Source organism: Monodelphis domestica, chromosome 1, assembly GCF_027887165.1.
Source record: "Monodelphis domestica isolate mMonDom1 chromosome 1, mMonDom1.pri, whole genome shotgun sequence".
Lineage (NCBI taxonomy): Eukaryota > Metazoa > Chordata > Mammalia > Didelphimorphia > Didelphidae > Monodelphis > Monodelphis domestica.
In genome coordinates this window covers 256,989,257-257,056,645 of record NC_077227.1, presented here as the reverse complement: position 1 = coordinate 257,056,645, position 67,389 = coordinate 256,989,257, and the positions used below count along the sequence as shown (strand labels likewise).

General features: G+C 39.6%; 1 protein-coding gene across 2 annotated transcripts; it reads right to left on the bottom strand.

The window, feature by feature from the left end:
* Positions 1–9,321: 9,321 nt before the first annotated feature.
* Positions 9,322–44,082, bottom strand: ABCD4 (ATP binding cassette subfamily D member 4). Of its 2 annotated transcripts, XM_007472827.2 has the most exons (19): positions 43,943–44,082; positions 35,678–35,796; positions 33,792–33,919; positions 31,091–31,230; positions 30,243–30,359; positions 28,810–28,935; positions 27,238–27,288; positions 24,096–24,190; positions 23,559–23,680; positions 22,994–23,085; positions 20,010–20,099; positions 19,350–19,549; positions 18,998–19,089; positions 17,877–17,913; positions 16,541–16,590; positions 15,655–15,707; positions 14,849–14,925; positions 11,259–11,374; positions 9,322–11,148 (listed from the first exon to the last, which is right to left on the bottom strand). In XM_007472827.2, exons 1-19 carry the CDS (start codon positions 43,987–43,989, stop codon positions 11,014–11,016), a joined length of 1,887 nt encoding a protein of 628 aa, XP_007472889.2. In that variant the 5' UTR covers positions 43,990–44,082; the 3' UTR covers positions 9,322–11,013. The 2 variants fall into 2 exon arrangements, with proteins under 2 accessions (XP_007472889.2, XP_007472891.2); XM_007472829.2 differs by lacking the exons at positions 9,322–11,148; positions 11,259–11,374 and adding an exon at positions 14,067–14,739.
* Positions 44,083–67,389: the final 23,307 nt, after the last annotated feature.

The window sequence follows — 67,389 nt, the reverse complement described above, 5'->3', positions numbered from 1 at the left end:
AGAAGAAGAAGAAGAAGAAGGAGGAGGAGGAGGAGGAGGAGGAGGAGGAGGAGGAGGAGGAGGAGGAGGAGGAGGAGGAGGAGGAGGAGAAGAAAGAAGAAAATGCTAAGAGTATCTGACCCATCAAACCTCTCTGGGGTTTTCTAGATAGCTCTTCTGAGATTGGGGCTTCATGCACACTCTCATGGATTCAGGAAGGTCCTTCCGGTTGAGTCCAATCTTCTCACTTACAGAGAAACCCAGAGAGTTTAGTGACTTGTCTGGGATTTACAAAGGTTCAAAAATGAAAGATAGAATGTCAAGCAAGAAGGAGAGTAAATTGTTCTTTTTGTGGTGGCAAAGAATCAGAAATTGAGGGGATGCCCGTCAACTGGGGAATGACTGAACAAACTGTGGTCCATGTTGGTGTGGAATACTATTGTGCTATAAGAAATGATAAGCAAGATGATCTCAGAAAAAAACTGGAAATATCTGTGAGAACTAATGCAGAGCAAAATAAGCAGAATCAGGAGAACATTGTACACAGTAACAACAATATTGCATGATGATCATTGGTGAAAACTTGGCTCCTCTCAGAAATGCACTGCTCTGGGACAATCCTGAAATTATGATGAGGAATGCTGTCCACCTCCAGAGAAACAACTTTTGGAGTCGTTTTTCACCTCAGTGTATTTATGGTTTTATTTGGGGGTTTGGGTTATATATAAGTTTGCTCTTACAACAATGACCAATATGGAAGTGTGTTTTGCAGGACAATAAAAAATTTTTTGAAAAAAGTTATGCTTTGCTCCCCCACCCCCCAAAAAAGGATAGCAAATAAGTCAGTTTGTCTGGACCATAAAGTGAGGGAAGAAGAGTGATGTAAAATAAACCTGGAAAGATAGGATGAAGCTGTGTTGTGAAGGGCTTTAAATGACAGAGAAGATTGTATTTGATCATAGTGGCAATAGGCAACCAACAGAGGTTCTTGAGCAGAATGGCATGATCAAATCTGTTCTTTACCTATATCCCTTTGGCAACCCTGTGGAAAGGGGAGATACTGGACTGATTAAGATTATGTCTAAAAATGGGCCCATTCCCAGAATGTCTGAAAATTCTGGACATAAGAAAGCTTATAGCACAGAAATGATGATCTTATCATGTAGCACTCAGGGATGTCAACAAAGCTGGCATTTGAATATAGCCCAAAAGAAGAATCATTTTAGTCCTCTGCCTGTACTTTCCAAAGTTTTAGTTTTGAAGCTATATATCTGTATCTACATACGTATACCTCACAGCCACACACACACACACACACACACACACACACACACATATATATAGTACACGTGTAATATATATATTCAAAAAGTTAAAGCTGTTTGGAGAAATATTCAATTAAAAACTAAAATTATTTGGGAAAGAGAGGAATGAGGGAGAGAGAGGGGGGAATTTGGCTTAAACTTAAAAAAAAAAACCAAAGGTTAAAAAAATTTTTTTCACGTAATTGAGGGAAAAAATGTTAAAAGAAAAAACTTTGAAGTTGAGTGGAGAGGGGAAATGAGCATTTATTATGTGATAGTCTAATATAGTGTGTATATATAATATATACTGTATACATATATATATATATATAATATATAGAATACTACTATGACATGACTTTATCTAACTTCACAATGACCCTTTGAGGTAGATACTATTATTATCTTCATTAAAAAAACAAACAAACAACCTTACCTTCCATCTTAGAGTCAATACTGTGTATTGGTTCCAAGGCAGAAGAGCAGTAAGGGCTAGGCAATGGGGGTCAAGTGACTTGCCCAGGGTCACATAGCTGGGAAGTGTCTGAGGCCAGATTTGAACTGGGGACCTCTCTTCTGGCTCCCAATCCTGCTGCCCTCTATCATCTCCATTTTAAAATTTAAGGAACTGAGACAAATAGAAGTTGAGATTTGTCAAAATTATTAAGTGTCTGAGAATATATTTGCATTCTGGAATGTTTTCCTGACTCCAGGTCCAGCACTGTATCCAATGTATCACCTTGTTGACTACATAGAAAAATTGGCTAAAAAGTTTATGCGATTCTATGGTAAAAAATGAATAATGTGGGGGCAGTTGGATGGCTCAGTGCATTGAAAGCCAAGCCTAGGGACAGGAAGTTCTGGGTTCAAATGTGGCCTCAGACACTTCCTGACTGTGTGATCCTGGGCAAGTCATTTAACCCCACTTACCTTGCTTACTGCTCTTCTGCCTTGGCTACAAACTACAAACACAGGCTTCTTTCCACAGGCCCCAGATACCATCGCCTGTGTAGGGAGTCAGCAGATTACAGTCAGCACTAGAACAAACCCACATGGAAGGGCTAGCCAGGATGTGTTTATAAAGCAACCCAATAATCAGCATTTATTTGTCTGGTGGGGAGAGTGGGGTGGATTTAGTTGAACAACAATAAGGAAGGAGAGCAATGCCCAAAAGATATGGCAGTTAACTATTTTAGAGACTTAGCTCAGTAAGAAAGCAAGCACTGTCATCACTTTTTTTCTTTTTTAAACCCTTACCTTAGAATCTTAAATCTTAATTTAAGATTTAATTAAATTAAGATAAAATAAATTAAATTAAATTAATTAAATTTCATTAAAAAAAACTTAAATATTAAACCCTTAGTCTTAGAATCAATACTATGTATTGCAGAACAATGGTAAGGGCTAGGCAATAGGAGGGGAGGATGTTAAGTGACTTGTGTGGAGTCACACAGCTAGGAAATGTCTGAGGCCACATTTGAACCTAGGACCTCCCGGTCTCTAGGTCTGGCTCTCCCTCCACTGTGCCACCCATATGCCCCGTCATCACTTTTAAAATCAACTAGGGCTGATGTGGAAAGTAAGAGGTGAGATAAGGCTCATGACTGGTATTTATTATACAAATAAACAAAGCTTTTGTGATGAAATCAAAGTAGGGAACTTCTTCTAACACTTAAATCCTAATTCATCTACAGCTTAGTATAGACATAGGCAATATATATTGTATGTAGTTTATATATAGTATAGTAAAGCATATATAGTATAGACATGCTGCCTCTGACCTAGTAACTGATTTAAAATTTTTTTCTTTAAATTTCTTTCTTTACACTGTAAAAAATGAGTTCCCACGCATCTCCCCCATTTCCTCCTTTCCTCACACCCCAGCAGGCATCCACTGGGGAAAAAAAGAAGCCTACAAATGATGTCGTTCATGTTTCTCTTTATTACTTCTTTCTCTGGAGGTAGACATTCACAAATTCTTCTTCTAATATTAATTCTGGAGCTGCATCGAATGTTCTCTTGGTTCTCCTCTTTTTGTTCTTCCTTATTTCAGGTAGGTCTTTTCAAGTTTTTCTAAAATTAACCTCCTCATCAGTTTCTTGCGTATTCCCCTGCTATCTGCTTTTGTATGACCAGTGAGCAAAGAACGGTGTTGATGTTGTCAAATCAAATTGGCGAGCCAGATCTGCTCTTTGAGACATAATCTGCTGACTCCCTCCCTTAGCAGGTAAATCCTTGGAAAGGGGATGGGTAGCCATGGCTAAAGGCTCAAGGAGGACAGGAGAGCTGTCTCCAAGTACCTGAAAGCTTGTTCTGTTTAGTCCCAGGAGACAGAACTAGGAACAACAGATGAAAATTATAGAGGTAATAAAAGTGGCCCCTGGCAGAGTGGGTAGAATGCCAGGCCTGAAGTCAGGAAAACTCATCTCCCTGGGTTTAAATCTGGCCTCAACCCACTTCCTCACTGGGAGACCCTGAGCAGGTCATTGAACCCCCATTGCCTAGCCTTTGGCACTCTTCTGTCTTAGAAGTGATACAAAGACTGAAGAGAAGGGTTTTAAAAAAGAGAGAGAGATAATAAAAGTAGGAGCAGCTAGTGGCACAGTGGATAGAAGGCCAGGCCTGGAGTTAGGAAATACCTTCCTGAGTTCGAATCTACCCTCAGCCATTTCCTAGCTGTGTGCCTCTGGGCAAGTCCCTTAACCCAATTGGTCTCAGTTTCCCCATCTGTCAAATGAATTGGAGAAGGAAAAAGCAAATCACTCCAGGATCTTTGCCAGGAAAACCACAAGAAGAGTTGGATTGGACTGAAACGACTGAACAACAAAACAGTTAGGCTTAGCATCAGGGGAGAAACTTCATCAGTGATTCATAAGCTGCCTTGGGAGGTGGTGGAGTTGCTCCTCATTGTTGGTCTTCAAGTGGAAGCTGGGGGTGTTCTAAAAAGAAATTCCTTTTCCAATGTGGCTTGGAGTAAATCACCACTGAGGTCTCTTTCAAACTGAAATTTTGTGATTCTGAGTTGTCCAGTACTAAGAGATGAAAGGACTTGATCGGGGCCACAGAGATAGTAAATGTCAGTGAAATTTGAATCTGGGTCCATCTACTTTGCCATGACATTAAATTTTTTAAAAATACTTACTTTCTGACTTAGAATCAATATTAAGTATTGGTTCCAAGGTAGAAAAGCAAGTAAGGGCTAGGCAATGGGGGTTAATTTTTTATTTTTATTTTTAATCTTTATTTTCATAACAAATCTCCACATAAGTTTTCCAGTTATCTGATTCATATTATCTCCCTGCCTTCTTCTCTCCCCCTTCTAAGAGTTGACAAGGAATCCAAACTGGGATATATAGGTATTATCACACAAACCAGATTTCCATATTCTGCATTTTTGTAAGTGAATAATCTTATAAGACCCAAACCCCCAAACATATACCCAAATAAACTTTCTTCTGCATTTATACTCCAGCAGTTCTTTCTGCAGAGGTGGAGAGCATTCTTTTCATAAGTCCCTCAGAATTGTCCTGGGTCAATGCATTGCTGAGAGTAGCCAAGTCTATCCCATCTGATCATCAGTGGGGATTGGCTTGCCCAGAGTCACAGCTAGGAAATATCTGAGGCCAGATTTGGACCCTTCTCTAGGTCTGTTTGCCAAGGCTTATTAAGGAGCAGGAGAACTGAGAGTTTCTGGTCTGCATTCTGGGGAGGAAGGCTAGTCCCATGGAAGTTTGTGCTTTTTCCCAGTTTCATTGCAGAACTTAAAAGATGGGTTAAATCATTATCTTCCTAGATGGGACACAAAGAAAGATGAAAGGGGAGAAAGGTCAGCCTCCAGAAACACACCGTTGTTCTGAGAAGCTTTGCTTGTTCTCTGATCTCTCTGGTCAAGAGATCAGCCAGCAGGTGTGGGTTCCAAAGGGGAGGAGACAGTTACACCAATTGGGACACAGAGTCGTCCCTGGTTTTGGATTCTCTCTAGATGGTACATCTGATTTGACATACAATGGCAGGAAGACAGACAAACGCAAACCCAGGGATCCCTTCGAGGAAACTGCTGGAGGACAAAAGGTTTCTTTTATTCCTGCTCATTGGGAGAGCGGCAAAGAACAGATGTTTTTCTAGCGGTGGTTTCTCTGTTTGGTGAAATAATATGGAAGGATTGAGAAGCCTTTTAAGAGAAGCCTTGTCCTTAGGTCAGAGCTAATTCTTTTGTTTAACTGATTGTAACTAGTGCAGATTAGAACATTCCTGACTTAATTACACACATCATGGGACTGGATGAACGTCAGTATTTCCATGAAAAATTGGCACAAAATTAGAAACTTCTAGTCAATTCAATTCCGTTCAGCAACTAAGCACCTACTATGTGCAAGGAATATAGCTGGACATGCAAAGACAAAACCCAAACAGTCCTTCTCTGTGAGGGGCGGTTTCAACACATTCAGAGATAAGGGGATACAGAGTATATCTAAAGTAATAATGGTGGGGGCAGCTGGGTAGCTCAGTGGATTGAGAACCATACCTAGAGACAGGAGGTCTTAGGTTCAAATCTGGCCTCAGACACTTCCTAGCTGTGTGACCCTGGGCAAATCACTTGACCCCCATTGCCTAGCCCTTACCACTCTTCTGCCTTGGAGCCAATACACAGTATTGACTCCAAGACGGAAGGGAAGGGTTTTTAATTTAATTAAAAAAATAATAAAGTAATAATGGAATTTTAAGAGGAAAAGAGCACTGATAACTGGGGATATCAGGAAAGTTTTGGGGGAGGAAGACAGCACCTGGCCTGGGCTTTGCAGCTAAGGATTTAGAGAGGAAAAGATAGAGAAGAATTACATTCCAGACACGGAACACGACAGGAGGCAGAATACAGAATGTTGTGTACAGGGAATAAATGTGAAGGATTGTGGAGTAATAGGAAATGAGATTGGACAGGTAGGAAGACTTTAATCCTCAGGTTGAGAATTTTCCCTTTTCTTCCAAAGGCAACCAGATGCCAATGAAGATTTTGAGTACAGGAATAAGCTGCCCAGCACATTAGAAGTGATATTATGGATTTAGAATGTGTATGGCAGATTTGTATAACAATAATCTGGGGCAGGTAGGCGGCATGGGGGATAGAGGGCTGGGTCTGGAGTCAGGAGGACTCATCTTCCTGGGTTCTAATCTGGCCTCCTATACTTCCTAGCTGTGTGACCCTGGGCAAGTCACTTAATTCCAATTGCCTAGCCCATACTGCTCTCCTGTCTTGGAACCAGTATTAAGTATTGATTCCAAGACAGAAAGTAAAAAAAAAAAGCTATTGAATATAAAAGCAATTCTAACAGAAAAGGGAAATGTTAAAGCCTTAAATCTTTTGGTATATTATGAAATATATATTGGGCATCCAGGTGGCAAAGTAGATAGAACACTGGGCTTCGAATCAGAAAGACTCAATCTTCATGAGTTCAAATCTGACCTCAGACACCAGCAGTGTGACCCTGAACCAGTCACTTAATCCTAATTTGCCTCAGTTTCTTCATTCATCTATAGAATGAGCTAGAAAAGGACATGGCGAACCACTCCAATATCTTTGCCAAAACCCCAAATGGAGTCACAAATATGGACACAAATCCGAGGACTCAACAACATATGAAAAATCAGTGTTTTCTTTGGCTAGGTGAGTGATTGCCTACAACAGTAAGTGCTGAGTGGGACAGAAATCCAGATAAAGGTGGAAAAAAGATAATAGATCCTTAGGGTGTGTTAAACTGCTTCCAAAAGCAGATTAAACTATTGGAAGGAAAGAATACATTTAACTGAGGTCTACTAGTGACTACTGTGGAAAACTATAACCTAATGTCTTGTTTTAACAAAAGGCTCTTATTTGGGCAGGGGGAAATTAAATGATGAATGATCTCTTTTATAATAAATGTCTGGCTAGCATATATCAATCTATATAATTATATTTGCATATATAATTCTATATTAATATGTATTGTTATTGTTCTTTCTTCCTGTTTGAAAAGGATCAATGATATCATGAAGATGATTTTTTTTTAAACTCTTACTTTCTGTCTTAGAATCATTGGTTCCAAGGCAGAAGAGCAGTAAGGGCCAGGCAATGAGGGTTCAGTGACTTGCCCAGGGTCACACGGCTAGGAACAGTCTGAGGCCAGATTTGAACCCAGGATTTCTCATTTCCAGACCTGACTCAATCCACTGAGCCACCTAGCTGTCCTGTAGGAAGATGATTTCTTCATTTGCACTTAAATTGGATTTAAGTGAGGCGGAGCTGCACACGTTTGTCTCACTCATTTCTCTTTCAGTCATTGGAAGTCCAGTGACAAGACAAAAGTCAGGATGACTGGCAATGGCTCAGGATGCCATGGAAGACCTTGGTGGCTTCCACGTCTGCCCAAGCTCTCAGCACTCCCTAACCTGTTTCAGCCACCTTCGAGGCCATGGAACAAGCTGTTCTCACGAGTCTACTCTGTCAGGGGAAGTCGTCATGCATTTGGGGTAGACATCCCATTTACTCATGGACCAGTCTGAGGTCTCCCGGTTACCTTCAGCCTGGCTTAGTCCATTGGCTGAGACGGTTTTACTGGGGTATCGCCGCTACGCGCCCTATAGCTCCTCGGAGTCTTAGGTAAAAGGTAGACATCAAAGCAGGACGAGCAGCCCTGAAAGAGCTTAGCGAACCCTCACAGAGATGCTAGTCCTCTCTAAACACCCCATATTAATATGTAATTCTATAGTCTAGAGAAAGAATATTCTGTCATTTTCCGTCAGGTCTGATTTTGTGACCTCATTTGGGGTTGTCTTGGCAAAGATCCTAGAGTGGTTTGCCACTTCCTTTTCCAGCTCATTTGACAGATGAGGAAACTGAGGCAAACAGGGTGGTCACACAGCTAATGAGTGTTTGAGGCCACATTCAAACTCAGGAAGAAGAAGAGTCTTCTTGACTCCAAGGCTAGTACTCTGTCCACTGAGCCACTTAGCCACCACCTACTATATATTACAAAGAAAAATATTGTATAGATCTTATCATTCTCTATATATTCTATAGTACTATTCTGTGTAGAAATATATACGCACCCACACACATATGCATGAACACACATGCAGATATATGTGTTTTTAAATTCATTAATAATGTGTCTTATACATATACATGTAGAATATACTTTGTTACCAGGGCCACTGGTCACACTCTTTGTTTGCACCTTTTTGGGCACCTCCTCGAATTCTGAATTTGATCGGGGGAATCGCTAAACATGTCTGAGCAGAAAAGTGACATTTTATTGGCCTGGTAGGATGACAGAACGGTTTGGAAATTGGCATCGTGGTTTACTGAAATGAAGACTGGACAGAGGGTCGGAAAGCCATGAGAAACTGTGGCCGGTGCAGTGAATACTCAGAAGCCTGGGACTGAAGAGTAATGGCTTCCCTCAGAAGACAGGTGATAAGTTATAGGTGTTGGGCGAAGCATTCTGTTGATCTGTCGGGCTTCACGCCACCATTTTATTATAAGGGAGGATTCTGGTGGGGACACACATTGGGAAGTGGCAATGATGTAAAAATATCGGGGAAAATCTATGTTTTAAAAAGAAGCTAGGTACAACAAGGTGGCTCAGTGGATGGAGAGAAGAGAATGTCAATGAAAGATTTAAAAATATACAGAAGAGGAGGCAGCTGGGTGGCTCAGTGGATGGAGAGTCTGGCCTAGAGATGGGAGGTTCTAGGTTCAAATTTGACCTCAGATACTTCCCAGCCTTGTGACCTTGGGCAAGTCACTTGACCCCCATTGCCTAGCTCTTACCACTCTTCTGCCTTAGAATCAATACACAGTATTGATTCTAAGGCAGAAGGTAAGAGTTTTAAAATATATATTAAGTATATAATAAAAATAAAATAACTATTATTATAATAAATTTAAATATATAATAAAATATATAGTAATAAATATATATTAAAATATACACACACACACACATATATATAGAAGAAATCAGAAGGAAATTCAGAGAGAGGGACATAGACAAGCAGAGTATTGTTGGTACAACTATTTAATTTTAATAATATTTTTAAAAGAAATACTCTATGCAATGATTCACAGCTTCATACATATAACCTCTTTGCATTATTTGTTCATGTTTGTCAGGTCTGTAATAAAAAGTTATCCCAGCAAAAGATGTTTAAAATCTAAATGAAGTTAAGAGTCTGGGTGAGCAAAGAGAAGGGGAAATTTCCAAACCTTTAAGTCACATACAAAATTCATTGTGTAAATTCAAATGGGAAATTACCTGGTGTGACCAATTATTGTAGTGTTCCTCAATTTCTTTCTTTTGGTCTGAGCTGACCACTAAAGAAAATGGTGCACAGAAGGCAGGGGTCTTCCTCAGATCACTACCACTCACAGCCACCATCAGAATGAGGATGATTGGGGGCAACTGGATTGAAAGCCAGATCTAGAGACGGGAGGTCCTAGGTTCAGATCTGACCTCAGACACTTCCTAGCTGCGTGACCCTGGACAAGTCACTTAACCCTCATTGCCTAGCCCTAACCCAAGTACTGCTCTTCTGCTTTAGAACCAATACACAGTACTGATTCTAAGGTGGAAGGTAAGAATTTAAAAAAAAAAGGATAATTTCTAAGGCAGGAGAGGAGAGAAAAGACTTCAGGACTTGTAATTCCCAAGAGACAATGTCTCACAGAATGGAACACTATTCTCTCCAAAAAAAAAAAAAAAAAAGGGCCTGCAGTTATTTGTTCAATAAAAGCAAAAATCTGGGAGAAGCAGCAGTTTTTCGGCTTGCAATTTTACACTTTAAAATAATTTGAGTAACATTAAAAAACCAAGTTGAAATTTGAAGTGGTTATAAAATTAAAGTGAAGAATGAAAGATTTAAAATCTAAACTTTTTTGTCATGCAGTTCACTACCATTTCTGGAGCCTAGAGCGCTCTAGGAAGGCCAGTGCTGAGAGCTCTGGGCCGGAAGTCAAGAAGACCTGAGTCCATAATCAGACTCAAACTCTTACTAGCTAGATGGCCCTGGGCAAGGCCCTGAAACCTCTGTTTTCCAGTTTCCTCCACTGTACAGTGGAGATAATAATAGCACCTACCCCACAAGCTAGTTGTGAGATTCAAATGAGACAATATGGGTAAAAAAAGCCCTTTGCACAGCTATAGAAAGGCTATAGAAGGGCTATAGAAATACTTCTTCTCTCCCGTCTAATCCAGCCCTTTCACTTTACAGAGGAGAAAACGGAGGCCCTTGTACAAAGTCAGACGGGGCCTAGCTGGTGGCAGAGCCGGGAGCAGAAGAAAAGGCCCGGATCAGGGCTCTTTGAGAAGCCCTATGTCTGAGGGCCTGAAAGTGGTTCTTTGGAGAATACGATTACACAGGGGCAGTGAGGTGGCTCAGTGGAGGAACAGCCAGGCCTAGAGACTAGCTGGGAGGTCCTGGGCAAGTCACTTAACCCCCAAGGCCTAGGCCTTGCCACAATTCTGCCTTAGGACCAATACACAGTATTGGTTCTAATATGGAAGGTAAGGGGTTTAAAAAAAGAAAGAAAGAAAATACTTGTATAATGAACCATTTAAAGAGTTCAGGGTTCTGGCTGAGATGGGATATTTCCCAAAAAAGGCACTGGGGAGAGAGGCTGTGCCCAGGGAAATGAAGCCCGTGGCAGAGGCCTTCAGGCCACAGGAGTCTCCTCTCCTCAGAGGCCTAGGCCCTCTCACTCAACCCGTCCTCCTGGAGGCCCGGCCCCCTCCTGCAGGGGAGGCCCAGCTCTCCGGCCGCTTCGTTCTTCCTGGGGGACGCTCAATTCCCATTTACCTCCTCCGCAAAGTTTCAGAACTGAGGAGTGGAACTAGAAGAAAAGAGACCCACCGGAGAGAGAGGGACCAGATTTCAGGAAGCCTGTGGGCCCACCAGAGGGTGGCCCCCAGCCCCTGGCCCCGGTTCAGCCCGACCCCTCACCTTTTCCAGACTTTTTCGATGGCCCACGCTGATGAGTGTCATGCCCAGTTGTTGGCAGATTCGGTAGAGCTCGCTCTCTGCCTCTTCTGTCAAAGCACTGGTTGCCTCATCCAGCACTGGGGAGGAAATAGGGAGAAATCAAGAATTCGAGCCCGTAACCCTTCTATATCAAAGACGACGTAGAGGAGTGGACAGTCTGGAGTCAGGAGGCCCCAAGTTCAAATCTAGATTCAGTCCCTTAGTAGCTACGTGGCCCTCTCCTTGCCTCAGTTTCCTCTATTGCAAAATGGGGATAATAACGGTATTGACCTCAGAGAGTCTTTGTGAATATTAAATGAATTAGCATTTTAAATGAACAATAAATGAATTAGCAGAAGCACAGAATAGACACTTAATAAGTATTTTTTCCCTACACTATCCATGTCATAGGCAAGAATAGCTAGCATTTATTATAATAATTATACATTATTATTACCAATGATTATGTAATTATTATTTATAATAATATAATTATATATAAATATAATTGTGTATATAAAATATAATAATATAAATAATAACAAATAATATAAATAATATAATGGGGCAACTGAGTGGCAGAGTGGATAGAATACCAAGTCTGGAGTCAGAAAAAACCCAAGTTCAAATCCAGACGCAGTCCCTTAGTAGCTATGTGACCCTCTCCTTGCCTCAGTTTCCTTTACTGCAAAATGAGGATAATAACGGCATCAACCTCAAAGAGTTGTTGTGAGTATTAAATGAATTAACATTTAAAATGAACAAGTTAATTAACAATAAATGAATTAACAGAAACACAGAATAGACACTTAATAAGTGTGTGTTTCCTTTCTACTCTATCCATGTCATAGGTGAGAATAGCTAGCATTTATGATAATTATTCATTATTATTATTATTACCAATGATTATATTATTATTACTTATAATTAGTGGGGCAGCTAGGCGGAAGAGTAGATAAAGTACCAGGCCTGGAGTCAGGAAAACCCAAGTTCAAATCCAGACTTGGGCACTTAGTAGCTGTGTCACTATGGGCAAATCACTTAACCCTGGTTGCCTCAGTTTACTCATCTGTAAAATGAGCTGGAGAAGGAAATGATAAACCACTCCAGAATCTCTGCCAAGAAAATCCCAAAAAGTGGTCATAAAGAGTAAGACACAACTGAAAAAACTATACAATAAAAATATAATTAATAACAGCACTTTAAGGCTTACAAACCTCTTTACAAATATTTTTATTTGAGCCTCACAATAACCCTAGGAGGTAAGTACTATTATTATCCTCATCTTGCAGATGACAAAACTGAGGCAGGTGGGGGTGAGTGACTTCCCCAGGATTATACAGCTAATACATGTCTGAGGCAAAACTTGAACTTGAATCTTCCTAACTCCAGGTCCAGTGCTTTATCCACTAATGATAATAGCTATCACTTATAGATCTGCAAAATAATTCACAAATATTATCCCATTTTATTCCCACAATAACCTTCAGGGATAGGGGATATTATTATCCTCATTTTACAGTGGAGGAAACTGAGGCAGGCAATAGTTGAGTGACTTGCCCAGGGTCACATAGCTAGTAAACCTCTGAGGCTGGATTTAAACTTGTATCTTCTTGATTCCATGGCCAGTGCTCTAACCTACCTTAGCAGCCAGCTGCCTCTGAGACATTCCTGAGAGAAGCCACAAACTGCTTTACATTACAGGGAAATCTCCTCCCTTAATCAGTGGCAGCTTGATTTTCTAATGGTCACAGAAACTCATCCCTTCCTGGACTGCAGAGACTTACATGATGTAACAAAGCTAATACAGAAATATTCACATTATAATCGATATCATATTGCCTGCCTTTTCAAGCATTGGGGAAAGAGGAAGAGAATTTGGAAATCAAAAAAAATTTTAAATGAATGTTTTGAATTTTTAAAAATGCAATTAGGAGGGGCAGCTAGGTGGCTCAGTAGATAGAGAGCCAGACCAAGAGGCAGGAGGTCCTGGTAAGTCACTTGACCCCCACTACCTGGCCCTTACCCCTCTTCTGCCTTGGAACCAATACTTAGTATTGATTCTAAGACAAATGTAAAGTTTTTTTAAGTAAAATAATTTTTAAATGTTACTGAGAAATATTTCATGAACCAAGGAAAAATTAGTAGTCAGGAAATTAATTTTAGGTTTATAATACATTTATATTAAATATTAATAAATCTATTATAGTAAACATCTGATACATATGGAAGAGACTATGGAATATAAATGTTTTTTAATTTTTAATTTCATGATCATGCAAACCACACTTCCATATTGGTCACTGCTGTAAGAACACACTCAAGCAAAACCAAAACTCCAAAATAAAACTGCAAATATACTGATGTGAAAGAGAATATGCATTGATTTTAGAATATATATCTACATATAAATATATTTATAGAAAACAAATAAATATATTTATGTGGACTATAAGCATATTCCAGACATTTAATGGGATATAAAATATCTATATAACATTTAGATAATACCTATCTATGGATGATTATAACATGTAGATAATAAATATCTATAGATGATAACATATAGATAACAAGTACCTATCTATATACAACATAGATAAATTATAATTATAAATAACTATATGTAATCAAAGTCTATCAATATCTATGTATGATAAATATTTATATATAAATATGTAAACTATTTTAAAATATACTATATTAAAATAGTTCTATGAAATACACATATTCTATGTGTTTAATATATGATATAAAAAAAGCAAGACAACAATACATTTTTTAAAACCCACTTTCATTAAAACAACCCTCTGAGGTAAATAATATAAGAATGACCCCTGTATGAAAAGATGGTAGCATTACCTGCACCATGGTTTTTTTTCTTAAATGCTTATCTTCCATCTTGGAACCAATACATATATATTGGTTTTAAAGCAGAAGAGAGGTAAGAGCAAGGCAAGGGGGCTTTGACTTTCTCAGGGTCACCCAGCTAGGAAGTATCTCAGGCTATATTTGAACCCAGGACCTCCTGTCTCTAGGCCTGGCTCTCAACCCACTGAGCCACCTGGCTGCATCCCCATGCCACTCACCCTGGATAATCTTTTTGTCTCTCTCTTTTGACAGTTTCCTTATCCATAAAATGCGAGGGTTTGACCAGATGATTTTTCTAAGGTTGCTCTTGTAGTTTTAAAATTCTAAAGTTTTCCATTTGTTGTACGTTTTGTATGGTTCCACTGGGAATGCCCAGCTGCTCTCCTTGGATGTAGCAGCCTGGAAAGGAAATCTTTCCCCACTTTGCGGGCTTGACCTCCCTGGCTCCAGCTGTCACCAACAGTACAAAGATTACAAGACTGAATTTGTAAACTATTCTGAGCTCCTCTAAGAAAACCCAGTGTGGGCTGAAGCCTGTGAAAAGGCCTTGTTCTTCCTTCTCATCTTCTGCAGGTGAGAGAAATTCCGTTTCCTACAATAGGATGGGCATCATAGTTACACACACACACACACACACACACACACACACACACACACACACACACAATCTGACACTGCTTCTGCTCCAGGTCATTTCTCACCTGCATATTTAGGTTGCAAATAGAAGAGCCGGGCAAAAGAGAGTCTTTGCATCTCTCCTGGGGACAAAACATCATACCTGGGAAGCAGAAAAATGGCAGATGAGGTTAAAGGAGAAAAACAAATACTTTTCTCCTCTTCTGTCCAGGCAAACACCTGCAGAGACTGCCCTAGTGGTCTTGCTTTTCCCCACCTTGAATGAAACCTGGGCATTAAGTGGACCTGCCATTTGCAGGCCCATCGGTCCTAGATTAAAAACAAGTTCCACAAAAACTTGCAGTTCAATGAGACGGAGACACATGAGAGTACTTATTCTCCCAGAAATAATGTTGTAAATGGTCAATCGGGCAAATCATGAAAGAGACGTTTCATGATATGAAGGTGATGTCTATAGCTTTAACGTATAAACAATTTTATTATAAAACTACACTGTTAGGGGAAATTTCATGCTGTGTGTGCCTACTAAATAACCTGGAGGTATTTTCTCATCCTAATTTGGCAGAGAGTCCAAGAACATTTTACCAGCTTTTAGATTCTGGACTTTTAATGGCCCATGATTAGGAAACTTCTCAGAATTGGAGTGGTTTGCCATTTCCTTTTCCAGCTCATTGGACAGGTGAGGAAACTGAGGCAAACAGGGTGAAGTGACTTGCCCCAGGGTCACACAGTTAGTAAGCGTCTGAAGCTGGATTTGAACCCAAGTCTTCCTGACTCCTGGCCCAGCTTCCCTTCCTCACCTGTGGAATGGAGAGAACGATAATGGCTCATATTTGCAAAGGAAATGGGTTTTATTTGAATCAGTCCTTACCAGTTCCAGTCTACCTGTTGGTCCAGTCCGCCTGTCCTTGTCACCAGACTCGACTGAAACACACAGAGAAATGAGAAGATGTGGGTAAACGCTGCTTAGTGTGGCCAATACTTAACAAATCTTTGATGACTGACTAAATGAGTCCTCCACTGACTCCATCACTTACTCTACTGGCATTCTCATCTCTAATTTTCCCTCCAGAAATAGGCACACACCTAGAAATCTCAGCCGCCCAGACCCCCGCTTTGCATAGCCATCATACAGAACAGCACCAGTCGTGTTACGAAGGCAGCAGGATTAGGCTAGAGTGATGCTGCTCCCCAGAAGCAATAATCTGTAAAGCAGACACCACTCACTGGGATATAGCGGTGGCCAGAGCTGAACTCGGTCTCAGGTAAGTCTGAGTTGAAATCTGGCCTCAAGGGGCAGCTGGATAGTTCAGGGGATGGAGAGTCACAGGATTGGAGCCGAGAGGACCTAGATTCAAATCTGACCTAGACACTTCCTCGCTGTGTGACCCTGGGCAAGTCACTTAACTCCCATTACCTAGCCCTTGCCCTTTTGTTTCAGAGTCATTACTAAGACAGAAAGTAATGATTTAAAAATAAACAAAGCTGGCCTCAAACATTTGATAGCTGGATGACCTTAGGGCAAGTCACTTAATTTTCCTCAGCCTCAGTTTTCTCTGTAAAATGGGGATAATAAAAATACCTATTTCACACAGTTGTGAGAATCAAATAAATAATATATATAAAGCACTTTGCAAACTTTTTTTAAAAACCTATATGAATGCTAACCGTTATCACTACTACTATTTTTCTGGGCTTTCTAAGAAGGACAACATGACGTGGAGCTGACTCTCAAAGGAATTCCTAGAGTGACTTACCAGGCCAGCTAATTCCAAGAACCTCATGATCCTCTCATCATCAGCAGAACCTAGAAAACAGATTTGCCCCCCAGTTATATGCAGGGAGGTGCCAGAATAGACAGAGGCCCAAGTCTGAATCCAGCCTCAGAGGCTTACTAGCTGTGTAACCCTGGGCAAGACATTTAACCTCACGTTTGTTGTAATTGTTGCTCAATCTTTTCTCGGTCGTGGCAGGAAGATATTGAGGGAAAGATAATGAGTTCAAATTCTGAACATGCTGTGAGCATGCTGAATTTAAGATGTCTGTGAAACACCCAGTTTGAAATGTTTGATTGTCAGTTGGAAATAGAAGTTTAGGTGGTGGTTGTTCGGGTTTAATTCTCTGTGTCCCCATTTGGGGTTTTCTGGGATGAGATATTGGAGTGGTTTGCCATTTCTTTCTCCAGCTCATTTGACAGATGAGGAAACGGAGGCAAACAGGGTGAAATGACTTGCCCAGAGTTACACAGCTAGTAAGTGTCTAAAGCTGGATTTGAACCCAGGTCTTCCTAACTCCAGGCCTAGGGTCACCTAGCTGTCCTTCCTCACCTGTAAAATAGATAATAATAGCACCTACCTCACAAGGATGTTGTGAAGGTCAAATGATATTAATCATCTTTGCAAACTTTAAAATATTCTAAAAATGCTAGCTATGATTATTAGCTATTATCTAAGCTTGTCCTGGGCCAAGCTAGAAAGCAGGACTTGGAGGAGGAAAGTCTACTTAGAACTCAAATTAAATTGGGACTCTCACTAAGGCAGAAATCCTGCAATGAACTAAATATGGCAACAATGCAAAAAGCACTTTGCAAATCTTATCGCACTATATAAATTCAAGCTATTATTATTAATTATCTTTAGACTAAATGATTATCAGCCAAAGAAGGTCCCAAAATAACAACAAGGAAGTAATGATTTAAAAAAAAAATGCTATCTGTAGCCAAAGAAGGAAGTGTTGGAGTCTGATCACAGACCAAAATATACCATCTTCCATTTTGTTTTCTTTGTGAATCTTTTATTGTCTGTCCTATGTGTCTTCTGTCACAGCATGGAGAATATGGAAATATGTAAAGCCTGAAAGCACTGGCATAACCGATATCAGACTATTTGCTGCCTTGGGGAGAGAGGAAAGAAGGAGGGAATCTGAATGGCAAAATGCCAGAAAACAATTGCCGAAAATTGTTCCTATGTGTAATTGGGAGAAAAAAACACATGTTTGATCAGGAGAAAATAGGATGGAAATGATAGAGAACAGAAGAATAGAGAGATAAGCAAGATGGAGAAGACTCCATATGGTGTATCACCTTCAGCTTACCTGATACTGGGTAGATCTCTTTCAAAGGATAAATTACCTGAAAAAAAACAAAATAATGTTTTCCATACATAAGAGGAGAGTCCTGGTTCCCACAGGAAGTAAACAGAATCTTAGGCATGGAAGAGACTTTGAGTCTAACCTACCCTCTATAGGGATCTCTACCACAACTGTGAAGGTTAGTAGGAAAAACCACTGGATTTCAAGTTAGAACCCTTCTGTCATAGTGAGTAAGTCATTTAACACTTCTAGGCCTCAGTTTCTTCATTTGTAAAATGAGTGGGTTGGACTTAGTAACTTCTGAGGTTCCTTCTACCTCTAAATTGCAGACAGGGGTACAACTAGCCTTTGATTAAAGGTGTCCAAGTGAAAAGGAACCAAGGCAGTCCATTCTACTTTGGGGTAGCATCAAGAGTTTGCAAATCTTTCATTACAGCAAGCCTTACCAGTCCATCTTATGAACAAGCCAAAAAGTGGCATGGGTCAGGGGTGAATCTACACTGGGGAAAGGTCATGGTAGTACTGTGTGTGCATTATGGATGGAAGTTAGAAAGACCCAGTACTCCCTGACTATGGAGTCATAGCACTTAACTTTTCTGAATCTATTCTCAATTGTAAAAATCAGAGATAATAATAAACAGAGATAATATCTATAGCACATATCACACAGGGCTATTATGAAGCATCACAGAGATAACACAGGTAAGGCATTTTTCAATCTTTAAAACATTGTGTCAACAATTCATTATTTTACTCATTTTAATTACTTTATAGATACTAATTTATTATGTAATTATTTTCCTTAGTTAATGCAGAGAAGGGACATACTGAAAACCCTTTGAGGACAGGGACCATGAATCACACCTCATATTCCATTCAGCACCCAGGACAATGATGCATACTGAGCAGAGATTTAATAAATGTGTGTCAAATGAAAACTGAATAGAATTTCCTAAGAAGAAAGGACTCCTAAGCCCATAGGTCCTGAAAGGTAGAGTCATGGGAGCACTCCTCCAGCCAATTTCCTGCTGTCTGAATCCCACCATTGATACAGCCACTAATTTCCCCAACCAATGGCGGTATGAGAAGGGAGAGGGGATAGGAGAGGGCTGAGCTACACAGACCTGCTCACGCAAGGTCCCATCTGTGAAAAAGGGTCTCTGAGGCAGAAACAGCACTCCATGAGGACCGAAAAACGTCAGCATCTCTACAGTACCTGCAAGGGTCCAAAAGAGACACCCCTTTCAACACTTTCAGACCCATAGGAAAGACTGCCTCAATCTGGGCACTGCTTTGGAAATAGATGAGTCACACAGTTTCTGGGATCCTTGCTCTAAGTGGGACAAAAATCACCTGCTATTTTGCCTTGTCCCCATCTCTTTTGTCCACCCTCCCCACCAGCCTCTTTAATTTGAAGGGCCTTGGGACCCTCGATAGGATTACCTGATGGGTTACACAAAAAGACTCAGTCCTCACCACGCATGCTCTCCCACAAGCCAGCCAGGACTCTGAGCAGGGAGGTCTTTCCTGTGCCTGTGTTTCCCATGATCAGCAGACTCTGCCCCTGGGAAATTCTCAGACTCAGATCCTTGATCACTGGCTTGTCAGAGAAGGGGACTGAAATGGAGACCCGGTCCAGGAGAAAGGCTGTGTCTGCTACCTTTGAGCCCGGGGCCCTGAAGTCAAGCACAGGCAGAAAGGAGAAAAGGACAAGTGACACTACCCTCCTGCAAGGCAGGCACAGATTTGTAGTTGATGCCCCTTGTTTACTGATACTTAATCCACATTGTTTTGAAGACAGTCATTCTTTTTGGGGCTTCCCAATCTCATTATTGGAACAACTGGAAGGGGATTGTTGGGCTCATTAAGAAACCAAGGAGGTACAGTATGTTAGTTGAGAGTTTTAGGGGCACCATGAGTAGTGATGGGATCTTGGCTGCTAACAGTGAACCTTCAATTTCAGGAAGAAAATTTTCTCAGAATTAGAATCTCGGTAAGGACGTACCTGAGACGAAGCTGAAACTGTGACCTGGATATCACTCAATATGACACGCTACAGTGTTATATAAGCTATTTGTAAATGCTTGTGAGTAAATCCCCATGAATGTAAAAAGAGCACTCATGGCCATTACTTACTCATCAAATTCCCATTTATCCAGATCTTCTGACTCAGAGTCTTGAGAACTTAGAGACATAGCTAGCAGGGCCTCTTGCAATTCCCCAATTCTAGAAAAGAGAGAGGAAACCCTGGAATTCTGCCTGATGGGGCCATGTGTGCCAACCATGACTCCTCTACTCTCTCACTCCCATGTCTAATCTGGGGCCAAGGCCTCTTGATTCTATTTCTTGTCTATGTCTGCTTCTCTCCTCTGATACTGCCACCACCCTGATTCTCTCATCACCTCATACCTAGACTATTGCAATAGCCTGCTATTGGGTCTTCTTGCCTCAGATCTGTCCCCACTAGAGTCCTATACACAGCTGTCAAATTCATCCTTTAAAGTGTACCATGTCACCCCCACCCTCATCCCCTTCAAGAAATTCTAGTGACTCCCTATCACATCCAGGATCAAATACAAAACTCTGTTTTGTTCTTTTAAAGCTCCTAATAACCTGGCCACTTCCTGCCTTTCCCATCTCCTTATACCTTACTCCTCTGGGCATTCTCTGTTCATTGGCCTCCTTACACTAGACACTCATCTACCAGCTCAAGGCATTTTCGATATCTGTCCCCCGTGCCTGGAATTCTTTCCCACCTTATCTCCACCTCCTGGCTGCCCTTAAGTCTCAGCTAAAACCCCACCTTTTTTGTAAGAAGCCTTTCCCAATCCTTAATCCTAGTACCTTTTCTCTATTGATCATTTTTTAAACCCTTATCTTCTGTCTTAGAATTGTTACTAAGTATCAGTTCCAAGGCAGAAGAATGGAAAGGGTTAAGTGATTGGGGTTAAGTGACTTGCCCAGGATCATATAGCCAGGAAATGTGAGACCACATTTGAACCCAGGTCCTCCCATTTCCAGGCCCGGCTCTCTATCCACTGAGCCACCTACCTCTCTCCCCACCCAATGACTGATCCTGTGCACAGCTTGTTTGTTTATAATAGTTAGTATGGTGCTCCCCCTCATTACACTGAGCTTCTTGAGAGCAGGGTCTGTTTTTTGCCTTTTTCTAATACTTATACAGAGCCTAGCAAATCATTTGTTGTTGTTCTGTTGTTTGAATCATATCTGTCTCTTTGTGACCCCATTTGGGGTTTTCTTGGCAAAGATACTGGAGGTGTTTGCCTTTTCCTTCTCCAATTCATTTTACAGATGAGGAAACTGAGGCCAACAGTCAAGTAACTTGCCCAAGGTCACGAAGCTAATAAATATGTGATGCTAGATTCAAACTCTAGAAGATGAGTCTTCCTAACGCTAGGCTTGGCACTCTAACCACTGTGCCACCGAGCTGCCCCTAGCATGTAGTAAGTGCTTAATAAAGGTCCTGTCTATCTATTATGTGCTAGGAACAAGGCATTCAAAAACAATGCTTTCAACTGCCCTGAAGGAGCTTATATTCTATCAGAGAAGGCACATACACGTACTCAAACACATATACATAAAATATATATGTATAATAAATGCACACACTTCTACACACATATATAGACATAGATACGGATAATTTGGAGAGGGAGGTTGGTGAGGCACTAGCTGTCTAGGATACCAAGAAAGACTCCATGCAGAAGGTGGTCCTTGAGCTGAGCCTTGAAATAAACTAGGGATTCTAAGAGACAGAAGTGAAGAGGAATGGTCAAAGGATACGAACAGGCAGTTCTCAAAGGAAATAATTAAAGCTCTCTACAGTTGGGCAAAAATGCTCTAAATCACTATTAATTAGAGAGATGCAAATTAAAACACTCTGAGGTATTACTCTATACCTATCAGATTGGCTATTATAACAGAAAAGGAAAATGACAAAACTTGGAGGGGATGTGGGAAAACTAGGACACGAAAGCATTGTTGAAGAGTTGTGAACTGATTCAGTCATTCTGGAGAGCAATTTGGACCTATGCCCAAAGAGTTATAAAATAGTACATGGGGGCAGATGGGTAGCTCAGTGGATTGAGAGCCAGGCCTAGAGACAGGAGGTCCTGGGTTCAAATCTGGCCTCGGACACTTCCCAGCTGTGTGACCCTGGACAAGTCACTTGACCCCCATTGCCTAGCCCTTACCACTCTTCTGCCTTGGAGCCAATACATAGTATTGACTCCAAGATGGAAGGTAAGGGTTTAAAAAACAACAACAACAACAAAAAACTACATAATCTTTGACCCAACAATATCATTTAGGTTTGTATCCCAAAGAGACTTTTAAAAAAAGAAAGGGTCTATATGTCATTCCCCTTCACCCCCCAAAAAATGAGGAAGGGCATTCTAGGCAAAGGAAATAACCCAAACAAAGACATGGAGATAAGCGATTGAGAGTCAGAGAGAAGGTAGTCTGGGCTAAATGCTAGTATGCTGGAGGGGATTAATGTGTAATAAGATTGGAAAAGCAGGTTGGCCAGATTGCAAAAAGCTTGAAATGTCAAATGAACATGGATATTAAGTCAGAAAGGTAATAGGGAGGTACTAGAGTTTAATGAGTAGAGAAGCGTCATGGTCAGGTCATTTTCTTTGGGAAAGCCATTCTGGTTTCCATGTGGAATGGATTGGAGAGAGGAGAGACTCGAATCCTGAAGATCAATGAGGAAGGCCTCAACTAGAACAGTGGCTGTGTAAATGGAGAAAAGATGGATGTGAGAATTGTTGTGGAGGTATCAGAAGAGGACAATACAGAATGGAAATGTGGGCTAAGTGAGAGTAAAAAGAAGGCTGTGTAAAGATAACAAGTTATAAGCCAAGGTGCCTGGAAAGTCAGTGTGTAGCAACAGAAATAGAGGTAGGTTTGGGGGCAAAGGTGAAGGGTTGAGTTTGAGATGCCTATAAAACACTCCATAGAGCTACACGACTCTGAGAGTCATCTCCATCATGGAATAACAAGCTGTTTGGCTCCCTTCTAAACACCTGTTTCCCTGGCATGTGGATCTCCAGGTTCTTTCTGGACCCCAGGAAGAAGGAAGCTGGTCTGAGCCTCACCTGTGTGTATAACCAGCCACATCGGAGACAGTTGTCGAGAGGTCAATGAGTTGACTGAAGCAACCAATGAGGTAAATGGACACAAAGGCATTCTGGAGGAGGATCCGGAGAAAAATCTGGTCAGTTCTGGGACAGAAAACTTAACACAATACCTGGAAAACAGTAGGTAGTTTAATGACCACTTATTAGCTGACTGAGTGCTGAATCAGCGGAGTGATGCTGTAACTAGGGAGCTTATCCCGTGAAGATCATGCTGAGATGCCAGGCAGTTTTGGTGGCACAGGCAGTGCTTGAGATGACAAAAAGCCCTCTCATCCTTCCTCTTCCACTGTCTGCTTCCCTTTATATAGGGTTCTTTACCCTCACTTTAGTTCCCTTCCACCCAAACATTCCCTTGGCTTGGGGCCCTCTTTTTTCTTTCTGAGCACCAGATAGAATTCCCTCAACAGTTCTCTTGATAACCCAAAGCCAAACCAGAAAAAAGGAAAGAGAGGTGCCATGCTCTCTGAGTCCCTCTCGTGCCCTCCAATGGTGGGGGCCCACAAGGGGGTGTTTGGTAGCTCACCTTGCTAACCAGAGTGCTTAGCTCTGCTGGGGTCAGGTCTCCATAGACGCCACTGAAGATGGGGATTGCAATAACCACATAACTCAGGATGCTGCCCAAGTAGTCGAATGTGTTGATGCCAACTGCATATTACAGGCTGAGTTAAAAAGACTCCAACCAATCTCTGGACTTAGTGAGAGCAACTCCATCGCTCCCAGGACAGAGAGCCAGAAGCTGGTTCCTAATTCTCCTGGAGCCCAAGCAAGAAGCCAGCAATGTTCCCTGGGAAATGCCCACCTCCTCTCATCATTTCCAGAAAGTTGTAAAACAGATAGAATACTATATAGCATAGGACAGAATAACATATCTTCCATAATGTGTATCCCAAAAGAATAATGTATACTAGATAGTATAGAACAACACATCTTCCATAATATATATCCCAATAAAATAATGTATACTATATAGTATAGAATAGAAGAATGGATCTTCCACCACTGAGTCTGATTGTACCCTGGAGCCCATGGTATCCCTGAAAGCAGGGCTCCTTTTACTTACTATAGAGCCAAAGTTCCTTGGACATGAGCTCCTTCTGAATCCGTAGGAGTTTCTGCAGCCTATAATTCGTTCTTACATGTTCCACATGCCCAGCTCTGAAAAGGCAAAGGTAGGATGTACTATGGGCCCCTGTTGGGTCTTATCTAGGCAATCCAAAACTCCAGGAATCTAACTGGGTGCGTTCTCCCTCCTTTAACCTATCCCACCCCATCATTCGGGGTCCAAGCTTACCAGAGAGCATTTGGGCTTTTGCTGCATAGTGCAGTGCCTGGCACACTGTAGGTGCTTAATGTTTAATGATTTATTGATTGACCTTCCCCTACAGAAGTTTCTTGTTAGACAGTGGCAATGAAAGGCAACAACAGAGGTGAACAGAGGAAAATAACTGGAGCTTAGAAACTTCATTTCTCCATCAACCACCAGCAGAGGGCATGCAGGACTGAACTAAAGCCAAATGAATTCCTCTCTACCATAGAGGGCTGGGGATGGTTCCAACAAATTTCTAAAGTTCTTGGTACTGCAAGGATGTCAAAGAAATTGGTAGAGGAGAGTTTAAGAATAAGAGCCCTAGGCATTTGGCCCAAACAAGGCAAAGAATAAGGAAGAATAGCTCCCTTTGGAATTTATATAACTCTGTGCAAAGACCAAACCCCGAGTCTCATGTGGAGCTTAAGCAGGTCATGAAAGCAAGATATCAAGGCTGGGAGCAACTAGGCAGCAGAGGATAGGGAGCCAGGGTTGGACTTGGGAGGACCTAAGTTCAAATCTGATTTCAGATATTTCTTTTCTTTGTGCAAGATATTTAACTCAAACTGCTGAGGCCTTATTGTTCTTCTGCCTTATAATCAATACTTGCTATCAATTCTAAAACAGAAGGTAAGTGTTTTAAAAAAAGATATCAAAACTGGCTCTTTAAGGAAAGGATGTGATTTCCTAATAATAAAGGGAAGCAGCATTCATGTAGCATTTATGATTTGTAAAGAACTATCTACATTAAGTTATTGATCTTCTCAACAGCCCTGAGGACAAAGAGATTTAGTGTTCAAGTCTTTCCGGACACTCAATCCATCATACCATATTGCCTTTGGATACTGCATCCAGAAAATATAGGCTCTGTATACACTCACATTCTCCTTGTTGCTTAACTTATTTTTTTTTTCAAACCCTTACCTTCCATCTTGGAATCAATAGTGTGTATTGGTTCCAAGGCAGAAGAGTGGTAAGGGCTAGGCAGTGGGGGTCAAGTGACTTGCCCAGGGTCACACAACTAGGAAGCGTTTGAGGCTATACTTGAACACAGGACATCCTCTCTCTGGGTCTGGCTCTCAATTCACTGAGCTACCCAGCTGTCCTTGTTGCTCAACTTATGAAACATCCAAGAGGAAGAAGTTTTGTTTTGTTTGGAGCCAGGTCTCTGATAAACTGAGCTCCCATCCCACACTTTTAGAAAGCAGCAAAAGTAAGTAACTGACTCCAGAGGTCAACTGTTTGGCTACTATATCACCAATATTATTCTCTATTTTACAGATGGAAAAACAGAAGCAATAGGGTAAGGCTTTGAGGCCAATAATAAAATGCTGGAGCTAGCGTCAGACCCTCAGAAATGCCTAATCTAATTCCTAAATGGTATTGAACACCTCTAAGTTCTTTTTTTTTAAAACCTTTACATTTTTTTCTGATTTGGAATCAATACTGAGCTTTGGTTCCAAGGCAAAAGAGCAGTAAGGACTAAGCAGTGGGGGTTAAGCAACTTGCCCGGAATCACAGAGCTAGGGCATGTCTGTGGCCAGTTTTAGTGCTGCTGAAGCAAGCACTTAAGGCAAGTTTTGAACCCAGGGCCTCCCATCTCTAGGACTGGCTCTCAATCTACTGAGCTACTTAGCTTCCCCCAGCTCTAAATTCTTCATCAAATATACTTCTACCAGGACAGAGAACTCCCCATCTGCAGAAAGGGTTAAGTATCTGTGAGCCATAATAGCTCAATCCTGGGTACAAATCTGTTTAGCCCAAGAGGAATTGGGAGGAAGTTTCAAACAGTAGAAAGACCTCTGGATTTGGAATTGGTGAACCTGGTTCAAATCTGACTCATCCTTCTTTCCTTCCTTTTTCTTTCTTTCTTGGCAAACAGAATTAAGCAACTTGCCCAGAGACACACAAGTAAGTATCTGAGGCCAGTTTTGAACTCAGTTCTGGTGCTCTTTCAATTGTACCACCTAGCTGCCCTATTCTGCTACTTTCTTTACTTACTCTTTGGGCTCTTATGTCCCTTTCTATAACATGAGAAAGTTGGACCAGATGGTCTCTAGAGGTTACTTCTGGTTCTAATCTATAATCCTCTAAAAAAATTATATGAAATAATTTTTAAGGAATAGGAACTTTTATGGAAAGCAAAATGAAGAGTCGTTACTTAATAGTGGTTTCTATACTTATTTCCTCAGTTATTAATTACTACAACAGTGGCTCAGGCATGTGAGCTCCCTGCTCCCAATACAGGCCACCAGGTAGCTTATTAATTTTATTAAGGATGCCTCTCTCGGAGCTGCTCTTCCAAATGGACAAAAGCCACATTAGATATTTGGCACTGAAGCTAAACCCAGAAAGAGATTCCTATTTTACCCCATGGCTTTCTATTGCAACCACAGAAACAAATAATTAAGCAATGTCTCAAAAGTAGGTCAGGGGTGAGATGGAGGAGCTGGGTTGCTCAGTGGATAGAGAACCAGACCTAGAGACAGGAGGTCTTGGGTTCAAATCTGGCCTCAGACACTTGCTCGCTTGTGACCCTGAACAAGTCACTTAACCCCCATTGCCTAGCCCTTACCGCTCTTCTGCCTTAGAACTAGCTTAGTATTGATTCTAAGACAGAGGGTAAAGGTTTAACAACAACAACAACAAAAGTAAGTGGGAGTATTCAATATGAAATGGCAGCCCCAAATGGCACAAGTCTTTACTGGTTAACAGACAATTGCAGAATAGAATGAAGGCAGCTCATGAGGCTGTTAAAGTTCCCTAAAGAAGGAGACTTTAGCAAGATGGAATCAGCCAGGAAACTTACCTGGATCAGCTCCCAAATCTTGCACCCCTGAGAGCATCTAAAGAATGTGAGCATGGGGCAAACACAAGTCTATCTCTACTGTCTTACCTATAGAAAGCTGCTGGCTCAGCATTCACCCGAAGCTGCACGTGCTTAAACCTGGATGAGCCAAAGGAAACAAAGGTCAATGGATGACACTCATGATAAAGTATGAGTCAGAATTCTCAAGTCTTCCATTCCCTCCTCCTTCTGAGCCCAGATGAGAGCCCTAAGTGACCTCCCCTTCAAAACACAATTCCATATGGAATTGTAATATTTTATTCTTATAATCCTGGGAAAGAAGTTATAGGGCATTGTTAGATATGTCTCACTTTAAAATATATATATATATGAAGGAAGCCTTTTATAATGTGAAGCAAAGGGAAATAAGAAGCAGGAAAATAACCTATAGAATGGCAATATGTAATTGGAAAGAAGGGAGAGAGGAAGAGGAAGAGGAGGAGAAAGGAAAGAAGAAAAGAAATAAGGGGAAAAAAAGGAAAAGAAAAGTGAGGATTAGGAGAAGGAAGAGGAGGAAGAGAATGGGGAGAAGAAGGAGAAATAAAAAGAGGCAGAAGAGACAAAAAGAAGGAAGAGGATGATGAGAAAGAAGAGGAGAGAGAAGAGAAAGAAAATGAGAAGGAAGAGAATGGGAGGAAAAGAAGGAAGAAAAGGAAGAGGAGGAGGAAGAAAAGGAGAAGAAAAAGGAAGAGAAGAAAAGGAGGAGGAAGAGGAGAAAGAAGGGAAAAGAAGAAGAGGAGAAAGAAAAGGAAAAGGAAACAAAAAATGAGAAGGAGGGGGAGGAAAAGAGGAGGAAGGATAGAAGGAAAAGGAGAAGAGGAGGACAAGAAGGAAGAAAAGGAAAGGAGGAAGAGGGAAAGAAAAAGGAGGAGGAAAAGAAAGATGAGGAGATGAAGAAAGAGGAGGAAGAGGAGAAGAAAGGGGAGGAGGAAGGAAAAAGAAAGATGAGGAAGAGGAGAAGAAAGGAGAGGAGGAACGGTAGAAGGAAAAAGAAAAGAAGAAGAGAAGAGGAGAATAACAATTAAAGCTGAACAAGGCATAATTACAATAGCCACCTCTCCCCCCCCCCCCCATACCTATGAGAAGGAGCTACCTTTTCTTCTTTGTAAGAGTTTGAATATGGGTAAGGAATAACATCTGGTATTTATGTAGTGCTTTAACATTTACAAAGCACTTTATAAATATTATCTCCTTCTATCCTCAAAACAACCCTGAAAGGTAGATATTATTATTATCCTTATTTTATAGAGCAGGAAACATGGCAGACAGAGATTAAGTGACTTAACCAGCGTCAAACCACTACTAAAAGTCTGGAGCTGGATCAGAACTCAAGTCTTCCTGTTTCCCAGTCCAGTGGATTATTCACTGTGCCATCCTATTTGCTATTGAAAATGTCAGACTTCTAAAATTTGTTGGTTAGTCTTTATGAACTGTTTCTCCACCAGTGATGAGCTCCCCCAGGGTACATTGGAAAGGAGAAAGAGGGGGCAGAGCCTGTAAGACTGGCCTTAGAAGGCAAATAGGAATAGGTGGGTAAAAAGATGTCACTGACCCGAATTGGGTGAGTTGTGGGGCCTTTTCTGATGGCAAAAGAGAGGAAAGATAGCAAAGAGCATCCACCTGAAATCTCCTTCCAGTTTCTCCTGCTGCACCAGCTTTGAAACAATAGGGCCCATCAGGACTTTGTTCACCACGGTCCCCAGGACAAAATAGCCAAAGATGCTCACTGGCCCAAGCCAGCCTGTGCTGAAAGAGCAAAAAGTTTAAAATGTCAAAAGTGTTGTTGGCCTGAGGGAGAGAGGGTAGAAAGGAGAAAGAGGATTTGGAATTCAATAATTTTTGTAAATGAATGTTTCAATTTTTTTAAGAAAAATAAAAAAATGTCTTTACATGTAATTGGGGAAAAATAATTTTTTAAAAGTTGAGTTGGTCAAGAAACTTGCCCTGGAGAAAACTTAAGAAAACCTTCCTCTTCCTTCTTTGCAGAGGTGAATGACTATGGATAGGAATATTGCATTACAAACTAAAGGCAGCTAGGTAGTTAATGGGATTGAGAGCTAGGTCCAGAGACAGGAGTTCTTGGTTTCAAATCTGAGCTCACTGCCTAGCCCTTACCATAATTCTATCTAAGACAGAAAGTAAGGGTTTAAAAAAAAAAATAAATAAACTATCAGTAAACTATTGTTGACATGTAGGTAGGTTGGTTTTGCTGAACTGTTCTGATTTTTAATCTATTAAAATTTTTTCTTAATATAAAATAGCTTGCTAGTGTTTAAAAAAGGAGGAATATATTTGAAAAGAAAGGTGATATAAAAACCAAAAGATAGCAATAACAACTTTTCTCAAGTAGAATATTTCTTATTCAAAGGAAAAATAAAAGACATGGGCTATCCCTTCCCTCCCAGGCTTGTCAGTTCCCTGTTTATGTAACCCAGACCCACAGGCAAATCAGAGTTGTACCACCATATTGCTGCCCTGATTCAGGTTTGCCAGGTTCCAAATAAGGAGAATTCCTCCCTTTTCCCAGAACCAGAAAGAGAATCAAAGTTAGTTTTCAAGAGCTATGAGAATTCTTGGGTTATGGAATCTGGAACCTTCAAATGAACATATTTAAATTTTCTGGCAAAAAGGGGACCTGGAATCCTAAAAAAGGAAAGTCAGGAAATACTTTAGAATGGGTGGTTTTTAAAATACACAAAAAGGAAGCATTCTGTAACTTGGCACAGAAAAACAATGAAAGTTGGAATCCTGGAGCAGCTAGGTGGTTCAGTGGATTATGAATCAGTCCAAGAGATGGGAGCTCTTAGGTTCAAATCTGACCTCAGATACTTCTTAGATGTGTGACCCTGGGTGAGTCACTTAACACCCCTCCCCCCATTGCCTAGCCTTAGAATTCTCCCTAGCTTAGAATCAATACGGAAAGGCAAGGGTTTGAAAAGAAAAGAAAGTTGGAACCATCTGGACATCTTGGAACTTTTCCAAGACTGGCTGGAGAATAGGGAGTATATGGGAAAGACAAGTTAGGGCCAACTTTCCCCAACCAGAGCCCGTACCTTTGAAAGCACTGATATGTGTAGTAAGTGATGGTGAAGGGGGAGATGATCAGCTTGCTGGCCATGGTGCTGAGTTGCCGACAGAATCTCTCTACATCTTGACTGATGCGCTGGTCCCTGCATCCAATGAGAGAAGAGAGAGCAGTGTGAAACAGGAACTTTGTGAGGGGAGATCATAGGAAATGAAGGACAGAAAAACCAGTTGCTCATGCCTCTTCCTGATGTCTTCATCCTGAACCTTTGGTGCCAATGAGCCAAAAATCAGGGGTAAGCCAAGTGCAACATAGACAGGTTTCTGAGAGTGGCACATTACCAACACCCCAGAATTCTCAGAAAAATTCTCATTTCGTTTAAAACCTACCTTTGGACAACTGCTCTTTTGGGGCTTCTGTTTATCCCTGACAAAGTTTGAGGAGAAAGATATGACAGCAGCAATAACTACTACCCAAGAGGCTGTTATGCTATCTGAACCAAGAAAGAAGTATCCCATATTTCTCAATCCCCCATGAGTTTACATACAGCTATGTGATATAATTTGGGTTGTCCCACAGAGCAGGCAAGAAAAGGTAAGAACACTAAGAAGGGGAAGTAAAGAGACTAGAAATCTGCCCACTAAGCCTTTGTCTTCGAGTTCCATCTGGCATCAGGTGGTAATTCCTACCTGAACCTGAAAGTACCTGATCAGAAAGTAGCAAGCAAGGAGACCCCAAAAGAAAATTCCTTCCATGGAATTGGACTCTCATAGACACATGGCTTTCTCCCAATCTCAGTAAGAAAAACCAAACACCCAGAAAGACAGAGTATAAATGGGAGCGCAGCCCAAGTAAGAGGCAATAGGAGAAGCCTACGGATTATCGATGTCGTCTCGAATCACGTTGAGGGTATAGTAAATTCGGCCCCGGAAGTAAAGGCAATGAAGGTACTCAGTAAGGTCCTTCCTCCAGTTCACATACAACAAGTTACAGATAAACTGGTCAAAGCTCTTCAGCTGTGGAGAGAGGAGGGGAAGAAAAGAAGGGAAGGGAATAAGCATTTATTAAGCACCTACTAGTTATTGGGTACTGTACTAAACCAAACTATTTTATTTTCTCAATTACATGTAATAACAATTCTTAACATATGTTTTCCAAAACTATAAGATCTAAACTGTCTCCCTCTCCCTTTCCCTGCTCCTCCCTGACATGGTTAGCAATTTTACCTGGGTTGTACATGTATGATCATGCAAAACATATTTCCATATTGGTCATTGTTGTAAGAGAATATTCATATAAAACCAAAACACAAAACTAAAAACACAAATAGTAAAAAATAGTATGCTTTGATCTACATTCAGACTTTAATAGTTCTTTCTTTGGAGGTGGATAGCATTCTTTGTCATGAATCCTTCAGAATTGTTCTGAATCACCATATTGCTGAGAATGGCTAGGTCATTCACACTTGTTCATCATCAGTATTGTTGTTACTGTGTACAATGTTTTTCTGGTTCTGTTCACTTCATTTTGCATCAGTTCATGTCAGTCTTTCTAGCTTTTTCTGAAATCATCCCACTTGTCATTTCTTATAGCACAACAGTATTCCACACCAACATGGACCATAGTTTTTCAGCCATTCCCCAGTTGATGGGCATCCCTTCAATTTCCAATTCTTTGCTGCTACAAAAAGAGCAGCTATAGATATTTTTGTACTAGTAGGTCCTTTTCCCTTTTTTTATGATCTCTTTGGGATACAGACCTAGTAGCAGTGGTACTGAATCAAAGAGCATGCAGTTTTACAGCCCTTTGGGCACTGTGCTAAGCACTTTTACAAATACAACTTCTTCTGAGTTAATATTATGAAAAAGATCACTTCCTTTGAGATGCAGCTCGATCTTCACCTCCAGTCAGAAGCCTCCCTTGTTTTAGCCTCAGCCTAGTTGGATCACTCCTTTTTCCATACCCACTTGGAACTTTCTCCCTATATCATATCAAATGGCTTATTAAGCACTATGCTATGGGCTGGGACTATGAAGATAAAAAAAGAAAACAAACCCTTTTTTAAAGGCACTGTAAAATTCAAGTACATGCAAATAAGCGAATAGAAAATATAAGCCTGGAGAGTCAGCCTCACAAGTCTTGCCTCTGACATACTGGCTGTCTGACTCCAGAGAAAGCACTTAACCACTCAGTATCCCCAAGCAATGATCTCTAAGACCATAAATTGAACAACTGGGGTTGATATGTTGGGAGAGGGACTTTTTTTTAATACTATTATCTTCTATCTTACTATCAGTTCTAAGAGAGAAGAGTGGCAAGGTATAGGCAATCAGGATTTAGTGGCTTAACTCAGGTTACATGGCTAGGAAGTGTCTAAGGCCAGATTTGAACCCACGTTCTCTCAACTTCAGGCCTAAAGGTCTATTCACTGTTACCTCAATGCCCTGAGAGGAAATTTTCTTAACAGGAGTCCCTCTAAATCAATGGAATCTCAAATAGATTTTTTAATAATGTGATATTAATTATTGGGAGAGGAGGAAAAGTTGCTTTAGAAGTGTTCAAAAGCAAATTTAATATATGTGTGTCCACAAATTTATTGAGGACAAGGATCATAATTCAGTTAATTTCTTTTTTATTTCTTCTTTCTTCTCACTCTCAGCCTCCTCCTTCTTCATCTAAAGAGAGGCCTCAGTACAATAGAAGTATCCATGATAAAATTTTTATTGTCCAGAATGTCCATAATGACCAAAGGAGTCCCAGGGAAATGGGCTGATTTGCTGTGGGATATGGGATACATCACAGCCTTAGTTTTTACAGCTGGGGGGGAAGCAACTCTGATCTTCCCTGTACCCCAGGGATATAATGAGGGGGAAGGAAAGGAGACTGTTACTTTAAAGTGTCCTGAGCAGCCCAAAATGAAAGAAAAATGATACTTAATGATTTACTCTTAACTGACATTGAAGTAAGTCATTTCTATTATTATCATCATCAGCATTAACATTTATATAGTGCTTACTGTATTCCAGGCACATAGTGCTAAGTGATTTGCAATTATCATTTCATATGAGTCTCACAACAACTCTGGGAGGTAGTTGCTATTCTGATCTCCATTTTATAGATGAGGAAACTGAGACAGACTGAAGTGACCAGCCCAGAGATATATAGGTAGGAAGTGTCTGAGGCCGAATTTGAATTCAAGACTCCCTTTTTTTAGACCTGGAGCTCTATTCCCTGTACCACCTAGATGTCCTTAGCTACAATCGAGGTCATAAGCACATCAGTGGTCATTTAGTGGCCATTTAGTGTTCTGGTTAAGAGGATTAAATAAGGAATGAATTATAAGAAAGCCCAATTCTTTAAGCAGAAGCAGGCCCAAGACACAAGTTTTCAACTTTTCAGAGAACAGCACCCTACATTCCCCAAAAAGAGAGGGAGCCCAAGCACACCCTATGTTCTTGCCCCTATCTTAGTCAGTGTAGTCCCCTGAGGGCACCCAGCTCTAAACACAAGAGCAGAAATGGGGAAAGAGGGGAAGAGATGAAGGGAATAAGAGCAGGACCAAGGGTCCTTTTCTTACTGTGGAATTGAGCACGATGAGAAAAAGGGCTAAAGATGTCAAGGACTTGAATCCGTCCAGATCCTTGTTTCCTAGGACACCATAGTATTGACTGGGTATTAGTCCCACCTGGTAGATGACCAGTTGCTCTGTAGGAGAAAACACATGGGAAATACAAATAACAGAACTGGTGAGTAAAGATCCCTCAAGAATCTTTGGTTTCTTCAACTCCCCATCAACCAAACCAATCAATCAAAAAGTATTTATTAGGCACTAACTGTACACCCACCACTGGGCTAAGTGCTAGGAACAGAAAGAAAGAGCAAACACAAACTCTGCCCTCAAGGAGCATACATTTTGGAGAAGAGTCAACATATATAAATCAATGCACACAAGACAAATAGAGTAGAAGAAAAATATTCTTCGAGCAGAGATTCTTAAGATTTTTGTGTGTTGTGGACCCTTGGGCAGTCTGCTGAAGAAGCTTACGAAGCTCCATCTCAGAATAATTTTTCAAAAATTCATAATGGAAAGAAATGCTAAATTTCAGTGAGAGGTGAGTGAAAATCAAAGATGTACATTTTTCCCCCATCCAAATTCATTGAATGCATAGATTCCTCATGGGTCCATGAACTCCAGTTTAAAAACTCTTGCTTAGGGGCAGCTGGGTAGCTCAGTGGATTGAGAGCCAGGTCTAGAGATAGGAGGTCCTAGGTTCAAATCTGGCCTCAGACACTTCCTAGCTGTGAGACTCTGGGCAAGTCACTTGACCCCCATTGCTTATCCCTTACCACTCTTCTGCCTTGGAGCCAATACACAGTATTGACTCTAAGATGGAAGGTAAGGGTTTAAAAACAACAACAACAACAAAAACTCTTGCTTAGAGGAGAGGCATATTTCAGGGACCAAGAAAGACCTTCTGAAAGCGATACTCCTTTAATAGAATCTTTTTCAAAAATACTTTTTTTACCTTCTGTCTTAGAATCAATACTGAATTCCAAGGCACAAGAGTGGTAAGGGCTATGCAATTGGGTTTAAGTGACTTGCCTACGATCACACAGCTAGGAAGTATCTGAGGCCAGATTTGAATCCAAGTCCTCCTGATTCTAGGTCTGATTGTCTTCTCCTTATCTGAGTCTTAATTTAGGAAGCCAGGAATTCTAAGAGTTCAATATGAAGAAGGAAAACATTCCAGATATGGTGTTGGGGATGGGGGTAAGAACAGAGGAGATGAGAGGGAATTTTGTGTGAAGAACAAAAGAAAGGAGCCAGGTTGTAAAGCACTTTAAATGCCAATGTGTGTCCCAAAAGTCTTAGTCCCAAAAGATTTTTTTGTATATCCTATATGGAGGCAGCTAGATGATGTAATGGAGAGAGTGCTGGACCTGAAGTCAGAAAGACCTGAGTTCAAATCTGATCTCAGGCATTTCCTAGTTGTATGACTCTGGGCAAATCCCTTAACTTCTATTTGCCCTAGTTTTTTCATCTGTAAAATGAGAGTATAATAGCACTAATCTTTCAGGGTTTTTATAAGGATCAGGTGAGATAAAGTTTATAAAATGTTTTATAAACCTTAAAGCATTATAAATACTATACTTAATATGTATATTAATATATAATAAATATATAACAAAATATATATCTGTATTATATAATTATATATTATATAACAATGTTATATTATATAATCATAACTTACATACTATGACTATATATTAAAGTTCCATGTTATATATAACTATACAATAAATAGTGATATATCATATAATATATAAGCATATATTATGTTTATATATTATATGTAATGAGTTCCTATAGCTATTCTTAGAACAAGAGAAGAAAGAAGGAAGTTTGTGGGGACAGAAGGGCCCAGGGAAGTGCTCTGTCCTCTATATACACTCACTCACCCAGCAGGGTGACACAAAGAAGGGTCAGGAACATCAACACATTCTGTGATGAACAATAGGGAAACAAGATGGACTGTATCTTTAGGAAGCGTCGGAGAAACTGCAGGTCCAGTCGGGGCCTGAAGAGAAGGAAGACACAGAACAAAGGTTAACAAGCTAGACTGTCCCCTCAAAGGAAATTGTCTTACAATTTTAGATTGGGAAAATCCCCAAGTGAGAAATCAGACAAGGTCTGTCTAAATTGTGGTGTTCAGGACCCCATGCTGGTGATTACTGATGTTGATCAGGCTGGACTGCAAGAGGGAGGGAGGGGAAGGAATAACTATTTATATAGCTCCTAATATGTGCTAGGCATTGTGCTAAGTACTTTACAATTATTCTATAATTTGATTGTTACAGCAACCCTTTGAGGTAGGTGCTGTTATTATCTCCATTTTGCAGATGAGCAAACTGAAGCAGGCAAGATGCCTGGATATATACAGTTAGTAAGTGTCTGAGGCTGGATTTGAGCTTCAGTCTATCCTGACTTCAGACCCTGAGCTCTGTCCACTGGATCACCTAGCTATCTTTTTTCCTGTGAACACTCAGACCAGCAGCATCTGCAAGGGTTCTCCCAAAGCCCTTCACAAAATTCTGCAGCTACAGATTCTCCTCTACCAATTTTCAAGTTCAAAAAAGTTCTTTTTGGACAAGAGCTGTGCTCTCTACCAAGACAGACTGGCACCTGCTCCACCCTTGATGGGACTTCAAGATGACTGGATTACTGAGAGATTAAGTGATTCCCCCAGGGTCACCCAACCAGTATGGGTCTGAGGCAGGACCTAAACTCAGGTTTTCCTGAGTGTGGAACTGATTCTTCACCCACTATACAGAGATTCTCATAGCTGCCTTTAAAGGCAATAAAAAACTATATTTTTCTGTTTAGTTTCTCTCCATTTTTTCTTAAATAATTCTATTTATTTATTATTTTAACCTCTGTCTGCCCCACTTTCCTCATATTTAAATGGGAATAATAGTATCTATCTTTCAGGGTTTTTGTGAGAATCAAATGAGACCAAGTCTATAAGGTATCTTATAAACCTTAAAGCATTATAAATACTATACTTAACATATACATATATATTATATGCATTATATATTATTAATATATTATATGTAACACATATAAATATATATTACATATTTTATATAATAGTCAAATATGTATTATATAGTATATGCATATATTGTATATCATCAGTTTCCTACATCATCATAATTCTCCTAAGTATCCCTCTCTCTCCTCCTCCTCTTTCCCTCAGAGAGCCATCCCTAGGTGGTATAATAGTCAGAGTGCTGGGTCTAGAGTCAGGAAGCCTCATCTTCCTGAGTTCAAGTCTGACCTCAGACACTTACTTGCTGTTGACCCTGAAAAGTCACTTGACCCTATTTGTCTGTTTCCTCATGTGTGAATTGAGCTGGAGAAGAAAATGGCAAACCACTCCAGTATCTTTGACAAGAAGACTCCAAATGGGGACACAAAGAGTTGGACACAGTTGAACAACAAATTTTTTAGGGGAAAAACCAACCCCACCATAACTGATCAAAATATATAAAAAGTCAAAAAATATGTGTAAAGTATAACACTGGTGGGCCTTTCATTTCAGTAAAGAGTGCCCTCTCCTATCTCTGTTAGAATCTGGATTGATTTTTAAAATAATTTTTTAAACCCTTACTATTTGTCTTAGAATTGATCAGTATATATATAGAAAGGAGGGTCAATTCCAAAGCAGAAGAGGCTAGCCAATTGATGTTAAGTGACTTGCCCAGGGTTACACAGCTAAAAAAAAAAAAGCATCTGAGGGCAGATTTGAACCTAGGTCCTCCTGACTCCCGGCCTGCCCTGATCTTTTTTTTTTCCCTTTCTAAACCCTTACTCGCTGTCTTAGAATACAGTATTTGTTCCAAGGTAGAAGAGCAGTAAGGGCTAGGCAATGAGGGTTAAGTGATTTGCAATTACTGAGGTTCACATTTGAAGCCAGGACCTCCTGACTCCAGACCTGGCTGTCTATTCACTGAGCCACCTAGCTGCCCTCTTCCCTCTGAGTCTTATAATTTTATTATATTCACCTTTGGTTTTGTGGTGAATAGTTAATTATTCTTTCCATTTCTATTTATATTGTTGCAATAACTGTATCTTATTTTCTTGGCTCTGCTTACTCACTGCATCAGTTCATAAGGATCAGAACAGTTTCTCTGAATTTATCAGGCACATCATTTTGTATAGCATAGCAATATTCCATTATTCATGTGCCACAATCTTGGTTCCTTTTCTCACTTTATTATAATGATGCCCTCTGAGGCACGTTCAAGCTCCAAACTCTGTAATTTTGTGACCTAGAATACTATGAACCTCAGTGTTCAGTAGTGAGGGGAGTAAGGACGTGAAATAAGCTCTCACTGGACCCAATCTGCAACCAAAATTGTATTCCTTTGTCACTCATTTCACATATTCCTTCACCACATCCTTTAGAATACAGAAAAGAGAATCTCTTTCCCCTGCCTAGTGACCTCCAGGACTGGATGGAAATTGGTCATCTGGCCCCTGGCTATCTCCCATGGTTCCACTTTTTTTGTTCTGGATCACAAATCAAAAAAGGCAAAAAAGCCAGAATAATTTGCTTTATGAAGAAGAAAGCTAACGAATCAAGGAAGAGAAATCTAAAGAAACTCCGTTTAAAACCAATGCCGAACCCCTAAAAGAGCCCCTTCAACCTCCCAAGAGTCTAACTACAGTGTTCTAATCTTAACCCTCAAACACTCCTCATTCCTCCCACTCTAATCCTGTCTTTCTATCTATTTTATACTCTACACAAGGACTAGCTTAATGACCAGGGGCAAATCACTTAAATTTCTTAATGATCCAGGCATCTTTCCTCTCTTCTCCTCTCCTCTCTCTCTATCATTACCTTCTGTCTTAATATCAATTCTAAGACAAAAGAGTGACAAAGGCTAGACAATCAGGATTGAGTGATTTCCCCAGGATCACACAGGTAGGAAGTGTCTGAGGTACATTTGAACCCAGGACTTCCCATCTCCAGGCCTGGCTCTCTATCCACCTAGCTGCCCCAATCCAGGCATTTCTCTAAGACTCTTAGAGAGCAGCTGCCAATCTGTATCAGTTGAGAAAGTTTCCTAACTAAAAGTTTGCTACCTAATGCAATCATCCAATATAAAAGCAAGTCTGGGGTGAATTCTCTGCTGACTCGACATCAGAGCTGGTAACAAGTCTCTGCTGATTCAGCATCAGGAACTGTCAGGACCAAAGTCTCTTGCTGGCACCTCCTCTCTACCTTTTTTCCCCCCTTCATTTTATTCTTTTTTTTTAACATTAATAAACATAGACATTTTGATACACAAAGAACGGGGGGGGGGGGGGGGGGGAGACGGTCATATATGAAATCCTAAATCTCTACCATCTCTACCATTTCTCCTTTAAACATTTTTTCCTTCCACAAGAGCACAAGAGTAGGTGCTGTGCTTCTCCCTCCAAATCTCAAAAGCAGGTACTTTTAAGTATTAGGGTGCAATGTAGCTAGTGGCACAGTAGATAGAGCACTGGGCCTAGAGTCATGAAGACTTGAGCTCAAATCTATCTTCAGACAATTTACTAGCTGAATGTCCATGGACAAGTCCTATTTGCCTCAGTTTTCTCTTCTATAAAATAGGGATAATAATGGTACCAACTCCCAGGGTTGTTGTGAGGGTCATACAGGATATCTGAAAAGAACTTAGCACAGTGCCTGGCACTTAGTCGGGACTATATAAATGCTAGCTATTATTATCATGTGTTCTGCTATTTTATGACCCAAATCCTTCTTCATTAACTGGAGGACTCCAACTTAGTACAGTACAAACTGGGTTGAATTTGGTGGCAGAGAACCAGGGTTGGGATCATTAAGATGTTATTTACCACCTCTATGACCTTGGGCAAAATTACAATACTTTTCTGAGCCTCTTCATTCATAAAATGAAGGAATTGGACTAGATGAACTCAAAAGTCTCTTCCAGTTCTAGATCAATCATCCTAGGAAAACTCTTCTTCAGCTAAGTATTACTTCTCTATTGAGAAGCCTTTCAAGAATCAATAATTGAGCAATAAAAAATGCCCTGAAGACACAGGAGAAAGGCAGAAGAAGTAGCTAAGTACTTGGGTAATCCGCAACTTGGAAAATAAATGTGAACCACTGCTCATCAGCCTCAACCCAAATCAAAGTAGGCAATTATATTTCTAAAGGAAGGAGGGAGGGAGGGAGGAAAGGAGGGAGGGAAGAAGGGAGAAGGGAGAGAGGAAGGAAGGGAAGAAGGGAGGAAGGAAGGAAGGAAGGAAGGAAGGAAGGAAGGAAGGAAGGAAGGAAGGAAGGAAGGAAGGAAGGAAGGAAGGAAGGAAGGAAGGAAGGAAGGAAGGAAGGAAGGAAGGAAGGAAGGAAGGAAGGAAGGGAAGGAAGGAAGGAAGGAAGGGAAGGAAGGAAGGAAGGAAGGAAGGGAGAGAAAGAAGAGTTATACTGTGATGTATGTAATGTTTTTTATGCCCTATGGGGAGGTGAAGAACATGAAATATTTGGGGTTAGGGCTGGCTGCATTGATACTCAAGAGTATCCAAGGGACTGGTTTGATCCTTTATGGGGGGATAATGGAAGAATATTGTCAAGAAGAATAACAAGAACATATTTCTATTAATTAATTAATATTAATAAAAAGAGGCAGGGAGATATGGGGGATAAAGGGAAGACCTCAGAGGAAGAGAAAGCTGGATTGGATTAGATGAGTGCCAAGGCTCCTTCCAGCTCTAAATCTATGGTCCTCCCTTTGACTCTTATTTGTCTTGTGATCCAGGGCAATTTGTTGAACTTCTCAGGGTCTTAGGAAGCTAAAACTATAAAGTATAACAAATGATCAAAACATTGATCAGAGGAAGTTTCCTCACCAAGTTCCTCATACCAATTAAAAATATACATATGTTATATATTAATAACAGCTGGCATTTGTTATATTTGTTACATTTGTAAAGCATTTTATATACATTATTACATATGATACAAAATATCTATGTGTTAGGCAATACAGGTATTATTATCCCCATTTTACAAAGAGAGAAGCAAAGTCATAAATGTTCCCTGCTTTGCCCATGGTTCACTGCTGATGTCAGAGGTATTATTTGAAAACAGATCTTCCCAATTCCAAGGCCAGGAGAAAGCTGATGATAATATGTACCAGTGGAGGAAGTACACATAGATGGTATCATAACTTCACTGAAAAAACATCATTTTGAGGACTGTAAAAAGAATTTGTGTATAGAGTGGTACAGAAAATAGAGTGCTAGAGCTGAAGGAACTTGGGAAGATTTGAATTCAAATTTGACCTCAGACACTTACTAGCTTGGTAACCCTAGAGAAGTCGCTTCTATCTGCCTCAGTTTTCCCAACTGTAAAATGGACACCATAATAGTATCTTGAAGGGTTGCTGGATCAGGATCAACTGAGATAATATTTATGGTGTATGGCACATAGCAGGTACTACATATATGTTATGTTTAATTTTCTTTTTCTTCCTTAGTAAATAAATTCCTTGAGGGCAGGAAATGTTTAATTTTGGTGTTTGCATGAAGGCACACAGAAGGCACATAAAAATTGGAGCTGAATTGAATTTCAACGTTTAAAAATTTGCCTCAGGGAGTACATATACAGTGCACTTGATATAGCAAAACACTGATTATTCTTATAAACTCATAATATTTTACACCTCTGGCATATATAATAATAGTAGCAGGTGAAGGCTCCAATAGTGTTCTTTTCACTATATACCAGGCTGCCTCTAATCATTCAATGTTGTTCAGTTGTGTCCAATTCTTCATGACCCCATTTGGGGTTTTCTTGGCATAGATCCCAGAGTGGTTTGCCATTTCCTTCTCCCTCTCTTTTTCCAGTTGAGGAAACTGAGGCAGTGTTAAGTAACTTGCCCAGGATCACACAGTTAGTAAATAATCTTTGAAACATTTCTTATCCTAAGATCTTTTTAATGCCTACACATTTCTCAAAAAACTACACTGATAGCAGGACTTGATATACCTTATCTACCAGGATTCGAGGGATATTTCAACATCTGCTATGCCCAGCTGGAATAGCTTTCCCCAGGATTCTTTTCTTTCCACTTCTTTCATTAGCATGAGGAACAATAACCAAGTTAACACTGTCACTGAAAATTGGAAAGGTTTAGATAATTTACCACCCTAAAGCTCCATTACAGCTCCTAGATCAAACTAGAATCTGATCTAGGATCTGAGTCGTGACTGCGTAGATCAGAGGTCCTTAACCTGGGATCTGAGAATTTTTTTTTCTTTTTTAAAAATTCTTACCTTCTGTAAGAAGAGGGACAAAGGATAGACAAACAGGGTTAAGTGACTTGTCCAGGGTTACACAGCTAGGAAGTGTTAGTGCTAGGAAGAGGTCAGATCTGAATCCCAGACCTCCCAACAACTCCAGGCCTGGCACTGACTGCCCCCATCCAAGAATTTTTAAAAAATATTTTGATAAATGCATCTCAACATAATTAGTTTCCTTTGTGATCCTTTTTATTTTTGTCATTTTAATTTATGCCTTTAGAAACATTATTCTGACATTTTAATTTGTGTTCATAAACCATAAAGTAATTGTTCAGAGAGCAACTCAGCAAGCTATCAAGATCACCAATCCAAATGCTAGATGGGGGAATGAAGCTTTGTACATTTTGATTTGTAGTAAACAAAACAAACTTTATGGGAGCAGCTGGGTGGCTCAGTGGATTGAGAGTCAGACCCAGAGAGGGGAGGTCCTGGGTTCAAATCTGACCTCAGACACTTCCTAGCTCTGTGACCCTGTGCAAGTCACTTGACCCCCATTGCCTAGCCCTTACCACTCCTCTGCCTCAGAACCAATATACAGTACTGATTTCAGGCCAGAAGGTAAGGGTTTAAAAAAACAACACATTATTCTGAGAAGGCTAATAGGCTTATTATATTATATATATATATATAATATATTATATTATTATAATAGGCTTCCCCAAATCCCCAAGGGGTGCTAGGACACAAAAAAACTATCAAGAACCCCCAATCTAGATCAAACTTCCTTTCCCAGACCACTCTTCCCTTAAATATGCTGTATTCTTTTACACAAAAGTTAGCTCCTTGAGGGCAAGAACTGGCTTGATTTATTTCCCCTTGGCCCTAACAATGACTGGTACATAGTAGGCACTTTAAAAATGTTGTGGATGGATTTTGAATAGCCTAAGTAGTATTCAAGAAATATCTAAGATTTTTCTGCAATTTAGCCCCATTTCCCCCCCTTTCTCAGCTATTATATCAGTCACAAGACAGCAATTTCATATCAGGGAATTTATTTTTGAATGATCATAATAATTTAAGGAATAATTCAGAGTCAGGAGAGACTCTGCCCAATCTCCTTTTTTACTTCTTTATCAATAGGACCTTAAAAATGATCAAAATTCTTCAGAATGATGGATGACCCTGGGGTACTTAAGGATTTTCAAAACTTTTAATAAGCTCATTAAAATAATTAAGAGGTTTTTACCAAGGGTTGAAAGTGTTTCTAAGCAATACTCAGTTATCTTGAACACAGGGGATATTTTACTGGAAGTCTAGGAACACTGGAAAGAATGTTGCCTGGACTTGGGTTCAAGTGATGACTCTGCCATGTAACTATAATATAGATACCTGGACAGTGAAGTGGGCAGTGTTGGATTTAGGATCAGAGGTTACTGAGCTCTAATCCTACCTCGGACAGTTCCTAGCTGTGACCCTGGCCAAGTCACTCAATTCCACTGTGCATCAGTTTCCTCATCCATAAAATGGGGGCAATAATAGCACCTCCCTGCCAGGGTAATTGGGAGGATCAATGAGATAACAATTGTATAGGGCAGGGTGAACGTTAAAGAGCGACCGCAAAGCTAGCTATTGTTAGTTACTAAGCATGACCTTGATCAAGTCACCCAACTCCCTGAGTCTCAGTTTGCTCATCTGTAAAATGAAGGGGCTCCGGCCCTCCCTGGCGTCTTTTCAGCTTCATACTCTAGGAATTTTTCCTCCAGCTTCCATCCCTCTCCAAATCATCAGACTCCTCCCTACAACTAACCCCGCTGCGTTCCAAGTTGCCCAGACCCTGCACCCCCAAACTCCTCCTCCTCTGTGCCCTGCACTCCCGGGGGAACCACGGTGGAGGTATAGCTCACCTCGAGGCGGCTTCGGGGTTCCCCCTTGCTGCCCGCGGGGGCGTCATGAAGCCGGTGCTGGAGCGAAGCGCGCGCCCGGCTCCTCCCAGGGCAGAGTCCCGGCCTCCGCGGGGCGCGCGCGCGCAGGCGGCTCGGGCTAGACTGGGGAAGGGGAGGGGAGAAGAGAGAGGGAGCAAGGAAGAGGCGGGGCTTAGGTTCAGCGTGGGCGGGGTTCTGTGGGAGGCGGGGTTTGAGGCACGACCATAGAGAAGGCGCTGCATGATAGAGAGATAGGTCCCTGAGACAGCAAGATACCGCTCTGGGGAACTACCTTCTGGATTGTGTGAAAAAAAGAGGAAGAGGAGAGAGAAAGAGAGAGAGAATGTGTGTGTGTGTGTGTTTGTATGAGAGATGAGAAACATCCAAAACACAAAATATGAGATTATTTTTAATTTTTGAAAAATTTAAAATTGATTGTTTAAATGTTGAGTTCCAAAAGTCTCGTCATCCCTCCAGATCTTCCCCTGCCCATTGAGAAGGCAAGTAATATGATGTCTATTATACAAGGGAAGTCATGCAAAACATCCACATTAGTCATTCTGGGGAAGAAAAAAAGGCAAGAAGTCATCAACTTCAGTCTCTTCAGTTAGAGTCCAGGGGCAAGACAAAAATCAAGTCAATGGCTCAAGATGGATGATGCAGTGGATGATGCAGGAGTAGTTGATATTTAACCAAGCTCTAAGTGCTCCACAGTGCCAGCTTCCACCACCTTCATGGCCCAACAAGTGTGCCTAGACAGGCTATCGGTGAGATGAGATCAATGTCCTCCTGGGGCCTCAGAATTCTGATTCTTCTCCATTTCTTCTACATCTTTAAATTTAACATTCTCTATGTTTTTTACTGGTTCTCCGCACCCCCTTCCCCACTCCTGAAGGCTGGATTCTATCCTTAACTGTTCTCTTACTTGCCCTTTCTTTCAGTCCCTGAAGGAGATATCTACCCAACTTTGGAACTCCTGCTCTGAAACTGTAATACCTTGATGAATGAGTAACAGAGTAGCAATCTTAACTAATCTACTATAACCAGTCCCATCAAACCATGTTTCACAGTCTAACATGCCAGCCATTTTGTTATTTACCCTATTGCAAAGGTACATCCTCCCCCAAGAGACTTCATGCTCTGAGCACAGTAATCAAATCAACAATAACATTGGTCCTCTAGTTCATTTCTGTGATACCCTAGACTTCCCTACCAACTCTTCTCATATGTATGTTATCTCTCCCTAATAAAAAGTAAATTCATCAGAGTGGAAAAGACTCGTTTACTATTTTTTGTCTTCATTGCTTAGCACAGTTTCATATTATAAATAAAATTATTAATAAATACCTTTTGGAGGCAGCTAGGTGGCACAAGGATTGAGAACCAAATCTGGAGTCAGGAGGACCTATGTTTAAATCTGGCCTCAGATACTTCTTAACTGTGTGACCCTAAACAAGTCACTCAACTCTAATTGTTTGGCTCTGATGCTTCTGTCCTAATATTTAAAAAAAAATTTAAATAAAATAAAAATAAATGAATTTTCATTAAATTAATCGACATGCTTTTATTAAGTACTTACTATGTACCAAGTGTTGTAAACATTCACAAAATCATAGATTCGGAACTGAAAGGGATCTAGAAGTCATAAACTACAACTTACCTTAGAAAAAATGAAACTACCCCTCAGGAATATTGAGTAACTTGCCCAGGGTCATATAGGTAGTAACTTATAGAATCTGAATTTGAACCCAGGCCCTCTAATTCCAAATTATGACATTTTTTCACTGGAAGATGCTGCCTCTGTGTCAGAGTTTTCATTGTTGTTGACAGACAAAGGCAAAAGCTTTAAAAGAGAAAAATATTTGAAAACTATACAGTTGGCTAGGAAAATGGCATTTAAGAAAAGATTTGGGCTTTTATTTTAGACAGGATTTAAAATGTAGGGATAAAGGAGTATTTGCTAGAGAGAGAATAGATGTAACAAAGTTATTTTTTTTAAATAGTGTACTTAGCTGGTGGCATTATCTTCATTTTGTAGACGAGAAAACTAAAGCCCAAATAGATTTTAGATTTTTCTTTTTTTTTCCTTAGATTTTCTTTGCTTTGTTCTCTTCATCAAATTTTTTCCCTTACAATCTGTTCTGAAAATGTATCCTCTGCTTCTGATCTGTACCTTTATTTATTACTTCTTTAATATCTTTTTACTACTTATGGAGTTAAAGCTTCTGAAATACTGGATTTGAGTGCCTCTTCTAACCAATTTGTATATTCTTTTAGGTTCATATAACTACTATGTTTAAGGGCTGAGGGAATATCAGGAGAGGGACAGATACACTCAGTCTATTGTTCAGCAGCAATAATATTTTTGGTAATTAATTAGATATGATTGTTTGCCTTCTCAGTGAGTAAGGGAAGGCCTAGAGGGAGGGAAAGAATATGGAACTCAACATTTTAAAAAATGAATATTAAAAATAAATAAATAACATTTTAAAGGACTTTTAATTATCTTCAGAACAACTCTGCCTGATTATCCCTCTGGCTAAAATTCAGCATGACCATGGTATTGGTATCATCACTCATGCTGTCTCCCCTTTTTTTGTGCCTTTTTCTAAAAAGTTCTTCTTTGCTTTGTTCTCTTCAATTCTTTTCCCTTGCAATCTATTATGAAATGTTATCCTCTGGTTTGTGGTCTCTATCATTATCTATTCCTTCTTTAAAATCTCTGTGTTCCATGAATAGACAGTTTTCACATGAGGCTATCAAAACTACAAATAAGCACATGAAAAAGTGTTCTAAGTCCCTCCTGATTAGAGAAATGCACATTAAAACAACTCTGAGGTACCACCTTACACCTAGCAGATTGGCCAATATGGTAGCAAAGGAAAGTGATAAATGTTGGAGGGGATGTGGCAAAATTGGGACACTAATACACTACTGGTGGAGTTGTGAATTGGTCCAACTATTCTAGAGGGCAATTTGGAGCTATGCTCAAAGGGCTTTAAAAGACTGCCTGCCCTTAGACCCAGCCATAGCACTGCTGGGTTTGTACCCCAAAGAGATAATAAGGAAAAAAACTTGTACAAAAATATTTATAGCTGCGCTCTTTGTGGTGGCAAAAAAATTGGAAAATGAGGGGATGTCCTTCAACTGCGGAATGGTTGAACAAATTGTGGTATATGTTAGTTATGGAATGTTGTGCTGAAAGGAATAAAGAGATGGAGGAATTCCATGTGAACTGGAACGACCTTCAGGAATTGATGCAGAGTGAGAGGAGCAGAACCAGGAGAACATTGTACACAGAGACTGATACATTATAGCATAATCGAATTTAATAGACTTTTCTACTAGCAGCAATGCAATGACCCAGGACAATCTAGAGGAACTTGGGAGAAAGAATGCTATCCACCTCCAGAGAAAGAACTGTGGAAATGGAAATGCATTAGAAAAATATGTGATCGCTCACATAGTGTGATAGGGATATGACTGGGGGTTTTGATGTTAAAGGATCACTCTACTGCAGATATGAATAACATGGAAAGAAATTTTGAACAATGATACATGTATAACAGTGGAATTGCTTGTCAGATTCAGAAGGGGGGAGGAAAGAGTGGGGATGGAGGGGATCATAAATCATGTAACCATGGGAAAGTATTCTAAATTTTTAAAAAAGAGCAAAAAAGAATAAAATCTCTGTGTTCCTCATGGAGTTAAAGCTTCTGAAGTTTCTTCTTTTATAGATATTGCTCTATTTTCTCTGTCTTTTTCACTTTTGGTTATGGAGAAAAAGACCTAAACACATTGGATAAACATCTGTGAAAAGGCATAGACCAGAGGAATGAGTAGGATGGAAAGTTATAGACGGGTTATGATCTGCATTATTGAAAGGAACATCCCAAACAATGAGATTAAAGACCCATTTGAACAATACAGAAATGGCTGCCATCAGCAGAACCAGGAGAACATTGTACACAGAGACTAATACACTGTGGTATAATCGAACGTAATGGACTTCTCCATTAGTGGTGGTGTAATGTCCCTGAACAACTTGCAGGGATCCAGGAGAAAAAAACACCATTCATAAGCAAAGGATAAACTATGGGAGTGGAAACACCGAGAAAAAGCAACTGCCTGAATACAGCGGTTGAGGGGACATGACAGAGGAGAGACTCTAAATGAACACTCTAATGCAAATACTATCAACAAAGCAATGGGTTCAAATCAAGAAAACATCTAATGCCCAGTGGACTTACGCATCGGCTATGGGGGGTGGGGGGGGGGGAGGAAAAGAAAATGATCTATGTCTTTAAGGAATAATGCTTGGAAATGATCAAATAAAATATATTTTAAAAAAAAGAAACAAGCAAAAAAAAAAAGAAATGGCTGCCATCATACTATGTACCTGTGACTTCAGTAGTTGTAATCCAAACTGTTTCATAGCTCTCAACTCCCAAGTTTCGTATATAATGCTGAAGAACTCCACCATCACAGGATCATTGGGTTAATTCATTTTTCTTACCTGTAAAATGAGAAGGTTAGACTAAATGACCTTCACAATCCCTTCTAATTCCTAGGCTGTGACTCTAATGTGGGCTAGATGAAGTGGAAGATATGAAAATAAATGAAATATTGAATGAATAAATAAAGCATTTATTAGATGCTTACTAAATGCAAAACTCTACGCTAAGTGCTGAGGATACAAATCTGGTGGTTTAGTGAAATTTGCACTGAGACTTAAAAGGATGAGTAGGATTTCTAAAGGGGGCATAAACTATGGGAGATGGAAGGACTTCCATGAATAAAATTATAAAGTCTGAAAAGTGCAAGTTAGGTCAAGGAGTATTGACTAGTGACAAGAATAATATTTTGGTAGATAAGTAATTCAGTATAAAGCTGGAAACTTGCAGTTATATTGTAGAAGGCCTTGAATGCTAACCTATGCCATCCTGTAGGCATTTGGGAATGAAGGAGGATGTGGAAGACTTATCAGGAGAGAAATAATAGGAAAGGTGGTATGGATTTGTTATTTGTAAAATTAAAATTTTAATTAGATTGCCCTCAAAGTCCCTTCTAGTACTAAAATTTTATTTTTCTCATTTGAAAGTCTTCAGTGGATAGCCCTAGGGATATATACAGTTTAATATTTTTATCAAGTACTTGAATAAATAATAGATCATAGAATCATAGATCTCAGCTATTTGGGACATCTGAAGCCATCTGGTAAGACCCAGGGAAGTTAAGTGACTTGTCCAAGGTCATTCAATTAATATATCAGAGATTATATCTACACCTATTTTTTCTGTTTCCAGAGCCAGTGCATTTTTCATGAAACTGCACTGCCTACATTAAGATGGCTTGCTTAAATGTGAGACTTGAGACCATGTCATATGAGGCTAAGTTAAGGGAAAAGATTCTGGGAGACCTCGATCAACAACAAATTTATATTAAGTACATATATTATGTGCCAGGCTGGCACTGTGTTACATGTGGGGAATACAAAGACAAAAATTAAATAGTCTCTACACCCCAAAAGTCCACATGGTATCTGGGGAGATACCATGTGACCAAATAAGTATGTTTGTTTAATGGAGGGACTTTGAAACATGTATAGATATCCCCTGCCTGCTTCCCATTCATCCATGTGGAAACTTTGGTGAAATAATTTCCGTGATGACTCAATGATTGTTACTGTGAGAAAATGAAAAGAATTTGGATTGACTACAGAGAAAAACCAGTGATTTTAAGAGGTGCCAAGCTGGAAATAAGTTTGCATAGAAAAGATTCACTACACCCATCTCTCTAGTCTTTTTCCTTGGTAGCTTTGAGTCAAGTCAAAGAATATATTAAGTAGAGGCAGCTACATAGTACAGTGATAGAACACCAAACCTGGAGTTGGGAGGATCTAGATTCAAATGTGACCTCACACACTTCCTAGCTGTATGACCCTGGGCAAATCACTTAACCCCAAATGCATAGCCTTTGCCCCTCTTCTGTCTTATAATTGATACTAAAACAGAAGGTAAGACTTTTAAAAAGAAAAAAAGGAGAACCAATGTTTTTAGGGGGTGCTGAGCTTAAACTAAATATGTGTAGAAAAGATTCAATTACATATGTAAGAACAGGGGGGAAACTGGCTTAGGCTCCAAGGTCCCTTTGTCCCAATCCTTTAATTAGTGTATGGTGAAATTATTATACTTGTAGTACATGTACATTTATGGATTAATAAAGGAAACTATAGCATTGTCCTTCCTTTTGGAAAACATCCATCTCTCAGTCTTTTTCTTTGGCACATATTTTTGGCAATATATGAAGTATCTACTATGTGTCAGGCATTATGTTAAGTGCTGGGGATACAAAGAAAGTTAAAAGACAAACCTGTGCTCTCAAGGAGCTCACAGACTTACAGAGGAGAAACACTGAACAAATCACTATGTACAATTAAGATATATACAGGAAATTTGGAAGTAATCAACAAAAGGAAAGCACAAGTATTAAGGGCTATCTGGAAAGACTACTTGTGAACTGTTAGATGGAGAAGGGGCAGCTGGCTACATTCCCCTACTTGGTAGCCATGTGTAGTAGATAATTTTACTAGGGAATTATGGTAATGGGGAAATATTAGAGAGGTAACACCAGGAAGCAAGCCAGGGAAAAGACTGGATCTTGAGCCCCTTCACTGCTTTCTGTTCCCTTTCAACTGTCTAAGAAATATTCTTCTCACTGATGGTAAGCTTGAAGATTTCCCCTAATAACCAAATCCCACAATCAAATCCTTCAACTAAAAGGTCTTTTATTCTTTTGGGTAGCAGAGGTAAGGAGAAGGGGTGGGGGGAGGACAATTAGGTCTCCCTAAATTTTCTAAGTTATCCTGTTGGTTGAAGATCTTAAAATATATTCAAGGGGGCAGCTGGGTGGCTCAGTGGATTGAGAGCCAGGTCTAGAGACGGGAGGTCCTAGGTTCAAATGTGGCCTCAGACACTTCCTAGCTGGGTGACCCTGGGCAAGTCACTTGACCCCCATTGCCTAGCCCTTACCACTCTTCTGCCTTGGAACCAGTACCCAGTATTGATTCCAAGATGGAAGCTAAGGGTTTTTAAATTATATAGTCAATTCAGGAAACAAAATTATCTTTCCCCAAGGGGAGATATTGACTGCAATGCTGACAGGTTTCTTCTGGGCTAAAACCCAAATGTCTTTTCAGCTCACAGTTTATGGATAAGGCAATAGCTAGAGAGTAAGTAGTCTATCTTCCACCTTCTGGTCAAAACAGCCAGAGAAGGAATCTCCCTCAGCCAGCTGAAGCTTCTTAAATGCTTTTCCCCAAGGTTCCATGGGAACTGTCCCCATTTCAGTTGATTGGCATTTCACAAAGTTCTGAGCTCCTTTTCTTTTTTGCAGATGCATTTGTCATTGCCCAATATCTTCATTTACACATCTGTAAGCACTTGTGGCTATTTCTTCTGCATTTATTCTTAGGTGAATGAGTATATCAAGGTGGATAAGTCCAGGCATAAATTTTATGAGTCTGGGAGATCATCTGACAGTGCCTGGAAGTGATAGCAGTGACCTTCAGAGCAATAGCAGAGGAAATACCTGCAGATGGATATGGAAAAACAAGGATGAGTAGATCCCTCATGGTGGAGAGAAGAGCCAGCTGTAGACTTCTTAGAGATTCATGGCCCAATGGAAAACTATACCTGGGGGGTTGGGATAGGGAGAGAGCAAGAAGGAATATTTTGTGCCAAATATTTACAATGCCTTTTCAGTATATCCCTGGGTTCAAATCCAGCCTCTGTCACTTATTACTTGTATATCTTTGAGCAAGTCATTGAAACTTCTTGAACCTTAGTTCCCTCATCTATAAAGTAAAGAAATTGGACTAGACGGCCCCTTGGGTTCCTTCCAACTCTGTATCTATGTTCTTCTAGCCCCGTGGTCCTTCCAGCTCTGAGTACCAATGATTCTGTTCTATTTTCTTTAAAATTTCATACTCATTACAGATAGCAAAGAATCTTCCACAGTACATAGCTGGGGAAGAGGAGGACTGTGGGGAAGGAGAAGTGGGAACTATTGGGAACCTCATGATTCTTTTTCCTTTTCCCCTTTCGTGGTTCCCTTGGAGATGGGCTCCTTTTTTTAGACCCTTTCTAATCTTCATACACACAAGAGATTTTCAATCTTTAAAAAGGTCAGGTGGACCATGTATCATGAATTCTGCAGCAATAATTAAAAAATTAAACAGAGCCAATCTATCTAGTCATCATCATTATCATCATCACTAACATTTATATCATGTCTACTATGTGCCGGGCAAGTGCTTTATGGATATTATCTCATTTGATACTCACATTCCTTAGAGAATGGGGCTATCATTTTCATTTTACAGATGAGGAAACTGAGGCAGGCTGAGGTTAAGGGGCTTGCCTAGGGTCACAGAGCTAATCTCATTGGTCTTCTTAAAACACCAACTAGGTCTCTATCCACTGTGCCACCTAGCTGCCTCTAGTAAAATAACCTGAATTTTACCAGCAAGACTGTCATTTGACTACAATAGTACCACCAGGAGGAATAAGAAGCCCAACAGAAAACATCTTTAGCTGTTTCCTTCAGCTGTAGACTTTGGCAGGTTCAACTTGAACAGTCTCTGTAGGCTCTCTGTGGAACAGAAATAGCTGTCAGGCAGTATTTACTTTTAGCCTCATTTGCCCACCCACAAAACAACCCTGTCAGCAGTTTACAAAAAAGGAAGGACAATGATATAGTTTCCTTTGTTAATCCAGAAATGTACATGGACTGCAAGTATAATAATTTCACCATAGGCCTAATTAAAGGCCTGGGACAAAGGGACCTTGAAGTTGAAGCCAGCTTTTCCCCATTCTTGCATATACAATTTTAATATGGTGAGGTCCACACAATTTTACACTATGAGCAACTAGGGCAGGAACTGCTTCTTAGACTTAATTGGTACTGCAAATAGGATTTCGAGACACCATGCATATGTATGTGCTTATTATTTTTGAGGAGCAATCTTGCCCTAATACTTCTGGTCCTTCTTGTCCTCATGGGTATTTGGGAGTGAGGGGAGAAAGAAGGAGGGAGTCTGTGATATCATTAGGGTTATCATGGTGCAGGAGTCTTAGAACCAAAGCTCAGAGCCTGGATCTATCGCTATGTGATCATGAGGGCAAATCACTTTATTTCTCTGTAACTCATATTCCTTCTCTGTAAAATTGGGGGCAGCTAGGTGGCCCAGGAGATAGTGCTTGGCCTAGAGTCAGAAAGGCTGATCTTCCTCAGTCCAAATCTGACCTCAAACATTTACTAGTTGTGTGGCTCTGGGCAAGTCACTTAACCCTGTTCGCCTCAGTTCCCTCATCTCAAAAATAAGCTAGAGAAGGAAATGGCAAACCATTCTAGTAATATGGCCAAGAAAACCCCAAACAAAATAACAAAAAGATAAGATTGATAAGACTGAACAACAATAACAGCAAAATGGGGAGAGGAGAGAGGAAGGATGGGCTAGATTTCCTCTGAGTTCCCATCTAGTTCTAAATCTATGATCTTGTAGACTCACAGTGTAGATCTGCAACTTGTCTGTAATTGAGTCTTAGAGAAGACTATATACCTGGGAAGAAAATAAATGATGGCCATAGTCAGTGGTCAAGATACAACTGTGAATTGGTTCAACTATTCTGGAAAACAATTTGGAACTATTTTCAGAAATGTCACTAAACTGTGCATGCTTTCTAGTGCTACAATACTTCTATTAGGCATATGCCTAAGGAGGTAACAATTGAAGGGAAAGGATTCACATGGACAAAATATATATATATATATAGCAGCATTTCTTATTCTAGCAAAGAATTGCAAACACAATAGGTGCCCATCAATTGAGGAATGGGCAAACACCAGTTGTGGTTGAAGAATGTAATCAAATATTACATCCCTATCAGAAATGATGAATGACAGCTTCAGAGAAATATAAGAAGACTGGCATGGGGGCAGGTAGGTGACTCAATGGATATAGAGTTAAGGTCTGGAGTCAGGCAGCCCTGGTTCAAATATGACCTCACACAATTCCTGTCTGACCCTGGGCAAGTCACTTAACCCCCATTGCCTAGCCCTTACCACTCTTCCACCTTGGATCCAATACATAGTATCTATCCTAAGATAAAAGGTAAGAGTTGTTTGGTTTTTATTTTTTAAAGAAGAAAACTTGCATAAATTGATACAGAGTGAATTAGCAAAACCAAGGCAATTTATATGCTAACTTCCAAAATATGTGAAGGTTAATAATTTGGAAAGGTTTCCAAACTCTGACCCAAGCAGTGATGGATCAGGATTTTGAAAAACTAATGAGGAAATAAACCTACCTCTTGGCAGAAGGTGATCAACTAGCGGTACAGAATGAAATATGCATCTGTGGATACTGCTAATGTGTTGACTTATTTTACCTGACATACAAAATAATACTAAAATATGTACATATTTGTTACAAACAAGGGTTCCTATTTGGCAGGAAGGATTGTAGGTGAGTGGATGCTGACAGATATGAAAAAGATGCATCAATAAATAATTTTTAAATGCATAAAAACTTGCAATGTATATATTTCTCTAAAAAAGTAAACTGTATCTAACAATTCACAATTTCCTATCCAGTACTTTTGTTTCCATATTGAAACACCTATGTGTGAACGACTTGGGAACTACAGTCAATTCAATGACCAACCATAATTCCAAAAGCTTCATGATGCCCACCTTCAGAGAGAGGTGACAGCTACAGAGTGTGAACTGAGGAATATTTTTAAAAATTATTTTTGGACATGATCATAGCAGGAATTTGTTTTGCTTTGACCATACATATCTATAACAAGTTTTGTTTTTTCTCCCCCTCAATGGAGAGAAGGAAAGAAAGGTGAGAGAGAGAAAATGTGAAGCTAAAAATAAAATAAAATTGAATTCTTAAAAGTCTGTGTTTGTTGATATAAGTTCACAATAAAAAAAGAACAACCCTGGGTTCAAATCTGGCCTCAGACATTTCCCAGCTGTGTGACCCTGGGCAAGTCACTTGACCCCCATTGCCTAGCCCTTACCACTCTTCTGCCTTAGAACCAGTACCCAGTATTGACTCCAAGACAGAAGGTAAGGGTTTAAAAAAAAAAAGAACAAAAACATTCAAGATTTTTTAAAAGGCACACTACTACATTGTCAAAGGAATTATGAGTTTATCCAGACACAGTGGAAAGCAATTTAGAATTATGGGGTTTTTTAATGACTAAAATGTCAGAGCAGCTAAGTGCTTTGGCCTCAGATGCTTCCTAGCTATGTGACCCTAAACAAGTCACTTAGTCCCACTTGCTGCATCCTTTCTGCTCTTCTACTTTGGAACTGGTACTTAGTATGGATCCCAAGACATAAGGTAAGGGTTTTTTATTTTATTGATTAATTTAGAGCATTTTTCCAGGATTACAAAAATCATGTTCTTTCCCTCCCCTCCTCCAGCTCCCTCCCATTCCACTGGGTTTTACATGTGTCTTTGGTCAAGACCTACTTCCATATTATTGATATTTGTACTGGAGTGATCATTTAGAGTTTACATCCCCAATCATATCCCCATTGACACATGTGATCAAACACTTGTTTTTCTCCTATGTTTCTACTCCCACAGATTTTCCTCTGGATGTGAATAGCATTCTTTCTCATAAGTCCCTCAGAATTGTCCTGGATCATTGCATTGCTGCTAAGTAGAGAAATCTGTTACATTAGATTGTGCCACAGTGTATGAGTCTCTATGTATAATGTTCTCCTGGTTCTGCTCCTCTCACTCTGCATCAATTCCTGGAGGTCGTTCCAGTCTCCATGGAATTCCTCCAGTTCACTATTCCTTTGAGCACAATAGTATTCCATCACCACCAGATACCACAATTGTTCAACCATTCCCCAATTGAAGGGCATCCCCTCATTTTCCATTTTTTTGCCACCACAAAGAGTGTAGCTATGAATATTCTTGTACAAGTCTTTTTTCCTTATTATCTCTTTGGGGGTACAAACCCAGCAGTGCTATGGCTGGATCAAAGGGCAGACAGTCTTTTAGTGCCCTTTGGGCATAGTTCCAAATTGCCCTCCAGAATGGTTGGATCAATTCACAACTCCACCAGCAATGAATTAATGTCCCAACTTTGCCACATCCCCTCCAACATTTATTACTTTCCTTTGCTGTCATGTTAGCCAATCTGTTAGGTGTGAGGTGGTACCTCAGAGTTGTTTTGATTTGCATTTCTCTGATTACAAGAAATTTAGAACATTTTTTCATGTGTTTATTAGTAGTTTTGATTTCTTTATCTGAAAATTGCCTATTCATGTCCCTTGCCCATCTATCAATTGGGGAATGGCTTGATTTTTTGTACAATTGATTTAGCTCTTTATAAATTTGAATAATTAGACCTTTGTCAGAGTTTTTTTTGTTATAAATATTTTCCTAATTTGTTGCTTTCCTTCTAATTTTAGTTGCATTCGTTTTGTTTGTACAAAACTTTTTCAATTTAATGTAATCAAAATTATTTATTTTACATTTTGTAATTTTTTTCTAACTCTAGCTTGGTCTTAAAATCTTTCCTTTCCCAAAGATATGGCAAGTATACTATTTTGTGTTCACCTAATTTACTTATATTTCGTTCTTTATATTCAAGTCATTCACCCATTCTGAGTTTATCTTGGTGTAAGATGTGAGATGTTGATCCAAACCTAATCTCTTCCATATTGTTTTACAATTTTCCCAGCAGTTTTTGTCAAATAGTGGGTTTTGGTCCCCAAAACTGGGATCTTTGGGTTTATCATAGATTGTCTTGCTGAGATCATTTACACCAAGTCTATTCCACTGATTCTCCTTTCTGTCTCTTAGCCAGTACCAAATTGTTTTGATGACCACCGCTTTATAGTATAGTTTGAGATCTTGTACTGCTAGACCACCTTCCTTCACATTTTTTTCAATATTTTCCTTGATATTCTTGATTTTTTTCTTCCAAATGAAGTTTTTAATAGTTTTTTCTAATTCAGTAAAAAAGTTTCTCCTCCTGTGTGAAATGAAGAAAATCCTGCCGACAAATGTTCCAAATTCGCTCAGCAATGACTTGGAGACTTTTTGATATGACAAAATAAGGTGCTGAAATGCTCAGAGAGGATGACAGTTTAGAGGTGGAAATTCATCTTGTCCAATCCCTTTATTTAAAGAAGTGGCTAGAGGCAATTAACTGGCTTAGTAGATAGAGAGCTAGACCTGGAAATGGGAGGTCCTGGGTTCAAATTTGTCCTCAGACTTGTTTGTGTGTCCCTGGGCAAGCCACTTAACTTCAATTGCCTAAACCTTACTGCTCTTCTGCCTTGGAACAAATATACAATATTGATTCTAAGATAGTAGGTTAGGGAGAAGGAGGAGGAGGAGTTGGGTGGTAAAGTGAATAGTGAACAGAGAGCATTTGCTAGAGTCAGGAAGAACTGAGTTGAGATCCAGCCTCAGTCATTTATTAGCTGTGTGACACTGGGCAAGTCATTTGACCTCATTCTGCCTCAGTTTCCTCCTCCATAAAAGAGGGATGATAGCATCTCATAGGATTGTTATGAGGATCTCTAATTAACTATATAAATATTAATTATTGTTATCATAGGCAAAGAAATGGGGAGCTTATGTGATTTATCCAAAGACACACAAGTAAACAAAAGAGTTGGGATTATGAATGATGTTTCTCTGGCATCAAAGTTAGCATATTTTCTATTAAATTATTCTATTAAATTAAATTTATATTAAATTCTATTAAAAAGAATTTTGAGGCTTGGACTTATTTGTTGAGCTGCCTGGGTTAAAAAAAAAAAGCCCTGCCTTACACCTAATACAAAGGACAACAGCAGTTTATCCATGTGGAAACCAGCCAGGGGAGTTCAGGTCTTTGAATGAGCAAAGAGCAGCACTGAGATGCTACAGTAAATTTTGCAAGGGCTCAAATGACTCATGCCTCATGGCCCCCATCCCAGAGATAAATCATTTGGGAAAGATTCCTGTCTCCATCTGAAAGGTGCAGTTTTTGCTTCAGTGCAGGCTCAAAAGGGCTTTTCCTTCCTCCCACTCTATCTCACTAAAAGATCCCATCCCTGCACTTTCTCTTTTGAATTCATTATAAGCTGGCCATCTTTCATGCTCCCTGGCCCACGCCTTCTCCCTTGGAGAAGGGGAAGAAAAACCCCAAGAAGATATTAAAAAGGTTAACCTCCAGTGATGCGAGTATTGACTGCTTTTAAAATAGACTGTAAAGGACATAGAGGAGCCAGATAAATTACAAAGGTGATTTTTCACATTATAAGAGAAGTCTTCCTTTTTCTCAAAGGCAGTGTGGTGTAGCACTAAAGCATTGAATACCTAACTTGCATGTGGTCTTGAGCAAGTTACTTGACCCCTCTGGGCTTCTGGCAATTGAAAGTGTTCAGGAAAAATTCACAGGTCATTAGGAATGTTCTGGCAAGAGGTTTGCTGTAGTAGAAGCATACGTAGTTATTAGAAGGAAGACTGGATTAGGAACCAGGAAATCTGTCTTCTCTCTTTGTGCCTCTGTTGACTAGCCAAGTAATCTTTTTTTTTTCCTTCCAATCCTTACCTTCTGTCTTAGAATCAATACTAAGAAGATAACCATAAGGGACTCATGATGAAAATGCTCTCCATCACCAAAGAAGGAACTGGTGGAATCTGAGAGCAGATCAAAGGAAGCCATCTTCTATTATATTTCCTTTATGAGATTTCCATTGTAAGTGTGATATATGTCTTCTAGCATGACATGAGCAATATGAAAATATGTATTATCTGAAAGTACAGATATAGCCTATACCAGACTATTCATTGCCTAGGACAGGGGAGGGAGGCAGAACATCTGAAATTCAAAATGTCAAAAACAATTGTCAAAAAGTTTCTAAATGGCCAAACAAATTGTGATGTATGATGGTGATCAATTACTATTATGCTATAAGAAATGTTGAACAAGATGATTTCAGAAAAAGCTGGAAGGACCTATATGAACTGATGCAAAGTGAAATAAGCAGAACCCAAAAAACATTGTAGTAACAGTAACAGCAATATTGTGGAATGGTCAACGTGAAAGACTTAGCTCCTCTCAGCAATACAGTAATCTAAGACAGTTCTGAAGGATGTATGACGAAGAATGCTATCCACCTCCAGAGAAAGAGCTATTGGAGTTGGATACAGATCAAAGCATTTGATTTTTCACCTGTTTATATGGGGTTTGGGTTTTATATGGTTATTCTCTTAACAAAAATAAATAATATGGAAAACAAAATAAAGTATTTCTACATGTAACAGAATTAAAAAAATGTTTAAAGAATCAATACTAACCATTGATTCTAAGTCAGAAGAATAGCAAGGGCTAGGCAAGTGGGTTTAAGTGACTTGCCCAAGATTACATCGATAGGAAGTATCTGAGATCAGATTTTAACCCAGGGTCTCCCATCTCGATCCACCTAGCTGCCCCTACCCATGTAATCTTCACAAATTATTTGTTTTAATCATTGAAATTCTTTATTTTTATTTCATTTTGAAATATATCCTTTCTTCTGCCTTACCCAATGAACTACCACTTATAATCAGGAGAAGAAAAAGCAAAGAGAAGAATGTATCAAAAAGAAGTGGGTGATGAATAGTGAAGGCCACAGAGAAGGTAAGAAGAATGAAGATGGAGCTAAGGCTTTTATGGCAGTTAAGAGATCATGAATAACTTTGGAGAGAACAATTTTTGCTAAATGAAGTAACACTGTGGAGAGTTAAGAGAGTGAGAATGGAAAGAAAGCAGGGGTACCTGTTGTAGTCTGAGAGCATGTGCTGAATCCCTTCTTCTCCTCCTATACTGAAAAAATGAGAGGAAGATATATTTCCTGGTCTCTTCTCAGTCAAGCTTGGTCATAATTATATAGCATTTGGTCATAGATTTGTATGTGCTTGATTTTCATTCCATTTCATTCCATTCACACCATTGTAGTCATTGGATATATTGTATTCATCCTTGCTTCAATATATATCAGTGCCCATGCTTTTCTGAATTCTTCATATCCATTTGTTCTTAAATTTCAGGTATAAGAGGAGCACAAGAGCTTCCTTTCTGTTTTTATGATCAACTCTCTAAAACTGAAGTTTGTTTTTGCTGAATTTCCTGATTCTACACTCTCTTTTATCTCACCTCTTCCATTTGTTCATCCCTATGTTTCCCTATTGAACTTACTATATTCTCACAACAAATTCTGTGTGTGTATAAATAAATATATATATATATGTATGTATGTATATTCAAGCCTGGTTTAGATAAAGTAAGGTTATATGATGCCCATTCTACTTCATTTCTTCCATGTTCACATATTCTTCTTGTTGAGGACTGCAATCTATTCATGAGAAATAGTATGATCTTCCCTCTTCTTTCTTTTTCATCTCCTACTATTTCTTTTTCCCTCCCCCCCCCCTTATTCTTTGAAACACAAGAAAACTAAACCATATTTAGGCCCTGTGTTTTTCTTACTTAACTCTCTTCATAACCCTTAAAAAGAGGAGATTTAGGAAAGAAACCTGTTGGGGTTTTTTCTCTCTTTCTATTAGGAAGTAAGGAGTTCATCATCATCAATCCCTTTCTAGTTGCTCTAATATATTTACCTTTCTACTTTAAAAAAATTCTTATGTTTGTACTACGATGATTATATTCAGCTTTTAATCAAGAATGCTTAGAAATCCTTTATTCTGTTAAAAGACCATTTCCCTTCTATAGGATGATACTGTTTCACAGGATAAAATCTTCTTCCTTCTTCTTCTTCTCCTCCTCCTTCTCCCTCTCCTCCTCCTCTTCCTTCTCTTTCTTTTCCTCCTCCTCCTCTTCCTTCTCTTTCTTTTCCTCCTCCTCCTCCTCTTCTTCTTCTTCTTCTTCTTCTTCTTCTTCTTCTTCTTCTTCTTCTTCTTCTTCTTCTTCTTCTTCTTCTTCTTCTTCTTCTTCTTCTTCTTCTTCTTCTTCTTCTTCTTCTTCTTCTTCTTCTTCTTCTTCTTCTTCTTCTTCTTCTTCTTCTTCTTCTTCTTCTTCTTCTTCTTCTTCTTCTTCCTTACCTTCCATCTTAGAATCAATACTGTTTATTGGCAGTAAACTGGTAAAGGCTAGGCAATGGGGGTTAAGTGACTTGCCCAGGGTCACACAACTAGGAAGTGTTTGAGGACAAATCTGAACCTGGAACTTCCCATCTCTAGGCTTAGTTCTCAATCCAACTGCCCCACAAGATGTTTCTTATTGTAAGGCTTTATTTACCTTTTGCTTTATTTTATATTGTATTCCAAGATTTTTTTTCCTATGTAGTAGCAGCTACAAAATATTATATGATCCTGACTGAGGCTTCTTTGTATGTGAACTCATGCTTTCTGGTTGCTCACAGTATTTCTTTTTTTATTTTCTTTTTTAATTATTTATTTATTTAGAAATATTTTTCCATGTTTACATGATTCATTTTCTTTCCCTACCCTTTTCCCTCCCCCCTCCCAGAGCCAACATACAATTCCATTGGGTTGTACAAATGTTGTCACTTGATACCTATTTCCAAATTATTCATTTTTGCTATAGAGCGATTTTTTAGAGCCTAAACCCCAAATCACACACCCATGTGAGAAGTGATGTCATATGTTTTGCTTTTGAATTTCTACTCCCATAGTTCTTTCTCTCAATGTGGAGAGCATTCCTTCCCATAAGTCCTTCAGGAGTATCCTGACTTGTTGCATTGCTACTAGTAGCAAAGTCCATTATATTGGATTGTCAGCATGTTTCACTTTCTGTGTACAATGTTTTTCTGGTTCTGCTCGTTTCACTCTGCATCAGTTCATCAAGGTTCTCCCAGTTCATGTGGAAAGCCTCCAGATCATCATTCCTTACAGCACAATAGTATTCTATCACCAACATATACCACAATTTGTTCAGCCATTCCCCAATTGAAGGGCATCCTCTTATTTTCCAATTTTTTGCCACCACAAAGAACGTGGCTATGAATATTTTGTACAAGTATTTTTCCTTATTGTCTCTTTGGGGTACAAACCCAGCAGTTGCTGTGTATGTGGTATGACTAGATCAAAGGGCAGGCAGTCTTTTAAAGCCCTTTGCGCATAATTCCAAATTGCCTTCCAGAATAGCTGGATTAATTCACAATTCCACCAGCAATGCATTAGTGTCCCGATTTTGCCACATCCCCTTGAATATTTATTATTTTCCTTTACTGTGATAATGGCAAATCTGCTAGGTGCACTCACAGTATTTCTATTTGACTTGGAAGTTATGGATTTTGCCTATGGCATTCTTGGGTATTTTCAGGTTATGATTTCTTTCAAAAGATTATTAGTCAGTCAATAAACTTATTATGTACCTACTATGTGTCAGGCTCTGTGTTAAACACTGGAAAATACAAAATAGGCAAAGGATAGCCCCTGCTTTCAAGGAGCTCACAGGCTAATGGAGTAGGGCATATTCAAGAGATGTTTCAAGATAAAATCTACAGACCTTGACAATAGATTGGACATAGTATGAAGACTGGATGATACCTAGATTGCAACCATGGGTAACTAGGAAGATGTCACTATTTTTGACAATAATAGGAAGAGGGGAGAGTATGGGGGGGAAGGGAAGATGATGAGTTTAATTTGGGGCATGTTCAGTTAAAATGTCTACTGTAAGACTTAAATTAATATCCAATAACTCTAAGTATTATATTTTATAAGATTTATTTTAGTAATCACTTGAAGTAGAAAAAATGAAAGAATAAAAGAAAAAACTAAGTAAAAACCACATCCATAAAACTCTCCTGCCCTCTCCAACCCAACCTCCACAAACTGCATTCCTGGGAAAAGAGAGAGTGAGAGGCGGGACTACATCAAAATATATCCTCCCTACATAAGGACGTAGGTAAACACATAAATGGGAAGGTGGGATTTAGAGTCCTGGGGAGCAAAATTCTAATTACACACTACAAGGCATCTAATATGAGATGACCTTTAAACATGAGACACTAGAGGTCAGTAGAGAGGTTAAGGCTCTCTAAGTAGATCTGAGAATCAACAGCCTAGAGACTATTGGATTTGTTTACTAAAGTGATCAAGGAAAAGGGAAAAGAACCTATATGTTCTAAAATATTTATAGCAGCTTTCTTTGTGGTGGCAAAGAACTGGAAACTGAGGGAATAGCCAACAGTAGGGAACTGGCATATGACTGTGATGGAATATGATTGTGTTGAAGAAATGATGAGCAGGTTAATTTTTGTAAAACCCAGTGAAATTGCTTGTTGGCTCTGGGAGGGGAATGGGAAGAGGGAAGGGAAAGAACATGAATCATGTAACCATGGGAAAATATTCTAAATTAATTAATTAAATAAAAATGGGGGGAAATGAGGTCCTGGGTTCAAATATAGCCTCAAACACTTCCTAGATTGTGACCCTGGGCAAGTCACTTATAACCCCCCTTGCCTAACCCTTACTTCTCTTCTGTCTTGGAACCAATACATAGTATTGATTCTAAGATAGAAGGTAAAAGTTTTAAAAAATCTATCTATCTATCTATCTATCTATCTATCTATCTATCTATCCATCTATCTATCTGTCTGTCTGTCTGTCTATTTGTCTATCTCTCTGTCTATCTATTTCTATATCTATGTATCTATCTGTGTATCTGTCTATCTCTATCTCTATCTCTGTATCTATTGTATCTCTGTATCTGTAACTATGTATATATGTATCTATCTAGCTAGCTAGCTAGCTCTGTATCTCACTCTATCTCTAGCTACCTATCTGTAATGAGGGGCAGCTGGGTGGCTCCAGGGATTGAGAGCCAGGCCTAGAGATAAGAGGTTCTGGATTCAAATTTGACCTCAGACATTTCCTATCTGTGTGACCCCACACAAGTCACTTAACCCCCATTGTCAAGCTCTTAATGCTCTTCTGCCTTAGACCAAATGTACAGTATTGATTTTAAAGTAAGTACTTTTTTAAAATATGGAAAGAATTGCATAAAATTATGAAGAGTGTAAAGAGCAGAACCAAGGGAATATTATAAATAACAATAGAAATATTATTTGAAGAATGACTTGTATTTGTCTACCTCCAGAGAAAGAATGGATAGATAGAAATAAGCATTTCTTTTTGTCAAATGATGCCTTCTCTAATGGGAGAAGGGTAGGAAAGAAAGGGCATTACCTGGGAATTTTAATGTAACAAATAAATAAACCAATTTAAATTAAAAAGAGAGAGGGAGAGAGTTGAGCCTAGGACAGAGCCCTATGGAATACTCTTGGTTAGCAGACATGACCTGAATGAAGAATCAACAAGAGTCTAAGAAAGTATGGAAATATGTTTTCCATGACAATACATGTATAACCCGGATTGAATTGCTTGCCAGTTCCGGGAAGGGGAAGGGGAAAAGGGAGGGAGACAATATAGATGATATAACTTTGGAAAACTGAAGTGGAAATTTGTTATTAAAATAAAAAAATAAAATGAATTTTAAAAGAGTCTAACAAGGTGCAGTTAGACAGTTAGGAGAACCAGGAGTAACTAGCATAACAAAAACCTAGAGAGAAAAGCATATCAAGGGGAAGAGGGTGACCAATAGTGAAGAAGGTTTCAGAGAGCTCAAGAAAAATGAAGATGGAGCAAAGGCCATTATGTTTGGCAGTTAAGAGATCATTAGTAACATTGGAGAGAACAATTTCTGCTAGATGAAGCAACATCGTAGAGAATAAGAAGAAAATGTGAGAAGAAATGGGGGAGGGCACCTATTGTAAGGTAACTGTCTCAAGGAGTTTAGCCCCAAAAGTATAGAAATATGTAGGTTGATAGCTAGAAAGGATGGATGGATGGATCAAGTGAGAAGGCTTTGAGAATGGAGGTAAAGTGAACATGTTTTTAAGCATTGGAAAAACAGCTAATAAAAAGAGAGAGAGTAAGATAAGTGCAAGAGTTAGGACGACAAAGTGTCAATCTACTGATCATGAAGGAACAGAATGGTATCACTTGGTGTGAAATGTGAACACTAAGTAAGGGAGTTTGTAAGTCACTTGCTAAAATGAGTGATAACTCAATCAGTCAGAAACTTGTTAGTTCTTTTAAGAGTTCATGCAAGAAGAGGGCAGCTAAGTGGCTCAGTGGATTGAGAGCCAGGTCCAGAGATGGGAGGTCCTGGGTTCAAATCTGACTTCAGACACTTCCTAGCTGTGTGACCCTAGGCAAGTCACTTGACCCCCACTGCCTAGCCCTTACCACTCTTCTGCCTTGGAACCAATACACAGTATTGATTCCAAGATGGAAGATAAGGATTAAAAAAAAAGTTCATACAAGATATCACACTCTCAGGAACTGTTCAATCAGGAAACTGTGAACCTTTTTGATAAGAAATTGACCTTCAGAAGGTGAGAAGTTGATTCTACAGACATTGCCCCCTGGGCAGTGCTAGACAATTTTGGAAACTGTGATTGGTCCTTGTGAAAAGGGGAAGGGACAAGAAGTCACTATAAAAGGCCCTGAATTTCTGGGGCTAGAGAAGTCAAGGAAGTTGGCTTCAAGAAGGAGTTGAACTTCAAGACGGAAATCAGCTCAAGGAAGAAAGTCTGCCTCAGGAGTCACCTTCAGCTCCAGTCATAGTCTTAACCTGCCTCTTGGTGAGAACTTGGGTGAGTGGATAGCAGGCTTTCCCTTCCTGTCTTCTGGAGAGAGTTTAATTCCCATGGAAGGTCAAGTCCTGGCTGAGTAGGTCTTCTCTACCCTTATGTATTTCTCTACTTTCACTCTTTCCACCTCTTTTGTAAATAAAAGCTATTAAAGGTCACTTTGACTTTGAGCAATAATACTTTGAATCATATATTTTAGTCAAATCCTTAATTTTAACTCTTATATTGGGATTATTGAGGTTTTACCTTAACAAGGAGAAAGCCATTTCTTTATATAAGACAAGGGTGACATAGAAGATAATGGCAGAAGGTACCTGGGAGAGGTAAGTTGAGAATGGCAGAAGAGGAAAATCTCAGCAAATAGCATCAGTTTTAAATTCTAAAAATTTTAAATAGCTTATTTTAAATTTTGGCATCAAAGTTATGAAGTTCCTCTGATTAAAGTTGGATCTCCACACTAATTGTCAGAGATATCTACTGTAGAAATTTTAGCAGCTGGATGTTACAATGGATAGAGCACTGGGCCTGGGCCGGGAGTCAGGAAAGACATGGGTTCAAATATGACACACTTTGCTAACTGTGTGATCCTGGACAAATCATTTTACCTTTCTTGCCGTGGTTCCTCATCTGTGAAATGAGCTGGAGAAGGAAATGGCAAACTCTAGAATCCCTGCCAAGAAAATCCCAATAAGGGGTCATGAAGAGTTGGATATAACTGAAAATGACTAAACAACAAATATCTATTGTCTTCATTGGAGTGTACTAGTGTTCTGTTTAACAAATAGGTACAGAGAAAGCATGAGGATTAAATGTGTTTCTATGTCATCTCAGAAAAGGAAAGTGGAAATAATATTATGGTTGAGAACCTGCCTATGATCTAAGGGGGCAATTTGGGGACAAGATCCCAACACTAACCATTCATTTCACACATATATACACATATACATACATATGCATATATATGTATATATATAATATGTATGTGTGCCACCTAGCTGATGGTGAGTACAATGCCCCACTATATTTAGCTGGTTCCAGCTAAGCTTCACATTCTCCCCCTACTATCTTCTTGTCTTTTGCCTATTCATGCCCTCCCATCTACTCCAATCATAATCAAAACGGGATTTCGAATGTTACTGAAAAGGTTTATCAATCAAATCTCCTATAGCTCTCCTCACTATCCCTGGGGTGTTCCAAATTCAAACAGGCCTCCACTGGCCACCATTCCCCAAATGGATTGTCTCTTCTTAATAGAAAAAGAACTTTCTTCCTTCTGTATTTGTCTTTAGAGTAGGTGCTTAGCACAGTACCTGGCACATAGGTACTTAATAAAAGCTTATTGACTTAATTAAAGCTTTTTCAGTCTTTTATTAGAAGCATTAGTAGAGTGGATAGAGTGGTGGACCTAGAGTCAGGAAAATCTGAGTTCAAATATGACCTGAAACACATACTAGTTATATGATCCTAGTCAAGTCACTTAATCTTTGTCTGTTTCAGCTTCCTCATCTATAAAATGGGATGAACAAAAGCATCTACCTTCCAGGATTGTTGTAAGGATAAAATGAGTGGATATTTGTAAAGCACTTTGCAAACCCTCAAGTACTACACAAAACTAGCTATTACTATTTATCCTCGAGGCAGCACCATTTGACAAATATCTGCTATATTTGGCCAGAGGTCTGGTCAGGTTCAATCAAATTTTTCAAAACTCT

Coding starts and splice junctions, on each gene's coding strand:
- ABCD4 (XM_007472827.2), bottom strand. CDS start 43,989: ATGACGCCCCCGCGGGCAGCAAGGGGGAACCCCGAAGCCGCCTCGAG. Junction 19,550..20,009: donor GATAAATGGGAATTTGATGA/GTAAGTAATGGC, acceptor GCTTGACTTCAG/GGCCCCGGGCTCAAAGGTAG. Junction 14,926..15,654: donor CAACAGGTAGACTGGAACTG/GTAAGGACTGAT, acceptor TCTGCTTCCCAG/GTATGATGTTTTGTCCCCAG.